Source organism: Mus musculus, chromosome 7 (assembly GCF_000001635.26).
Source record: "Mus musculus strain C57BL/6J chromosome 7, GRCm38.p6 C57BL/6J".
NCBI classification, from domain to species: Eukaryota; Metazoa; Chordata; class Mammalia; order Rodentia; family Muridae; genus Mus; species Mus musculus.
Window position 1 is genome coordinate 111,192,807 of NC_000073.6, and position 72,089 is coordinate 111,264,895.

At 44.4% G+C, this 72,089-nt stretch overlaps 1 long non-coding RNA gene across 1 annotated transcript; it reads left to right on the forward strand.

Moving 5' to 3' along the window:
• The first annotated feature begins 17,559 nt into the window (after positions 1-17,559).
• On the forward strand, positions 17,560-28,189 carry Gm33098. Its single transcript, XR_378420.2, has 3 exons — positions 17,560-17,780; positions 18,825-18,916; positions 28,047-28,189. It is a non-coding gene; the product is annotated as a predicted gene, 33098 (long non-coding RNA).
• The last annotated feature ends 43,900 nt before the right edge of the window (positions 28,190-72,089 follow it).

The following is a 72,089-nucleotide window of genomic DNA, read 5'->3' on the forward strand; positions in this document are numbered from 1 at the left end:
AATGAACATCTCAATAAGGCACAATGAAGAAGTTCTTGTTCTAGATTTTAGTAGCAATTGATAATTTCTCTTTATCATTTGAGTTTTCTTCGTTCTCTTAGGAAAAGCTCCAAGGTCTCTCTCTCTCATTCCTCTTCCTAGTGTTGAAAAGTCCTGGGCCTTTTCTGAGATCGTGGCAGAGATACAGTCAAGCTCCACCTGGGAAGCAGAGGTCAGATGTGAGAAGCACAAACAGAATTTAAAGGAAGCATTTGGAGTTGAAAGGATCGGGAAAAGGCAATAATAGATTAAAAAAAAATCCAAGAGCCAGGAAGCAGATCAGAAACTCTTTTGGAAAGCACACAAAAGCAATTTAGCAATTTAAAAAGTTCTAAAATTAGAGTTTAATTATCCATGCTGTCACCCAGTTCTTTGATGTTCTAGAGAACCCAAGCAAAGCACACTCGTTTAAACTAACACCACTGAGCTGGCTAGATGGCTCAGAGGGTAAAGGTCCTTTGCCACCAAACTGGACTACCTGGGTTCAATCCTTGGGTCCCACTCCATGAAAGATCAGAACTGACTCTTGAATGTTGTCCTTTGAGCTCCACATGTGAGTGTAAGAGTAAGTGAATAAATGTAATCAAAATAAAAAATAAATAGATCTCTCTCTCTCTCTCTCTCTCTCTCTCTCTCTCTCTCTCTCTCTCTCACACACACACACACACCACTACCACTGCTACCACCAAAACCCTCCACAGAAACCCAAACTAATACTAAAATACCATTCTCTAAATTGGACAGAAAGTGGCTGGGTGTTGCAGACTCACCTCCAGTGATTGGAGCCAGACTTGAACACAACCTGAGACAAATCCAGAATTTCCACTGCCCATTACTCTTTGGAATATTTTTTTTAAATTCTGTGGACTGCCGTGGATAGCTAGATGAAACAGTGAGAGGTCTACAAAACCCATGTTAACAGCAACAGTTTTAAGGCCTTGTCTCCCCACACCCCCTGCTTGGTACTTTTAATTCGTTTTCTATTCCTGTTGTGTCTAGCTCTGCACTTCTGATTTGCAGGCTAACATACTTTTTCATAACCTTCTGGCTTCTCATTTTCTATTGATCCCCCATTGAGAAAGACAAAGATCTTAGCTCTCTCAAGTTTCTCTTTGACACTTTCCCAATATAGTTCCATAATTTCTAGTGAGATAAATATTCAATTTTTATCTTTTTTGTTTTGTTTTTTCCATTTTTTATTAGGTATTTAGCTCATTTACATTTCCAATGCTATACCAAAAGTCCCCCATACCCACCCACCCCCATCAATTTTTATCTTTATAGAACTATTTAGTTATTGTACAGTTAGCCAAGAAATAACCTGTGCTTCTAGTTCCTCTTGTTTGTATAGTTTATATTTCTTGGAGTTGATGATTGCTAGGGATGGTTCCCCCTTCTCTTCCTAAAACTCACTCAACCCAAATAGTTCATATTTAACCCAAACTTTCTCATAGCTCTAAAAGTCCCCTGGCAACATCTAGAACATTCCCCATACAACTCAGCAGTTTCACTTGCTCTCCTAGTGTTTCTCTCCACAGCCCTCAGATCAGCTGTGGTGTGGACTGATTGTTCTATAGGCCTTGGGACTTGATATCTTCATTAAAAAAATCTCTTTTCCTATCTCCCATGTTTTTTTTTTTTAATTAAAAAAAAAAAGATTTACTTATTTATTATATGTACGTACACTGTAGCTGTTTTCAGACACTCCAGAAGAGGGCATCAGATTTCTTTATGGATGGTTGTGAGCTGCCATGTGGTTGCTAGGATTGAACTCAGGACCTTTGGAAGAGCAGTTGGCACTCTTAACCACTGAGCCATCTCGCCAGCCCCCTATCTCCCATGTTGGATCTTTAGTTTATTTAGACTTAAAAAAATATGTGCACAAGTATTTTGCTTATGTATGTATGTGCATTATGGGTGTGCCTTCTGTTTGTAGAGTTCAGAAGAAGATGTTGGGTCTCCTGGAAGTAGAATTAAACATGGTTCATACGCCACCAAGTGGATGCCAGGAACAGAACTTGAGTCTTCTGAAAGAGCAACAAGTGCTCTTAACCACTGAGCCATTTTTCTCAGCCCCAAAGTTGGATCTTTGCTGTGGAATTTCATAGCTTAACTCAGTGGTTTCTTTGGGTGAAGTCTATCTTTCAGTCTGTCTTACAGTAAGGCTGCATATAGCTAAATTTTTGTGATCTTGCATATTGGGGGTTTGAAAAGAAGAGAAGGTGGGAATAGGTAGGGATGGAAGCTGGGCTGAGGTGGTGTACCTGGAGGTCTAGCGAGTTGGAGCTGGGAGAGGCAGGGGAATGCTGGACTATACAGAGAACCCCGATCAGTGGCCTATCAGAATTTACTTATAAAATACAACTAGAGTCAGGAAGCATTTCAAGATGGCGACAGCAGAAGATGAAGCTAAACACACAGGGTCCTTTGGGCTATGGCACCGTATGGGACTGCCCATTAAAACCATCTAGGAAGCCAGCCCTGGGCTGTGGCACCATGTGCGACTGCCCATTAAAACCATCTAGGAAGCTGACCCTGGTGAAAACAAAAATCACTAATATATGAAGTTATACTCTCCAAACGACTCTATCCTTTGAGAAGAAAATGAAGAGACTTTTAATTTCTTCCATACAGTAAAGTAAATTCCAGATGGCTTAAGGGTTTAAGCATAAAACAAATGGGAAAAACAACAGAGGAGCAGAGCTTCAGCCATGTGTATTACCCGTTGCTGGGGTGAAATCATCTTAACCAAGACAGTGGGCAGTGGGTTAGAAGGAAGGGGTGTTGTGCTTGCCTGCATAAACTTCACATTACACAGAATACATCTCATTAATGAGGCCAAGAGAGGAATATTAGACTTGGGAAAGCAAACAAAACTGATATAGTGTTTGTGTTGGAATAGTTTAAATACGTCTATAAATGAATACAATAAGTTTTAGAGACTTCCATTCTCCACATTTAACAGTGGATAGAACATTCAGAATGGTAATAAGGAAATGGTAGATTTGAGCAATATTATAGACCAAATGGATTTAACAAATTTATAGAGAATAGTCCACATAAAATCAACAGAATGGGGGTTGGTAAGATGGCTCAGTGGGTAAAGACATTTGCCTCCAAACCTAATGACCTGAGTTCTCTCTCTCTCTCTCTCTCTCTCTCTCTCTCTCTCTCTCTCTCTCTGTCACTTATACACACACACAAACAAATGTAATAAAGTCAGCAGAATGTAATTTTTCTCAAGTATACACAGAAGTACACAGAAGTGTACACATTCTCCAAGTTAGCTCATATGCCAAGCTACAAAATGAATCTTGATAAATTTAGGAAGACTTGAATCTTACGAATATTTTTGACCAAACTGGTATGAAATTAAAAACTACTGAAAAGTAGACAAGATTGGAAAATGAACAAATATGTGAAGATCATGTAACACACTCCCGAACAACCAATGGGGTGAGGGGAAAAAAAAATCAGAAAATCAGAGAACGGATAAAAGTGGAAACATGATGCACCAAATCGTACAAGGTATAGCAAATGAGTTCTAAGAGGGGCTAGGAGTGGTGGCACACACCTGACATCCCCACACTCAGGACATGGGAGCTACACACTTTGTGAATTCAAGGCTAGCCTGGCCTTCATAGAGAGTTTCAGGCCAGTCAGAGTGACATAGAAAAGAAAAAGAAAAAAGTTTTAGGGAGAGAAATTTAAAGTAACAAAAAACCCACATAAAAAAGATTTATACTAGGAAAGGAAGAACAAATCAGCTTAGCAGACGGGAAGAAAGAGGAAGACTGGAGTCGAATAAACAAAGTACAGGGTAGAAGAAACAATAGGGAAGCTGGCTGAGGTTAAGAATTGTGCTTTGGAAAGAAAAACCAAATAGACAAGCAGCTAGACCAATAAAGACAGAAGATACAAATAAAACTGGGAACACATGAGAAGTCATGGGGAATTCCAATGGTAACAGAAATATAAAGGATCAAAAAGGAATTCTGGGGGCTGGAGAAATGGCTCATCACTGATCACTGGCTTTTCTTCCAGAGGACTTGAGTTCAATTTCCAGCAACTACATGGAGGCTCACACTGTCTCTAATTCTACTTGTAGGGGATCTGATGCCCTCTTCTGGCCTCTATGGGTACCAAGCATGCATATGGTACATAAACATACATGCATACAAAATACCCATTCACATTAAAACCACCACCACCACCACCACCACCACCACCACCACCACCACCACCACCAAAAACCAAAAACCAAAAATCGAACCCAAGACAAAAAAACCCCAAAAAAAACAAAAAACAAAAAAACCCCAGGCCAATATCCCTAGTGAACATAGATGCAAAATTTCTTGGAATTTGCTATCATAAGCAAGTAGGATTTTCCCTGGTGGGGTTGTTGAATGAGAAATGTCCCCCTACAGACTCGTGTATTTGAACACTTGGTCCCTAGTTGGTGGCGCTGTTTAGGGAGAGTATGGAACCTTGAGGAGGTGTAGCCTTGCTGGAGGCAGTGTCACTGGGGTGGAGCAGGAGCTCCCGTTGCCATGCCTCTCACTGTTAGGATGAACTCTCATCCCTCTGGACCGGCAAGCCCAGCTAGGGAACCTCAAGGTGACCTAGTAATGCCTTTCTTCTAGTTAAGCTCCACCTCATGGCCTGGCTGCAGTTGCAGATCAAGTGCTCAAATGTGTGAGCCTATGGGGGACAACTCATGTTTCACTAAGAGCTCATGAAATAGAGTAGCTATCCAGGGCCAAGGACGGATGCCGGACTCACAATATTAACCTTCTGCATCTGCATCCTCATGGCTATACGTAAAGTGGCAGTATTAAGTAGCTCCATAGATTTAATGTCATTCCATTTAGGATAGATAGTACTATACTTTTGTTTCACAGAGAAGGAACCCAAGGATTAATTAGCTAGCTAGTCAAAAGCCAATCAGTGAGTCAAAGGCAGATTCTGAAATCAAATGTTTGTCTAGCTCCAAAAATGCAGATATTTATTCTCTCTCTCTCTCTCTCTCTCTCTCTCTCTCTCTCTCTCTCTCTTCCTTCCTCCCCCCTCCCCCCTCCCTCTCTCTCTCTTTGAGACAAGGTTTTACTATATAGCTCTAACTGGCCCCAAATTCTCAGAGATCCACCTGCCTCTGTCTTCTGAATGCTGGTATTAAAGGCTTGCACCACCATGCTTAGACTTTTATGGTTAAATTAACTGCTGTTAAAACTTGTAGCTACTCCACTTAGGAGGTTTTCGTATCTATCAAACTCTGGTGCTCTGCAAGAGCATCAAGTGCTCTTAACTCCGGAACCATCCCCAGGCCTCTGATCATGGCATTTTTAAGAGAGAGGGATTCAGAAGGGATGGTTCAGGCCCAGGCTCTCGTGTGGAGTTGCAGTCAAGATTGTGGTAGTGGCTGTGCTGTCATCTGCACAGATTGGAGCCGAATCTGCCTTCTCAATGAATGGCATGAATAGACTCATGACACAAAGGCAGGACTCAGAAACTTTTTGACCTAGTCTCAGAAGTTGCCCACCACCACATCAGTCATATTTTTTTTATTGAAAGTAAATCACTAAGTACAAGAATAAAAGAATCTATACTTCTTGAGTGATGGTGTACCAGAAAACATGGGGTGTAATTTTGACACTAATACAATATTGATAAAGGCTTGGGTGAAAAAAAATTACCTGGGTAGATGTAGCAGAGATTTGGAGTATAAAAGCCCCCCTAGATGGCTGCTGGTACCAGGAGACATACCTGTGCTCTGAGCACTGGGTAGAGTATGCCTGAGCTAGTCTCTGATGACTGCTACCATTCATGTGAAAAAGACTCGTTCCTTTTTCTCTTTCTGGGTTAAAAAAAATCTCATTTTGTGCCATCCAGACTGTTTATGGATCTTTCTATCTATGCACCCATTCATATGGGACCCAGGGCACGATAACAGCTATTCAAACTGTGGAATGTTAATTAGATGGGAAAATGTACACATCAGCTATCTCCATTTTAACGGAGAGATCTGGCTGAGGTACATAATTTGCTTCAATGTCATCTGTGTCAGGGTTTTGAAAGGGTGGCAATATATCATCGTGTTAGACAAAAGGCGTGGGATGAAAGGAGAAGCAATGTGGGTTCCTGGATATTAATAAGTGCAAATATTTGCTTTTCTATGGAAGTACTAAGGCTCCACTCTTATTTCTTGTTTCTCATGCCCAAAGTTATTTGCTTTTTATTCCTGACATTGAAGTCTAATGTTAGCTCATCTTCTGCCTCTGAAATACAGCTTTGCCATGGGCAGATGGAGCAAACATTGGCGGTAGACTAATTCCCCAGGGATGCGGCTGTATCCGAGGGTATTTAGTGAAGAGATGTGCTTGATACATATGGAGTGGAATATTAAATACACTTCGAGAGATTGCTTCTAATTGCTCCCCTTCGTCTCTGCTCCTCTCCTTGTCTTCTTTCCTTTTGCCTCTCCATGGTAAAAGAACTGGCCCTGCTGAGTAGGCAGGTACCTGGGATTCACTGGCCCTTTTTGTGCCTTATGTTGCACTTTGATCCCCAAGATGTACTGTACTAAGCTGTGTCCTTGGAGTGCCCTTTTCACAGCCTTCATGTTAAAGATGGCCATACTAAGCATATTGATTACTTTTCTTGTTAGAGTAACCCAATGCCTGACATGGAGTAACTGGCAGGAGGAAGGACTTATTTGGCTCACGGTTTAAGGAGGGGGAGGCATGGGGGCAGGCAGCTCCATAGTGGCAGAAGAGTGTGGCTGGGACTCTTCATCCCCTTACATCTTGGGGGAACAGGAAGCAGGAAGTGGGACTGGGTTATAAAACCCCAAGGCCTGCCTCCACTGACCTCCTTCTTCCAGCAGGGCTCAACCTGCCCCATAACCTTTCAGAATACAGTCACCAGGTGACACATATCTCAGCGGACATGTCGATTCCAAACACACCACTAAGAAGTCAGAACAGCTCCCAAGTAAGGGAGGTGATGCAGAGAGGACTTCCCTGAGCGTCTGTCGTCTTACATTGATCACGATGCTTTCAGATGGCCAGACTCTGCATGCTCTACGGAGATTCCTCCCCAGCCATTAGGGAAAGGTTGGGCTTCAAGTATGTACTTTGCTAAGTCACAAATATCAGATACCTGCCTGAGTCTGCCTCCTGAGTGTTTGCATGAAAGGTGTGCACCGTCACGTCTGGTAAGGACTATCTTTTTAAAAAATGACTGATGAATTCAGGCTTTCATTCTTGCTTGTGTAGTTTTAATTAATTATTATTATTTTAAAAGATTCATACAATATGTTTTGGTCATATTTTTCTCCTCTCCCTCAACTCCTTCCAGATTCTGCCCCAATTCCTACCACCCAACTTTATCTTTTTTTCTTGCTCTTAAAAAACAGAACAAAATAAACTCTATCAACATAGAACAATTAAACAAACAAAAGATAACACACACACACACACACACACACACACACACACACACCACTCCACACAGACTCTCTTTCATGTTGACCAACTACCTCTGAACACAGGGCCTGCCTTGAGGTGTGATTGATATAGCCAGTGACACTCCATTGGAACATACTCATTTTTATCTCCTGGAAGCTCTGAATTGCAGCCTGTTGGTTAGAGGTGGGACTTTGTGCCTACTTCCCCTTCTCCAAACAGGGACATAGTCTCACCTTAAGTTTCTTTCTTCACTATTCTGGGTAGTCTCAGCCCTTCAAGCCAACTGATGAATCTCTTGTCAGCTTGTCGGGAATCCCCAGGGCAGAGTGAGCTGGCTAGCCAGGTAGATGAACTGGAGAGTCTCTGATTCAATATATAAATGAGTGTGACCAGTCATGCTAGCTACCTTTCTGTTAGTGCTCCATAGCCTCAGTGATAGTGTCAGGAGGCCTTGGGACCTCCCCTTGAGCTGGATCCCACTTTGGGCCTGTCGCTGGACCTTCTTTTCCTCAGCCTCCTCTCCATTTCCATCCTTGTAATTCTTTCAGACAAGAACAATTATGAGTCAGAGATGTGACTGAGGGATGGCAACCCCCTCCCTCACTTGATGTCCTGTCTTCCTGCTGGAGGTGGGCTCTATAAGTTCCCCCTCCCTATTGATGGGCATTTCATCTAAGTCCCTTCCTTTGAGTTCTCCCTTCCTTTGAGAGTCTCTCACTTCCCAGGTCTCTGGTGCATTCTGGGGGTTCCCCCCAACCTCCTATCTTTGGAGGTTGCCTGTTTCCATTTTTCTGCTGGCCCTCAGGGCTTCAGTCCTTTTCCCTCACCCAATACCAGATCAAGTTCTCCTCCCCAACTTCCTCCCCGACCTCCCCCCCACCCTGGCATTCACTTTCCCTCCCAGGTCCCTCACTCCCTCCCCATTTGTGATTGTTTTCTTCTCCCTTCCAAGTGGGACTGAGGTGTCCTCACTTGGGCACTTCAGCTTGTTGACCTTTTTGAGTTCTATGGACTGTATCTTGGGTATTCTTTACTTTTTAAAATATGCATATACATATGAATGAAATCTACACTCATTAAACATGAATATACATATGTGTGAGCACCACACAGCATACTCATCATAAAATCAAAGTCACACGTTTTGTGATGAGCAGATTTCAACAGGAGTGGATTTAAATAGAAGGTTCCAGATTATGCCTGTGTTTCAATACTTGGTCCTCAGTTACTGACTGTAATTTCCTTAAATTCTATGAACTCCCATTTTTAAAATTTACAAGTAGGGTCGGCAGGATGAATAAATGAGAGTTCACATAAGGCAATCAGAGAACCCTAGCAAGGGATCTGCAGTTGGAGGTTCATCATATAAATTATGCTAGCACACATGGGCTTGAATCTGTTACTTTATGTCACCATGAACTCAGGCAAGCTACTTGGTTGTTTCCTCTGTACCCTGTGGATAATGCATGGTGGGGATGAAATACTGCCACATGTAAAAAGAACCTAAGACAATGCCTGGGACACAGATGACCATAAATATTTACTGAAAGAATGGGAACATGCTAGGGTACGAGCCCAGAGCCAGGCTGCTTGGTATAAATCTCACGCTTGCCACTCATAGCCAGGTATGTTCAGTAAGTTTCTTAATCGTCATGACATTGGTTTTGTGGTGATTTCAATGTGAAATGTTCCTCTTAGGTTTGAGTATTTGAACACTTGGTTCCTGGTTGGTGGTGCTCTGTGTGTGTGTGTGTGTGTGTGTGTGTGTGGTTAAGCAGCACAACCTTACTGGGAGGAAGTATGGTGGGGGTGGGCCTTGAGAGCTTACAGCCCTGTCTTAGGTCTGGTTTGCTTTCTTTGCTTTGTGCTGCAGTTGATGATGCCATGTTTCAGCTGCCTGTTCCAGCTGACATGCTTGCTGTTTGCTGCGTGCTCCCCTGACATAATGAACTCTTAACCCACTGGACCCATAAGCCCAAATAAACCCTTCCCTCTGTTAGTTGCCTTTGGAGGTGCTATTTTATCACAGCCACAGAAAGATAACTAAAGTGAGTTTCTTCATCTATTAGATAGGTATCATACAAAGCAGCTACTTTGCAGGGTTGTTGTGAATTAACTAGCATGTAATATCATCAAATATTAGTACGGCGGTGTGCTGGCTAGTTTTATGTCAACTTGACACAAGCTAAAGTCATCTGAGAGGAGGGAACCTCAATAAGAAAATGCCTTGATAAAACTGGGCTGCATACAAGCCTGTAGAGAATTTTATTAAGTAGTGGTTTATGGGGGAGGGCCTAGCCCACTGTGGGTGGTGCCACCCCTGGGTTCTATAAGAAAGCAGGCTGAGCAGGCTGTGGTGGCAAGTCAGTAAGCAGCACCCTTCCATGGCCTCTGCATCAGCTCCTGCCTCCAGGTTCCTGCCCTGCTTGAGTTCCTGTCTTGATTTCCTTCGATGATGAACAGTAATATAGAACTGTAATCCAAGGAAACCCTTTTCTTCCCAAGTTACTTTGGTTATGGTGATTAATCACTGCAATAGTAGTCTTAATTAAGACAGAAATTGCTGTGCCAATCTGACCCATGTTTTTAGGAGGATTGTGGAAGGACTTTGAAACTTTGAACTAGAAAAGCCATTGTCTTAGTCAGGGTTTCTATTCCTGGACAAACATCATGACCAAGAAGCAAGTTGGGGAGGAAAGGGTCTATTCGGCTTACACTTCCATACTGCTGTTCATCACCAAGGAAGTCAGGACTGGAACTGAAGCAGGTCAGAAAGCAGGAGCTGATGCAGAAGCGATGGAGGGATGTTCTTTACTAACTTGCTGCCCTTGGCTTGCTCAGCCTGTTCTCTTATAGAACCAAGACTACCAGCCCAGAGATGGTCCCACCCACAAGGGACCCTTCCCCCTTGATCACTAATTGAGAAAATGCCTTACAGCTTGATCTCATGGAGGCATTTCCCCAACTGAAGCTTCTTACTCTGTGATAACTCCAGCCTGTGTCAAGTTGACACAAAACTAGCCAGTACAGACACTGAACACTCAAAGCCTGTTGAGCTGTTCTGTGGGAGCTTGGAAGATAAGAGTGTTGAGAGAAATGCAGACCATGGAGTCTTGGCCTGTGAATAAATTTCTGGAGGGATGTTTGAGTCCCTTAAAAACTTCATCAGGGGTGTTGCATATTTTGAGTTAAAAACAAACAAACTGTGGTTCTGGTCAACGGAGGCTAAAGAATCAGCCATGATTAACAGGAACACCACTGAAGCAAAACCTTTGCATTACTGTGACAATTGATGATGTCTAGCTGGGTCAGAGAAATTATTGGTGATTAGGAAGAAACCAGTATCCTTAAGGTGAAATCTTCTGGAAAGTGTTCCCTAAGAGTCAGCACACAGAGCCTGTGTTCCAGAACCCACCAAGGTGGTACCTTATCCTGACAGCTGAACTTTGTCATTGAAAGTCTCCCAGTTCCTTCCCAGTTTTGAAGGCAAGGAGGGGTCACAGAGATCAGTTTAGGTTTGGCACTACGTGGCAGGGCTGGACTCTCTGAAAGAGCCCAGGAGAGGCCACTGGTGAAAGTGCAGCCCAAATGCAGCAAGAGACCCGAGCATTTTGGAGATGCCACTACCATGAGATGACCACGAAGAACAGTAGCAATGGTGGAGTGGAGCTAGCAGGAGCCTAGAAACCAAGCCGTATGTGGTGCAGAGGGTGGGTTTGGAGGTGCCTAGAAGATTGTGAATGGAGCCAGACATTCGGCATTGAGTTATTTACACTGTTGGAGTTTGGTTTGGGTTTGTTCAAATTTGTAGTTCTTCCCTCTCAAAGTAAGAAATTATTTTTAGTCTTACAGGAGCTCACAGTTGAGAGACTTTAAATTTTAAAGAGATTTTAGAGTTTTACAAAGACGTTGAATTTTAAAAGAGTTTGAGTATTTTAAAAAGATTTTTGTACTTTTAAGTGTTTGAATGTTTAAGGACCATGGGACTTTTAAAACTTGGAATATTTTATACTTTCATATTAATGTATGCTCTTGGAGATGAAAAAGAAGGGAAAGGCTGTGGTTTAACAGTAACAGTGATGTGTTTGTGTGTCAAGTTGACAAGAGGACAGTTGTGAGGGCTAGTTTTATGTCAACTTGACACAAGCTAAAGCCATCAGGAGAGAAGGGAGTCTCTATTGAGAAAATGCCTCCATAAGACCAGCCTGTAGAGTATTTTTTAAATTAGTGATTGATGGGGGAGGGCTCAGCCCATGGTGTGTGGTGCCACACCTGGGCTGGTGGTCCTGGGTTCCATAAGAAGGCAGGCTGAGCAAGCCATGTAGAGTAAGTCAGTAAGCAGCATCCCTCCATGGCCTTTGTATCGGTGCCTGCCTCCAGGTTCCTGTTTAGGCTCCTGCCCTGACTTCCTTCAGTGATGGGCTAGAATGTGGAAGTGTAAACCAAATAAACCCTTTCCTTCATAAGTTCCTTTAGTCACGGTGTTTCATTACGACAATGGTAACCCTAACTAAGACAGGTGGTTTAAATGAGAATGGTTCCTATAGGCTCATATGTCACTGGTTGGAATTATTTGAGAAGGATCACTAGGTGTGGCCTTGTGGGAGGAGGTGTGTCACTGGGGTTGAGCTTTGAGGTTTTGAAAGACTTCATGCTGTTTTTGGAGTATCCTCTGTCTCTTGTTTATGGTTAGAGATGTACACTCTCAGCTGTTTTAGCTGTTGTACTTGGCTTTGCCCTCATAGACTAACCCTCTAGAACATAAACCCCATTACATGCTTTCTTTGTTAAGTTGCCATGCCATGGTGTTTTGCTGAAGCCATGGAAACGTAACTATATACTTGGCTGTTATTATTGCACTGGGTTAGCTGTTTTTCATTTGTTTTCTTCCTCAGTGCATTCCACCGACAAAGGAGCCCGTCCACAGTGTATCTCACAGGCCATGCATGTAGCATCCGCCTTAGAGACATAAATTGAATGTAGGTGTTCAGTTTGAACCCTTAGGTAAAGTAGCTCAGTTTGTAGAGCACTTGCCTAGCATTCATAAAGTCCTGGGTTCAATCCCTATCGTCCCACAAACCTGTGTGGAGGCACATGCTTGTAATCCCAGCTCTTGGGAGTTGAGTCAGGAGGATCAGAAGTTCAAGGTCATCATTAGCCACATAGTGAGTTCAAAGCTAGGTTGGGCTACATGTGAACCTTTCTTAAGGGGGGGGGGAAAGCTGGGTATGGTGGTACATGCCTTTAATCTTAAGCAGCACTTGGGAGGCAGAGATAAGTAGATCCCTGGCTTCTAGGCTACTCAGAGCTACCTACTGAGACCCTTTCTCAAAACCAAACCAAAATGAAACCAAAATCCAAAAACCAAAAAACCAAACTCCTCAAATTCCTCTGTAACATGCCACAGGCCTCTCCATCCTTTATTGAATAACGGGTTTATGCAAGGCTGCTGACAGGCTTCTCAGAGGAGCTCTTCTGAGGCAGAGGTTCACTGTCTGTCCTTCCTGTACTTCTGTCAAGGGTGGTGCTGGGAGATGGCCTTAGAGATCTTGCTTCCCTCAGCAGGAACTGCTAAACCCTTCTGGTTACAGGTGAAGTACTCCAGGCTCATCGCTGGCTGAGGCTGGCAGGTCCTGGCTCTCTGACAGGTGTGCTAGCTGAGCCCAGCTTGATGGCAAGCGATGATGGGAAGCTGTAGGCATCACTCGGTGGCTTGATAATTGGATATTTCTATAATGACAAATTACAGCTGTTTCTCTTGTCATCAGTGTGAAAACATTTCTGAGGCAGTGATTTCCCAAGGGGGCTGGCAGGGGGAGTGGTTGTTATCCAGTTAGGATTATGGAAATGTCTGGTGCAGGGGACGTGAAGCATGGCTAAATGGAGCTGTGTTTCCGCACCACTGGCCTCTGGGTACTCAGTCTCACCATGGCAGGAGGAGAGGAGACAACTGTCAAAACATCAGCACTGTTCATTCTTTGAGATGGGGTTGGGTTTTCCAATTTGTTTATTTGCTCCAATCTTGGCTATTTCTTAATTTGACCAAGAGGTATTGTAGTATTAAATAGCAATGGAAAGCTCAGTCTATGTTAGCTTGGAAAGTGCTTAGAATTCATAGTGAGAGTCCCCTTGGTGGTTTGTCTGGCTTTTGGCCTGTTTTGTGAGCCAGAGGCATAGAGAGGATTTATGGGATTCTGAAACGTGTGCTCTGGCCTTCAGCAAGCTAGTCATCTATAAATTCCAGTTCTCACTGGGAGAAATTCTGGGAGGTGGGATGAAGCATCCTTGTCTTAGTGCTTCAGGGGAACGAGAGAGGCTCAGACTATGGTAGAGAGAGTAGCATGTCATTTTATGGTGTGTGTGTGTATGTACATGTGCTTGTTGCATGTGTGTATATACATGTATATATGTGGGTGTGTGCACATGTGTTGGTGTCTGTGCAGGGTAGAGTTGAAGTTTAGTGTCTCTCTAACCCTTTCTAACCTTATTTTTGAAGATAGGGTCTTTCTCTAAATCTAGAAATCTTGATTTGGCTATGGGGGATGGCCTGTGAGCTCCAGAGAGCTGTCTGTCTCTGCCTCCTCAGCACTGGGTTATAGCTGCATGCTTCTGCCTAGCTTCTACTGCTGGGGTCCAAACTCAAGTATTAATGCTCAAGTGGCAACCACGTCTTTATCAATGTAAGCATCTCCCTCGCCCCTCGAATCATATTTCCGAGCTCTAGCTTACTCATAAGTAAAGTGGGGTGTTTTGAGGATTTATGAATGGTGTTTGGTGCATAATATGGGTGACATATGTTAGCGATGAAGACTGCATTTTAGAGCTGTCTGTGAGCAACCTTTGGCCCAGGAAAAACAACAAAAGAAAATGAAACAGGAGCCAGAACATTTTCTACGTCTTTGGTTCCCTCCTGGGAAGGTTTCCCTTCATGACCTGGTCTAACGTCTTTTCCCTCCCAAGGTGGGCTGAGGTGTTTTCAGGAAGAACCCTTCTGCTTGCAGAGCTAGATCCATCAGTCCCAGATTTGGCCCTGGTCATCCACTCATCCAAGTATCTGAGTGCTGGTCTCTTGCTGCAGGTACATAGAGATGACCTCAAGAAGCTCATGGTGCTTAGGATGAGAGAGGTGGGCCTGGAAGCAGGCCATAGCCACATAGACGAGTCTTGATACTGGGTGCATTGATTGTGAGTTAAGCAATATGTAGATAGTGGTGGTGGTGGTGGTGAGATGAGGGTAGGTGGAAATAAGATACTTCAGACAGAGAAAGCTATTACACATTTTAACTCATTAACAATCCCAGGAAGTATGAGGACTAGCTTTATATTACCAAGGAGAAATGAAGGCACAAACCTTAAGAAATCTACCAGCTGCTTCTATTTATGTGTCAAGTAAAGATTGAAGGCAAAAATCAAAACCAGCCAAAGCTCTAGCTCATCATTGGTCAAAGTAGGATTTGGATCCTAGAAGTCTGACTTTTGGTCTGGGTACTTAGCTCTGTTTTTTTTTTTTTTTTTTCCTGTAGCATAATGTCCCAAGAAGAGTCCCTGGGCACTGTCATACCCCTCTTGTCTGACCAGGGTACCTCATGACTCTGGGATGGACACTGGAAACCATATTCCCATTTTTTTCCTTTCAGGAAAAAATAGTTTTTCAGTGACCTCTATAGCTCCTTCCAAGGACAGAGACCCATCATAGCTTAGGCCACATTTTTACAGATCTGACTCTATGTACTACTACTCTCAATGACCCCATTGTACAACTCAACACTAGGTGGGGTATGTGTCCAAGGCCATGCAGCACGAAAGTGGTCCTATTAGGATTAATGCTCAGATCTGTGTGGCTCCAACAGTCACTTTACCATTTTTTGGTAACCTCTCTCCTTTCTCTCTAAAGGTCTGCACTAAATCTTCAAGACTCCAAGAATAAGTCTTATGATAGTTAATAGCTTTGACCACTATGACCAAATGTCCACAAGAACAGCTTAAAGAGAAGGTGATCTGTATTTTAGATTATGGTTGTGAAAGACTCCGAGAGGAGCCCCTCACTCAGGCCTCAGGACAATAGTGGACACCCAAGAACTCATGACAGACCGAACTTGTTGCAAACCACATGAGGCTTTATTCGGGGAAAGCCAGAGCTCTGGGGACGATTCATATCCCACGCAGGGGTAGAGGAGTCGACCTCGAGGGGAAAGAGTTCCCAGTTTTTATAGGCCCTCAGGGGGGAAAGAGGAAGGGGGAGATTAGGGGATTTCCAGATCTAAACAATGTCTATTCTCAAGAAATGGGTATGGGAGGGGTACAAGGAAAGAGTCTAATGAAGGTGCAGCAATGGGCACACACCTGGTCAGAACATTGGCAGACACACGGGTTCAAGGAGTGGCCAGAGCATTGTGCACCTCTATTTTTCTAAATCAGTGAAGCTAGTTCTGCTAACACCGACGTCTATCTTGCCAATTTCAGGGCTTCTGTGTCCTTTTACATTCTGCCAGGATCTTTCAGTTGCAGAAATTTTAGTTCTTGCTTCTTGGCTCCATTGATTCTGGACTTGTGGTGAAGCAAACATCATGTGGATTGGAGTTTGAGGCAGAGGCTGCACACTTTATGGAGGATGGGAAAGAAAGAGCATGCCAGAGGGGAGGAGGAGAAAGGGGGGAGGAATGAAGGGAGAGAGAGAGAAGAGGAGGAGAGGGGAGAGAAGAAAGGGAGGGAAAAGAGAGGGGAGACAAGAGGGGGGAAAGAAAAGAGAAGAATCGAAATTGAGAATGTGTCTGGAACAAGCTACAGATCCTAAACCAACACCTCAGGGGCCTCTGTTCTCCAGTTCGGCCTTGTCCTGCAGATGTGTCCAACTTTTTGATATTATATGACTGTGGTGGTTTGAATAGGAATGGCCCCCATAGACTCGTGTGTTTGAATTCATGGCCCATTGGGAAAGGCACTACTAGGAGGTGTGGCCTTGTTAGAGAAAGTATGTCACTGGGGAGGTGGCTTTAAGGTCCCATATGCTCAAGCCACACCCAATGTATCTGGAAGTCTCCTTCTGCTGCTTGCAGATCAAGACGTAGAACTCTTAGCTTCTTCTCCAGTTTCATGTCCGCCTGCATGCCACCATGCTTCCTGCCATGATGATAATGGACTAAACCTCCGAACCTGTAAGCCAGCCCCAGTTAAATGTTTTCCTTTATAAGAGTAGCCACAGCCATCGCAGCAATAAACCCTAATTAAGACCTTGTCAAATGCAAAGTTCATATGTAGAATAACATAGTTGATTTCAAAAAGAAAATCACACACACACACACACACACACACACACACACACTCACACATGCTTGGGATTCACTCATAGCTATCCTTGGCCATTCCATAGCCTGCAGGTTGGACATTCCTGGCACACAACACAGGAGTCTGTGGCAGACACATCATATTCAAATCACAATAGATCCAGAGTCAGCAACACAGAGCCAGACTAAGAGTCTTAAGGATGAACTCCTATCTAGGAACCCTCCTTGGGGTCACCCCCATTCACCTAGAGTGTCCAACTGGCTGAGTTGAGCCAAAGTGCTTGATGTTGGCTAATTTGCTCTTAATTCCTTAGGAGCATAGAACAAGCCTATCCTAAAGAGATGCAGAAATCAATGGCCAGGAGAAAGACAGAGCAACTTGCTGAGCAGAGTGCAAAGGAGGAATTGGGCTTTAAAAGGCTCCGACAAACTCTTTGGAGCACAGCTGGTATGCGGAGAGTAAATGACTGCTTGTATCGATTCATATTTTTCTCCAGGTTGGAAAGAAGAGAGCAGTAATAAACTAAGGTGAGGGGCCTGGGTAGCCTTGTGATGCTGAGGTAATTATTGTGCAGTTAGAAGCCTAGTGATTTTTTACTTTTCAGAGGCACAGAGAGCAATTGAGGGCGGGCATGGGTTTCCAAATGATGGAAGTGAGCAATCAGGATCAATTAGTAGGAAATAGAATTAGCTTGAGGGAAAAAATCACCAGCAGTCCAGAACACCGCTTAACACTGCGTTCTTTTCTATTTCCTTTGTGCCTAGCTGGATAAAGGCTGTGCTAGAGGGAGTGGGAGGCCTGCTGAGAGAGAGGGCAGGCCATATATTCCCAGGCCTGCCTGCTCTAGGGCCACGCTGCAAGCCTGTGTCTTGATTGCCAACTTCAGTGCCAAGATACATGGCAGCTGTTCCGGAGTCAATGCCGTAGCAGCGCCCAGCTGCAGGATGAGGCGGGGCTGCATGAGTATGCTGAACCTACACCCGGCCCCAAGTAAATGAAAGGGGTGCTGCAGGTGGGAGGTGGGAACCTTGCAGACATTTAGAGAAGAACCTTAGAGCACCCACAGGCCAAGCAAGCTCTCTGCCCTCTGCTTGACCATCCTGGTTACCTCTCTGGCTTCATTTCCACTTGACATTCACTTTCACGGTCTGCTGCAGGTGGGACTGACTTCCTTGACGTTTCCTGCCCAGTGTGCACCCTCTGCTTAGAGCCTTTGCTGGATTGCCTTGGTCCTGTGGCCACTTGTCCAGACCGTGCTATAATCTGAACTCTACTACTTCACTCTGCCTCGCAGTGCAACCTGCTTCCACTTGGATCGCTCTATTTATAATGAAGCTGCCCCCATTCCAACTTTCTCTAATCCATAGCTCTTCCAAGAAATGTATGTTATTTCTGTTCTCATGATGTACCTAGTGTGTCTACCACTCATCTCCCCTCCTCTGGAAGACATGCTCTGTGAGGGCATTCTTCATTGAATGATGGTATCTCACAGATGAGAGCAGGGTTGGCTAGGTGGAAGGCTCTTGGTAAATGCTGGCTGAGTGAAGGACAAAGCTCAGACGGTAAAGTGCTTGTTGTGTGAGTGTGGACTTGAATTTGATCCCCAGTGGTCATACAAAAGCCAGGTATTATGGTGTACACTTAGAATCCCACACTGGGGAGGTAGAAATGAATGAATCCCTAGGCAAGCCCAAGTCTTGGCGAAAGACCCTGGCTCAGAACACAGGTAGTTGTTGCCTGAAAAGAAATGGCACTTGAGGTTATCCTCTGGCCTCCAATGGACACACATAAATTCACATCCATGCATAACACACACACCCAAATGCATGTACATATGCATGCACACACACACACACACACACACACACACACACACACTCAGGCACACTCACAGAGCCCCAAATCAAAATCAGCACACTCTTCTCACAGTTGATGAGTGGGAGGCAGAGTTGGGTAAGATTTGCCCTGGGAACACCAGAGCCAGAATGGGGTGCCATGTCTGCTAATCTCAATTTATCTTCTTCATTTTCCCAGCTTGACAAAGGACAGAGAGAAGCTTCGTCTGGATGCGCTCGACATGCCCGGGCTTTACCGAGGCGTTCTCTGATTGTGTCAGCCAGTGACTTGTGAGTTCCCATCACCCCCATCATCTTCTCTGTACTTATGCTCACTGACCCACTTGGCCTTCAGGGCTCAGCTTTATTGTTCTTGTTGCCTCTGGGAGAGCCACCTCGATGGTCCAGAGGAGATCAGACTCTGACTGAAAGCCCGTGGCATGCCCTGAACTCAGCAGGCATGTGGCGATCACATGGCTCACTGCTCGCCTGTCTTTTCCACTTTGGTGGTTGCTGTCTGAGGCCACATAGGGTCTGCCTGGTTCTCTGCTGTTTTTCTAGGGCCTAGAATTGGAAATGACTTTCAAAGAATGTGTGACGAATGGGTAATGATGTTCCTGATCAATAAAAGTGAAGGCAGATAGTATCTGGCTTGCTGGGAGAGCTGTATCTCACATAGCTTTGCACCGCTCCTGGGAGGCAGAGTTACTGCTCTGTCTGAGCAGGGCAGTAGTGAGAGGACGATCCATAAGGTCAGTTCTCTCCTTTTACCACTTTGGGGGTTCTGGAGATCAAACTCAGGCCATCTGGCTTGTACAGCAAGCAGCTTTCCTGGCTGAGCCACTTTGCTAACTCCTAGTTCTAGAACGTTTCCACTTTCCCAATGGGAAGCTCTACCCCCGATACATGCTGATTCTCTAGCCCCCTTTTCACACTGGTGGCCACTACTCCGATGTTTATCTGAGCTTATCGTTGCTAGGCAACCCACCTAAGAAGCTTTAGATAATAATATCTCTATTTCTGCATCTGGCTTATTTAATGCAGTAAAACATTTTCAAGGATCTTTCACTCTGGCCTGGATCAGAACTTTTTTTTCCTTCCCACTCACGTATCAGTATAGACACCAGTTTGTTACTTGTCTGCAGACAGACACTGGGCTGTCCCTACTTTGGCTACAATGATTTTGCTGTGATGAACAGTGGTGCACAAGTGTGTGTCTGAGTCCTCAGTTTCAGTTCTAACAGCTGTGGCTGGGTCATATGGAAGCCACGGTCAGATGGGGTTCCATTTGGCGAGTCTACATTTCCACCAGCAATGCACACACTGTCCAGCTTCTCTATATCACAGCTCACCTCACCTTCTCCTCCACCTCCTTCTCTTTCCCCATCTTCATTCTCTTTCTTTTTTCTGAATAGCCTTGGATAGCTTGGGAATGAAGGCTGGCCTCAAACTTGTGGTTGTTTTGCCTCAGCCTCCTGTGTACAACGGATTGCAAGGCATGTGCCATCACACTGAATCACACTGGATTTCCTCCTCCTCCTTCATCATCATCTCTTCCTCCTCTTCCCCCTCCTCCTTTCCCCCTCCTCTTTTCTCTTTGACTTAATGTGTGTCTGTTGCAAACACTGTGAGAGCAGGCATGTGTATGCCACTGAATGGATGTGGAGGACAGAGGACAGCTATACTGACAGTGGCTGAGTTCAGGGAATCCAACACAGGTCATCAGCCCTGAACAGCACATGCTTTTATCCACTGAGCTATCTCACCAGCACTTTGCTTCTTTCTGATAGCTGCCATCCTATGAGTTATGAAGTATGAGGTATGATAAGCATATCACTAGTGACTAATACTGTTGGGCAACTTTTCATGCTCTTATTGGCTGGCCCTGTACACGTCTTCTTTGGCCACAGATCTGAATTGCCTGCTCTAGTCCCCCTAGTGCAGGACTGAAATGGAGGGGAATGTCCTGGTATCTGCCCTCACCCTGTTAGGGGAAGCTGGGCCTGTGAAAAGCTTGGCCAAAAGACTGAGATCTGGATTGGTATCTTCAGAGCCAGAGCAGGAAGGGAAACCAAGTGCTTCCGGGTCTTCAGGATGGACACCCAGCATGGTTCATAAGAGATGGGAGGCTCTGGTACCAGAGTCCTTGTGTAATGGAAGTCCCCAGGGCTGGAATTTAGGGGGTTGGGTGGGGACAAGTGGATCGAAGGGGTGACATTAGAGAGGAAACAGGCAAGGGATAAGAAAGGCCACAGCAGCCATTGTGGGCTGGGGAGTCTGCATCACTGAGAACAGGCTAAGCCTCTGCTCTGCCATCACCAGCCAGACCAGGTTCCAGCTGCTAGATTCTCTGTAGCTCTGAGTCTCTCACAACCTGGGCCCATCAACTTGTTTTTCCACTTTTATTCCTCCATGCCCGTTGGTTTTACAGTGTTTATGGGTGCTGATGTGTGTGCTTGTGTTCTGTGAGTGATCCTAGACTGGAAGGATATATGGAGAGAATACTGTTGATGGGGTGACTTGTGTCTACCTGACAGGGAGCTGACGTTTGTTTCTGAGCAGCCTCTGACTTTGGCTTCATAGCACAAAGAAGAGAGCACAGGGCTTGGAGTCAAGCCATACAGGAAGAACTGTCTATAACTGACCTGTAAGGAGAGGGTGACCCTCCAGAGCAGGTAGGAACTCTCCCTTCTCTATTAAGGCAGCAGGAACATGGGCCTGTTTCCTGAGCATCTCTGTATAGTGGTCTACTGTAAATGTCTCAGTCTCCCTTCAAGGTATCAAAGCATACCCTTTATTTAGGAAACTGTGACAAACAGCAAAGAGGCTAGCTGGCAAGATGGCTGAGTGGGTAGAGGTACTCGTCACCGAGCCTGACAATCTGAGTGGTGGAGGGATGGACTCCTGTGACTGTCTTCTGACTCCCACAAGGGTGCCGTAGCATGTACACATGCACACACACATTCACTAACTAACCAAACAACTAAGTGCACTAGTGGCTGAAAGGTTAGTATTATGGCTTGAATGTGAAATGCTCCTGTAGGCGGGTATTTGATTACCCACTCTCCAGCTGGTGCCACTATTTTGGGAAGGTTGTGGAATTTTAGGAGGTGAAGGTTGGCTGGCAGAGGTGAGTCACTGGGCACAGGCTTTTGGGACTTATGGCCTGGCCTGCCTTCTAGTCCTGCTCTAGACTCCCTCACCAGTTTCCTGGTGATCATCTGCTGCTGTGAACCCCCACCATAGACACACCTGCTTCTCAGACCATGCCTTCTCTGCCATGATGAGCTGAACTCTAACTCTGGAGGCCAGGCGTTTTGTCATAGAGCCAGGAAAAGCAACAGTTAGCTCAGAAGCTAGCTTCTTGTGTTCCAGTTGTTCAACAGTCATAATGAGAAGCACCGTGAAGGGAGGGGCTGTGTGCTCATCAGCCTGGCTCCCCAGGGTGATATTGACCTCCTTAGACAAAAGCTATTTAAGCATCATCCAGCTCCCCACTCACCTACTTTGTCTGATTGTGCATATTCTGCAGGACCATCTCTGCTTCTGTGTTAGCCCATGGCCTGGTCACACCAGGGGCCTTATTTAGAATGGACACACTCCTTGCCCAAAGCCCTCATACATATCTGCTCTAGGGGAATCAAAACACAGCCTTCATGTGGCTGAGTTTCATTATTTTGTTTCTGAATTTCTATGTTTTTCTTGTTCTGTATGCTACTGCAGAGGCTGCCGTGGTAGAGAAAGATGCAAGCTTGACCCCTATGTACCTGTAATGGTTGCTGTATAATGTAGTCTTAGTTTGGTCCTAACTCGGACTTTTCCTGGACAGATGTGAACAAGTATCTGTTCATTCCAGGAACTAATGACAGACCAAAGAAATGGTTCCACCCAAGTCTGGCTTAGAATCAGAGAGCTTCCTAGGGTTTCTTATGGGAGCCTTACTGGGGTTCCTTATGGGAACATGGCGACTCAAAGGCAGCAACATCTCTCTAAAGCCCACTCCAGGGTGGATAATGACTCATAAAGCTGTATTCTTGGAGTCCACGTGTGACTTGTAAGCATCTCTAATAGTCGGGGAACCTTTTTCTTCCTGGAGATTGTTAATGCTTCCAAGCTTCTAAGTTTTGATAACTTCTCCAGGTTGGTTTGTATAATTTACTTCCTTAATTTTATGAGCCTATGAGCCTTAGGAAGGAATGATTCACCACAGCACAAGTCCATCATACTAGGTATGGCATCAGCACGGTTATTTCCAGACCCCACTTCCTTAGATAGGTCTCTCAGAGTGATCCTTAAACCTTAAGGGAGAATTTTATGAGTCGAATTCACTCGTAGTGCCCAAGCATTTGGCTAGATGTTATTTCTGGGCGTGTCTTTAAAGATGTTTTTGGATGACTTAATATCTGGCTTAGTAAGCCGAGTAAGGCAACCACCCTCCTTGATGTGGGTGAGCCTCAGTCAACCCACCTAAGGCCTGAAGGAAGAAGGAAAGAATTTGTTCTTTCTGCCTGACTTAGAACTGGGGCATTCACCTTCCATCTTTGGGTTTGGATTGAACTGTGCTTACACCATTGGCTCTCTTGGATGTCCAGCTTGCTGACTGGAGATCTTAGACTCTCACCCCATCACTGTGTAAACCAATTTGCTATAGCAAGCCTCTCTCTGATTCTTTTTCCTATTGATCCTGTTTATCTGGAGAAACCAGACTCACACAGGTTAGGCGAAGAGGACAGAACTGGGTGTCTTGTCTGCTTGATGGTTTAATTAATTTCCTTCCTCTAACTATTTTAATTAATTTCCTTCTTTGAACTATACAGAGGTGTATATTGATGAAAGGGTCTTGTAACATTGCAGTAGCCTTCTCATTTCATTATTTTTGCAATGTTTTTTCTTTTGTGATTTTAGTTTATAGGCTGGGTTGCTTTCATGAGTGACCTCCTGCCTGGCTCTCTGTGGTTATTTTTGATCAGAGCTGCTGTCCCAGAGAGGCCCCATTCCAGGAAGGCCTGGCAGAAAGGGGAGCATATGTCAGGGGGCTGGGGAAGCGGGCAGAAGCCATTTCTGTCAGTTTAATGTTTTATAAGAGTTCATGTAGCAATGTATATTAAACAAGTCCCATGGTGGGAGAATTCAGAATAAATTACCACTGGCAATTTCCTGTTTGGCATTGATCTTGTAGATTGGAGCTTCAAGACAGGAATAGCCATTTATTATTCTGCCAACATAGATATGGAATGTTTCACAAACTCCTCAGGAGCCTATAATGACAGAGTCTCAGAGATCAGCCATGCTAACTCCACAGAACAGGGATGAGGCTCAGAGACCCAGAGAGACCCGAGGTTACTTCTACAGAAGGATGTAATCGGGCTCTGGTTCTAGTCAGGTTTTGGCACCCCAAGCACAGATTTTCAGAGGGGTGAAGGATGGTTTTAAGGTAGCCAAAGTCTGTTGTTACTCATTGAGGGTTCCTAACCAGAGCCATTGGCTGGCATTTCCCCTACATGTTCGTTCTTAGTGTGTGTATGGCTCAACTCCCAGGTATTTTGAACTCTGGTTCTTTTGGATCCTAAGGACATAGATAGTGCCTCGGAGAAAGCACTGAGGGCCTGGATGCCCAGTTCTTTAGTGGGAACTTTGCTTCTGACTTCGCTTTGTGTTAGAGGGTGATAATCCTCAACTTGCTTCTGTTATCTGATGACAGAGCAAATGCTGAAGAGCCCTCTTTATAGCAAATGGCCTCTTCATAGCAAATCCATGGGTTAGTGCTGGTGAGAACATACTTCTGATAGGCTGGCAAGATAGCTAGCCTGCTGCAAGGCTGAGGGTCTGAGCTGGAGAACCTACACTTTAGAAGGAGAGTATCTGCTCCTACAAGTTGTTCTCTGGCTGCCCGATGTGCACCGTAGCATGCACATGCATGCATGTGTATCTAACAAGTAAGTAAATAGATACTTGAAAAAAGAAAGTATCTCCTGATGAGGGCACCTATGTCTTCTTAAAATTGTCTCGTGTTGTCTCACAGCCCAAGGCACTTCACCTCAGAACTCAGTGTTAATACCAGCAGGAGAGAGAAACTGCCTTTTTTACATGGACAAGGGAACTTCAGGGTGCCCTGAACTGTGTCCACCAGGGTCTGCATGATTTCTCTGTATCTAGTTCTCCTTTATAGCCATCATTATATCCAAATTCTCTTTGAGTAGATCCTACAAAGTTGTGTTAGGCATCCACTGCTGTGAAACAAATGGACCCCAGTTTTCAGTCTTTAAACACTTGTTCCTCTGTTGTTGCTTTAGGATGGCATTTCCGGGACAGGTGGGATCCTGGCCTAGAGACTCAGCTGAGTTTGCAGTCAGATGTTGTTGCCTGGAGCTGGAGGACCCCTCTCAAAGGGCTTCACACACAGGGGTAGTGTGGAGTGGTTGGCTAAGGGAAGGACCCCTGTTCCCCTCCACAAAGCTGCATGAGTCTCACACCATGGTGGCAAGTCTTTGAGAGAACAAAGTCTGAGGGTCCCATGCCTTGTTTCTTCTGGTTGCATTTGCCACACAGAACCTGTGTGGTGTATGCTTTTATTTATTTATTTATTTATTTATTTATTTATTTATTTATTTATGGGGGGATGTTGATCTGAAGCAATCAATAGCAGGAGAAAGGAATCTTGGGAGGCTGATATTATTATGGTTTGACTAGGAGATGCACCCTGAGGCTCACGTGTTGGGCATGGGATTACCTATGGTTGCACTTTTGGGAAATCGATGACATCATAATATAAGGTCATTATTGGGAGGTACTGAAGGGCCTAGGTGAAGGAATAGCTCACTGGTAGTGTGCCTTTAGGGGCTATATCTTGCCCAGGCCCTTCCCAGGTTCTTCTCTCATTTGTGTCCCATAAGGTGAAGAAGCCCCTTTGCCCACTGTCTTAGTTAGGGTTTCCATTGCCATGAGCAGACACCATGACCAAGGCAACTCTTATAAAGGACAACATTTAATTGGGCTGGCTTACAGGTTCAGTCCATTATCATCAAGGTGGGAGCATGGCAGCATCTAGGTAGACATGGTGTAGGAGGAGCTGAGAGTTCTACATCCTCATCTGAAGGCCACTAGGAGAAGACTGGCTTTCAGGCAGCAAGGACAAGGGTCTTATAGCCTATGCCCACAGTGACACACTTCCTCTGACAAGGCCAGACCTCCAAATAGTGCCACTCCCTAGCCAAGCATATTCAAATTACTGCAACGACTGCCAGAATGTTTGAGCCTGAAGGCCTAGAGATCCTCTGAAACCCTGGGATAGGAGAACATTTTCTCTTGAGCCATTTAGGTAAGGTATTTTGGTCACAGTTTCTTTTTTTATTAGTCAGGGTCTCTAGAAGAGCAAAACCAATAGCATGGATGTATTTTACGTATTCATTAGAAGCGTATTAATTATATTAGCTTACTCCAAGCTGGGTAGCCCACTAATGGTGGCTATCTGCATGCTGGGGAGGCTTAGAACCTGTAGCTGTCAGTCTATGAGACTGCATGCCTCAGTGTCCCAATATGGTGCCAAAGCCCTGGAAGATTCTGGAGAGTAGCATTCTTCAGTTCATAGTGGTCTGAATCACTGTTCTCTCGCTGTGAAGAGACACTGTGACTAAGGCAACTCATAAAAGAAAGCATTTAGTTGGGGACTTGCTTGTAGTGTAAGAGGGTTGCTCTGATATCATCATGGCTGGGAGTGTGGCAGCACACGGCAGGAATGGGGCTGGAGCAGCAGCTAAGAGCTGGGCCTTGTTGTGGGCTTTTTAAAACTCAAATCCTCCAGTGACATACCTCCTCCAACAAGGCCATACCTCCTAACCCTTCCAAAAAGTTTAACTTGGGACTATACATTTAATATATGAGCCTCTGAGGCTGGTCGCACACCACAGAGGTCTATCCGTTGACCTCCAGATCCAGGATTAGATGCAGTTTCTTGGGTGCATATTTTAAATATAATAACTTTTCCATAGTTGTTCTTGGTCTGTGAACTAAAGAAACATATCATCTCTCTAGTATTGGAATAATGGAACAGAAATAGAGAAGACACAACACTTACTTGTTAAAGAGAATAAAAGAAGACATGGCTAATGGGGGTAGTGGTGGTAGAGAGGGCTTCATAGCTCATCTGAAATACTATTGCTCATGTGGTCAGTGTTTGGGTCAGAACCCAGTCACACCACCTGAAAAAGGTTCCTGACATGCTTTAGTTCTGGCTTCTGTGCTCAGAGGCAGACGAAATCTTGTCAATGTTTCCCATACAAAATGACCAGTGTTGGGGCTGGAGAGATGGCTGCAGTTAAATGTGCCTTCTGCTCTCCCAGAAGATCTGAGTTTGGTTTCCAGAACCTCAATGGATGGCTGACAACTACTCGTAACTTCAGCTTCAGGAGATCTGGTGCCCTCTTCTGGCCTCTGTGAGAGCTGCACTCAGAGGAACACACTCTTGCCCTAACATATATACATATAATAAAAATTAGAAAAAAAATCTTTAAAAAGAAATAGTATTTACTCCTGGGTTATTTTCCCAGCCTTGTTTACAGAGTGGATTGGAGGTCCTAAGACCTGTTTTTCTCCCGTGATCTTCTGTTCTTTTAGTCCAAGCAGGCAGTGTTAACAGGGCAAACACCTCACACTCCCTGTGGGACTCTAAATCTCCTCTTGGCATTCTCGCATTAGACATAAGTCACAATTGCAGATATCTGACAGATAATCTCCCTCCTGTCTGGAGTCTCCTCTGTGGCTGTGGAGGGACAGCACAGCCAGGATCCACGAGAGTGCTTTCCTTTGTTTTCCTGTCTGAGCACCACAGTCTATATCCCTGCAGTCTTAATAAAGGTTTCACGTTGGTTTCCCCAGTTTTGTCATAAGACCGTACTTCCTTGACAGCATCCTGGGTTTGATTTTTGCCTGGAGGCCATTTTAAACTTTTAGTATCACACACTGAATGAAATAACATCTTTATTTTCAAAGCTAGCAAGCTCTGGCTCCTTTATTCATGATAGTTCCTTCTCTAATGTGTCTGATTCTTTTCACATTTTAGTGTAAACTTCTAGAAGCCAGATGACACCTTCCGTGTTCTCCCTGGAAACTTGGAAACACCTTTAATGGGTCACCTACTCCACTGGGCACATTGTTTCGCATTTTATAATGAAAGACAGTATTGCTATACCTCTCTCATTGTATGTTAAAGAGGGACCTCTGTGTACACAGTGGAAGTCAAATTGCAAGTGTGGCTGGATTTAGAGACATGGCCCAGGGAAAAATGGTAAAGGTTATGGGAGACCACAGGGTGACCTCAGTCTATAGCACAGGGGCCTTGTAAGAAGGAGAGAAGCCAGAGTTTATCCTCTCTCACCATCACATTTATGGGTGTCTATTAGCTTATTTTTGTGTACATTTGCAGGCATACATGATGCTGCAGCACGTGTGCAGAGGTCAGAAGACAAAGTGTGGGAGCTGGTTCTCTTCTACTGCGTGGATTCCAGGGATCGAACTGAACTCGGTCAACACACTTGGCTGTCTCACCAGCTCTCTTGTCTTTCTCTGTAGGAAAATAAATTTCCATCATGTGAGCCCTCTAGTCTCTGGTGCTTTTTATGGGTCCTGAGCATCCTAATGCACTACACAGGGTCCTGTTTTCTCCACCTTCGACATTATCTTTCTTACTTCTGTGCACTGTCATGGCTGCAACCTTGAAGGCCACGTGCTCCACAGCTCTCCAAAGTCCTTCCAGCCTGAGCCCTCACAGTTTTAGAATTGGTTCAGCTTTTCTTTTCTCTCTCTCTCTCTCTTCCTTCCTTCCTTCCTTCCTTCCTTTCTTCCTTCCTTCCTTCCTTCCTCTCTCTCTCTCTCTTTCTCTCTTTCTTTCTTTCTTTCTTTCTTTCTTTCTTTCTTTCTTTCTTTCTTTCTTTCTTTCTTTTCCTTCCTTCCTTCTTTCCTTCCTTCCTCTTTCTTTCTTTCTTTCTTTCTTTCTTTCTTTCTTTCTTTCTTTCTTCCTTCCTTCCTTCCTTCCTTCCTTTCTTCCTTCCTTCCCTCCCTCCCTCCCTCCTTTCTTTCTTTTCCTTCCTTCCTTCCTTCCTTCCTTCCTTCCTTTCTTTCTTTCTTTCTTTCTTTCTTTCTTTCTTTCTTTCTTTTCCTTCCTTCCTTCCTTCCTTCCTTTCTTCCTTTTGTTCTTTTGTTCTTTCTTCCTTTTTCTTTTGTTATAGTGTCACCTCTTTTCTGAATGCCAAAAATAGATACCAGATATCTGTAATTGCTACAAAATACTATTTCAAATACTGACTTCAGGTGATAATCTGTTAATTTCTCATGGTCCCCAAGGGCCAGGAATTGAGGAGCAGCATTGGTGGTCATCCTAAAGTCTTCCTGACTCATGTATCTGGTACCTGGGCTGATAAGAGGTGGGAACAGCCCACAGCTTCTTAATCATCACAGTTGCCCTGTGATTTCTCCAGTGTGGTACCTTCAGGGAAGCTAGACTTCATATGTCTTAAGAAGGCATGTGTTCCAGCGAGAGAGCTGAGTGGAGGCCTTATGTTTGTCTATGACCTAATCTAAAACATTTGCAACATGCTATTAGTGACAGTATTTATAAGCACAGTCAGGATCCAAGGGGATGAGAGACTTCTTGGTGGGAGGAATGTAGTTTATGTTGTAGGAGGAACATCCAGGATTGACACACACCCTATGCATGTGTACATACAGATACACATGTAACTACTGTGGTAGCATGTATAGTGGCATATGTCCTCACACTCAGTGGGTCTGTGGTGAATGTGGCTCATTTGGCTACTGTATTGGCTGACTACTACCAACAAAGATACTAACTAAGTAGTATCTATACCTGGTGTGCAGGCTTGTGAGGCTTCCTGGGAGGCTGCAGCAGATGGATCATACATTCAGGGACTATTGGGGCTACAGAGTGAGTTCCAGGGTGGCTTGAGCAACTTAGCAACTCCCTACTTCAAAACAAAGTTAAAAAAAAAGGGATGAGAATATAGTTCGGGGATAGAGCACTTGTCTACTGTATTTGAGACCCTGGGTCCATGGGTTCAATCCCTAGTAGTGGGAAAAAAACAAAACAAAACAAAATGAAGCAAAACAAGCAAGCCATAATGCCAGCACTGACCCCAATAACTACCTGTAAGACATTTACTAAAATATTCCCTTTTAAACATTTCCTTTTGGACAGAGGTTTAGCTTAGATGCAGTAGGGTTCATGAAACTTACACATACAGCTCTCTGTGTTTAAGTAAATCTAGAACCAGACAGCGAACATTTCCAGCATGCCTTTGACACCCTACGACAGTCACCATTCTCAGTGCTGTGACAAAAATGTCTGACAAAAGCTCCTTAAGAAAGGTTTCCTAGTCAGTGTTCTATTGCTGGGAAGAGACACCATGACCACCGCAGTGACCACTGCAGTGTCCACGGCAGCTCTTAGAAAAGAAAGCATTTCATTGGGGCCTGCTTACGGTTTCAGAGATTCAGTCAATTTTCATCATGGCAGGGAGCATAATGGCAGGTGGCATGCACAGTAATGGGGCAGTAGCTGAGAGCTACATCTTGATCCTCTGAGAGAAAGAGAGAGAGAGAGAGAGAGAGAGAGAGAGTGAGAGAGAGAGAGAGAGAGAGAGAGAGAGAGAGAGAGAGAGAGAGAGAAGGGGAGGGGGAAGAGGAGACTGGGCCTAGTATGGGCATTTGAAACCTTAAAGCCCACCCCCAGTGACACGCCCCCTTCAATAAGGCCACACCTACTAATCCTTCTAACCCCATCAAACAGTTCCACTCCATTGTGACTAAGTACTCAAATATATAAGCCCATGAGGGACATTCTTTTTCAAACCACCACAGGAGAGTTTATTTTGGTTCATGGTTTTAGGATACAGTCCATCATGGTGGGGAAGACATGGTAGGCAGTATGAGGCAGCTGGTCATAGCGTCCACAGTTGTGAAGCCCAAGGGTGACAGCCATGCTCAGCTGACCTTCTCCTTATTCATGGAATGGTGCCATATCCAGAGTGGGTCTTCCGTCTTCAGCTGAACTTTTCTGGAATCACCTTCACAGAAGTGTGTCTTCCAGCTGACTCTACCTCCTGATACACCTCCTGGTACATTCACTGTCAACCTCCCCACACCAGACACTATCTGGAGTTCAATGATCATAGCTTGGTCTGTCTGTTCCTTTAAAAGTTTGAATTACATTTACTCACTTATGCGTGCATGCACATGTATGTGAATGGGTGTGTGCACACTGCAGCATGACATGGAGGTCAGAGTGCAACCTGCTGGAGTCGGTTCTCTTCTTCCACCATGTAGGTTCTGAGACTTGAGTTCAGGTTGTTAGTCTTGGTGGCAAGCACCCTTACCTGCTGAGTCATCTTGCAAAACCCAGGTTTGCCTGGCTCTTGATCTTCCTGCAAGCAGGCACTCTTTCCTTTATAAAACCCTAACCCCTTCTGGTCATCACATTCACACCAGAGTGTGCAGAGTGTGCGGAGTGAGAGTCATGGCCCGGCGTGTTTTGTTTGGCCTGAGCAATGTTGTAAAACATCGTGAGTCTGACGACTTACAGCACTGGAAATTGAATGAATCCCTGCAACTCCTTGGCTTTCTCACATCGGGATGAGGCATTGCTTTTACTTGTTTCACCCCGTAGTTGTCGTATCTGAATTCTCTAATGGGGGAATTATCCCGGACCTGCAGAAAGCAGGTATGCTGTGGATTAAATAATGGCATACAAACCTCATATTATGTATAATCATTGTGGGCAATGGGGTTTGAAATCAGGTATGTTTCTTCCAGCATGTTTGAGTTAGGATCAGAAAAGACACATTTGTCTCCACGTTGTTTTTATCTCTGGCTTACTTGCTCTCTTGCAACCCCACTGCCTCAGTTGTGGCTGACGGATGGGACAGGGATGGTTGAGAGCATTCCTCTGATCTCAGCTAGCACCTGGTGCTCCCTAAAACGACCCCCAAATTCACATTTCACCCATCAATGCCAAACAGTCTATTTCGTGTTGCCACATCCTCAGTTACTTTGGTCCACTCCTCTCAATGCTCAGCCTTCAGGGTTCAGAGAACAGTGTTCCTTTCTCACTGTCAGCCCTCCCCACTCCAGCCAGCTAAATGCTTCTTTGACTCCTTTGGACTCCAACACTCTTCCAATACTGTTTCAGAAAATTGTGCTGCAGTCACCAAATGATATATCTGATTGCTCCAGAGTGGCTTTCAGGGGCGCAACCCAAGGAGCAGCCCCATAAAAGGTTAAAAAAGGAACTCAATTCCATTTATTGAACCCCAGCTAAATGCATCACTAACTTTTTATTGATTCTTAAGAAACAGAGATGAGAGGAATCTGTGCTATCGCTCCTGGGTGCCAAGTGAACACACAGTCACAAGTTTATTACTTGTAGACATCCCACCAGCTTTCCAGATGCCCCATTGAATTTCCATTCCACCATAGCAATGGTAGCTCAGCAGTCACAGGCTTGCCCATGTAGCCTGGGTGCAGCAGAGGCTGCAATGCTGGCCTGGGATGTTAACTGTCAGGTCGGGGTATAACCCACCACGGTAACGTGGAGAGGCAGGAGGTTTGGGGCAACACTTGGGACTGGCTTCATAATTCCGGGTTCTTAATCCCACGCCTATCACTATTTAAGCTCTAATCTTTGTATCTGATACAGGTTCTTTACTTCTCGGGACTTGGAGATGCATATTCAAGGAGACTTATAAATGCTTAGTCCTGGGGTAAATATAATTACCCTAATTAAGCGCTCACTCTCTCTCTTTCTTTTTCTTTTTTAATATTTCTTTGAAAATAGGCTCAGGGGGCTGGAGAGATGGCTCAGTGGGGAAGAACACTGACTGTTCTTCCAGAGGTCCTGAGTTCAATTCCCAGCAACCACATGGTGGCTCACAACCATCTGTAATAGGATCTGTGACAGTGTACTCACATACATAAAACAAACATACAAACAAACAATTAAAAAAAAAAAGAAAACAGGCTCAGAAGTCTGAGATGCAAAATTTCCATTTTCTCCCAGCATATTTTGATAGTGGAAGCAACAATGATTCCTTTTATTGCTGACTCATTACGTAACAATCCTGGGAAACACCATGCTTTTACATGCATTAATTCATTCTCATTATGGCATAGTCATCCCCACTGGACCAATGAGAGGAAGAGACTGCTTTGATGCCACATGGTCAGATAGCTATGTGAATTCAACTGAGCAGGTGACTGGTAAAACAGTCGGTGGTATGTCGGACATCCATTTTCTGCTTTGAGTTTTGCCTCCTCACATGAAAAAAATCCTTTTTACATTGTATGTATATATGCGCATATGTGTATATGTATGTATGTATACATGCATGTTTGTATGTATGTATGCATGCATGCATGTATGCATGTATATATGTATGTATGCATGTATATATGTATGTATGCATGTATATATGTATGTATGCATGTATGTATGTATGCATGCATGTATGCATGCATATATGTATGTATGCATGTATGTATGTATGTATACATGCATGTATGTATTTAATGTTCATGGGTTTTTGTTCACTATGTACCCTAGGATAGTATATCAGATCAATGGGACTACAGTCATAGATGGCAGGGAGCCACCCTGTGGGTGATGGCAATAAACTCAGGACCTCTGGAAGAACAGCAAGTGTTCTTAACTGCTGAGCCATCTCTCCAGCCCCTATCCTCACACTTTTGATAGTAAATCTGGACTGTTTGGCCAATGTCAAAACCAGTTACACACATCCACCCCACTGGCTGAAAGCCAGGTTGCAGATGGTGTGTGTGATGATGAATTACAGTTCTTTCTCAGGAAGATTGTCTTCTATCTTGTCAACAGTTTCTTCTGTGCCTTCTGTTCCTCTGTCCCCAGTGTACATAACCAGTGTGTTCTTGGATTTGACAAGCTTTCGGACATTTCTGTTCCTCTTCTTCCTCCCTTCTCTCTCCTCCTTCTTCCTCCCTGCTTCTCCTTTTAGTTGAAGCTGGTTGTTTTGGTTCACTTCCTCTTCTTTTTATGAAACAGGATCTCATGTAGCCCAGGCTGCCCTTGAACTTGATATGTACCCAAGGATGGCCTTACTTATGACCCTCCTGTCTCCCCCTCTGGGATTACAACTTATACTATATATCTGGCTTTATGCAGTGTTGGGGTAAAGCCCAGGGCCTCATGCACATTAGACAAGCATTCTACCAACTCACCTACATCTCCAGCCCTATGGGAATCTTCTCTTATTTATTCTTTGACTGAACTTTCACTGAGTTCTCCACCACTTTTTACTTGAAAATCATAACTCCCTGTCTCTAGCTCAAACTCTCTTCATTCCTGAGATGCACACAGAACTGACTATTGCTGGACATTTTCATTGGATGGCATCATGAATTATGTAACTTTCTTCCCCAAACAACTCCAGAACCCCAGATAGTGACTTCATTCAGAAAAGTATGCTTGCAGAGGTAATCACATTAAAATGAGCTCACCAAAGTGGCCCTAATCTGACATGTCTGCTGTTCTTATGAAAAGGGAATTTTGGATCCAGAGATACAGGGGAGATGCCAGAGATCCAGGTGAAGCAGTGGCTTCCAAGGAACACCAGAGATTTCCAATAATCTACCAGAAGCTAGGAAAGACACCTTCCCTGTCCCCACCAACATCATCTTCCTCTAACTCTCAGAAAAAGCGAGCCCCTGCTTACAGAGTACTCCTGACTTGTAGCTTCTAGAGTTGATACAGCAGATTTCTGTTGTTTAAAGTGTTGAGCAAGTCCAGGCATGGGGCACACTACTGTAACCACAGCACTCAGGGTGTCTGAGGTAGGAGGACTGAGGCCAGCCCGAGCTACCCACAGTAACCTCATCTATTGCAAAAGACAAATAATGACAAACAATAAAAATATGTCCAATTTGTGTGTGTGTGTGTGTTTGTTACAATAGTCCCAGTAGAATGATACAGTGTAAGCAAAATATGCCTGACATGGCACCGCAGCAGAGTGAAGTGTCCTCATGTGTTCACTGTTTGTGAAGCTGTTGTTAATCTGCACAAATACATGTGTGACTGACACAAATACTGACACCCAAAAGGTTATCAGTCAGGGAAAACTGTTAAGGCACCGCTTGCAGAAAAAAGAGGGAACGGAATGTTTAGAAAATATTTGCAGAGGGCTGGAAGAGCAGAGGCTGGGACAAGCTAACAGTGGTTTTAGAGAACCAGGAAGTTCTAAAGGTTATAAGCAAAGGAAGAAACTGTCGCTAAGGATCTTAGCTGACAGCACCGTTTTCCATACATAGCTCACAGGAGGGCTTCTGGAGGGGAAGTCACGATGATACAACTCCCAATCGATCAATACAACCAGTGCCAGAGGACCAACAGACTGGCCTGCCTCTTTTGCACATACCAGTTCTCATCATGATGCCTCTTATTGATGGACTCAAAGCAGCTGCTGACAAGGAATCTGGGAAATGTTTGTCTCTGGTGTCATGAGGAACTCAGGAGGGGTGGGCATCTGAATGCTAACAAAGGGATCTAGGGCAGAATGGGTTTGGAAATTATAAAACCTATCCCCACAACGGTGGAAAATACAACCGTCTCCCAAAGCCCAAATCCCCTCAAACCGACACCACTACCCAAGCCCTGTGAGGTTTTAAAGAGTCAACATCTGTGAATTTCCTTTGAAAAGTAAGATTTTTAAAAAATGCAAATTCACAAGGATGAATGTATGTGTGAATGAATTATTATTATTATTTTTTTGACAGCACTGGGGCTCGAGGATTGAGATACATGCAAGATATGCTTAGCTGGAGAGACTTCATTGTGAAAGAGAGAATATTTTACTGAAGTGAAATACAGACAACTGGTCACAAAGTGTTCTTGCTTTCATTTCTGAGTAATTATTTCACAGCCTTGAAGTGAACTGAGTGTATTTGCACACATCTTTCATTGAAGGTCTACTTCGTGAGTTTGTGAGTGCAGCTGTACTTTTTCTCTCCGTGTTTCATGAAGAATGGGAGTGTGTGTGAGTGTGTGCATGAGTATATGTGTGTGAGTTTGTGCATGAGTGTGTGTGTGTGCATGAGAGTATATGTGCGTGAGCTTGTGCATGAGTGTATGTGTGTGTATGAGTGTGTGTGTGAATGTATGTGTGTAGAGGAGGAAAAGAGGATAACCACAAAGTCACATTCATGGAGTTCAGTCCTCTTCCGTGGTCCCTGAGCATCCTAAGCAGATGTCCTTGTGCCTACAGAGTAGCCATACCTTTCCTTGCCTTGGGGCTTGGAGCTCAGAGGTGATAGAAGGTTAAAGAGTTCATCTCTTTTCCTTTCTCTCATTTTCACTGTGTGTGTGTGCGCATGTACACGTGGATGAGTCTGATGTGGATGTGAGTGTGCGTGCATGTGCACGTGGATGAGTATGTGTGTGAATGTGAGTGTGTGTGCATGTGCACGTGGATGAGTATGATGTGGATATGAGTGTGTGTGCATGTGCACGTGGATGAGTATGATGTGGATGTGAGTGTGTGTGCATGTGCACGTGGATGAGTCTGATGTGGATGTGAGTGTGTGTGCATGTGCACGTGGATGAGTCTGATGTGGATGTGAGTGTGTGTGCATGTGCACGTGGATGAGTCTGATGTGGATGTGAGTGTGTGTGCATGTGCACATGGATGAGTCTGATGTGGATGTGAGTGTGTGTGCATGTGCACGTGGATGAGTATGTGTGTGAATGTGAGTGTGTGTGCATGTGTACGTGGATGAGTATGATGTGGATGTGAGTGTGTGTGCATGTGCACGTGGATGAGTATGTGTGTGAATGTGAGTGTGTGTGCATGTGTACGTGGATGAGTATGATGTGGATGTGAGTGTGTGTGCATGTGCACGTGGATGAGTATGATGTGGATGTGAGTGTGTGTGCATGTGCACGTGGATGAGTATGTGTGTGAATGTGAATGTGTGTGCACGTGGATGAGTATGATGTGGATGTGAGTGTGTGTGCATGTGCACGTGGATGAGTATGTGTGTGAATGTGAATGTGTGTGCATGTGGATGAGTATGATGTGGATGTGAGTGTGTGTGCATGTGCACGTGGATGAGTATGTGTGTGAATGTGAATGTGTGTGCATGTGGATGAGTATGATGTGGATGTGAGTGTTTGTGCATGTGCACGTGGATGAGTCTGATGTGGATGTGAGTGTGTGTGCATGTGCACGTGGATGAGTACATGAGTGTGTGTGCATGTGCACGTGGATGAGTATGTGTGTGAATGTGAATGTGTGTGCATGTGGATGAGTATGATGTGGATGTGAGTGTTTGTGCATGTGCACGTGGATGAGTCTGATGTGGATGTGAGTGTGTGTGCATGTGCACGTGGATGAGTATGATGTGGATGTGAGTGTGTGTGCATGTGCACGTGGATGAGTATGTGTGTGAATGTGAGTGTGTGTGCATGTGTACGTGGATGAGTATGATGTGGATGTGAGTGTGTGTGCATGTGCACATGGATGAGTATGATGTGGATGTGAGTGTGTGTGCATGTGTACGTGGATGAGTATGTGTGTGAATGTGAATGTGTGTGCACGTGGATGAGTATGATGTGGATGTGAGTGTGTGTGCATGTGCACGTGGATGAGTATGTGTGTGAATGTGAATGTGTGTGCATGTGGATGAGTATGATGTGGATGTGAGTGTGTGTGCATGTGCACATGGATGAGTATGTGTGTGAATGTGAATGTGTGTGCACGTGGATGAGTATGATGTGGATGTGAGTGTTTGTGCATGTGCACGTGGATGAGTCTGATGTGGATGTGAGTGTGGTTGCATGTGCACGTGGATGAGTACATGAGTGTGTGTGCATGTGCACGTGGATGAGTCTGATGTGGATGCTCATGAATGTAGAGGCCTAGAGTTTGATGTCAGAAATTGTCTTCCATCCTTTTCCTCCCTTACTTTGAGGCAAGTTCTCTCAATTAAACCCAGAGCTCTCAGCTGTGGCTCATCTTACAAACCAACTTATTCTCACAATCCCGTGTCTTCACCTTCCAAGGCTGGAATTACAGACCAGTTGACACACCTGCTGGGAACTTATGTGGGTTCTGAAGATCCAAACCTGGACGTCACATTTGCCTGGCAAACACCTGACCATTGAACCTTCTCCCTAACCCAGATATCCATTTTTATTCTCTAGAAAATCTATTGTCTTCAGGATAAACTAGTTTTGGTATAGTGGTAAGGAATGAGAACCACAGAGGTCTGCTTGCAAGTCCACCTCCAAAGTTTCTGAGAATTCACACAGGGCAGTGTGGGAGAGAGCTCTGCTGCTCACTAGTTTAGGTGGCTGGTTAGAGAGCCTCACGCTGGGGGAGGGCTGCCGGCTCCAGCTAGCTCAGCTGTTACCAAACTGAGTCTGTCAGCAGTGTTACTGTGAGAAGAAGCCTTGTCAAAGACAGCCAGGTTTTTTCTCCAAGTGTCAAGGTGAAAAGGAGAGAGGAGGAAGGGAGGAGAATTCATTCAGAGGGTACAGTAAGGACCAGGTTGTTCTTAATTAAAACAATACCAGGCAGAGCATTTCCATAATTTGATTTAAAGGGGCCTTGATGATGAGTCATGGCAGGGAGCTGTGGTTCCTCAAGTCTGCATTGTTTTGAGTCTGAAATGTCTTCAAGTCAAAAGCCCATCCATTGCAACTACCAAGGCAATTACTGAGGCTTTCTGGGCACCTGAGATGTGCCTGGCTCTACCAGATGCTGTGCCCAGTCTAGATAGGGACACCACAATAGATTAGACTTTAGTTAATGTTGAAAGCAGAAAGGTAGGTGTGCATAATTGGTTTAAAATATAACAAAGGTTATATTTTATGATGCTCAGGGCCATCATACAAGGTTCACACTCCAAGTTCCTAACTAACGTCCTACACCTATCTTCCCAAGGCTGCTCATCTCTGTGGTGTATCTTAGCCAAAACTTGGGTCCAGTCTTGAACAGAAATTTCTGATTCAAAGGTCAGGACCCTGGGGGAGACTTTCCAGTTATAGGACAGATCAAGGCATGTCTCTTCAATGTTTATAGCAGTCGCGAAGAGGTAAGGAGTGGTGTATTGCTCTTGGTCTCTGTTTATATATGGTTGAGTTGTATTCTCTGCTTATGATATCATGTGTCTAGTTATTTTGAGTGAATGATGTCATTGGGTTCTGGTTGTTAGGTGCAGCCTTGGGTATATTGTGGTTCCTGACCAAGATACTCCTACATATCTAAAAGGCTTTTAAAAAATTATGCCCATAACAGTTAGTCACTGTTACCAGGGCTAGTGCTTTATCTAGACCTTCATCTTGCAGGAGGAGCATGAATACAGGAGCCCCAGGATGTGGGCCTGTGCTAGGGTGGCTCTGAAGCCTTCTGTCTTGATAAGTAAGGGATAGTATGATCCAGAGGTGAGGATTTGGAGACAAGAGGCCAGTAAATCTCTGATAGAACCAACTGGTCAAGAGGTTTAGGATTCAAAGATGAAGACAAGATAACAGGTGTCCTCATGAGGGAGCTGGGAAGATTGTTCAGTTGGTAAACCTCTTGATGAAGTCTCATCAATATGGCTGCCTAAACAAGAACCAGACAATAATGGAAAGAATCAGGCAATGATGGACATGCTAATATGGAAGGGGAAGGCTCATATAGGTAAAAAAACTACAGGCCACTGAGAAGGCTGAGAGCAGGAGAAATGGCCTTCTCCAGGAAGGAGCCTCCAATTGGTTATCCAATACCAAATGATCATCTCTGAGGCCATCTACACCCAGATAACATTATACAGAATGAGCAGGTTGTATTTATATATTTAAGAATGTACACACACACACACACACACACACACACTGTGTGTGTACATGTGTATGAGTAACAGCAATTATTAAAAAGAGGCCATGAATTAGAGACTGAGGGGGATTCATGAAGGAGAAAAGGGAAGGAGGATATGGTGTAATTATAATTTTAAAAATTATTAAAAAATGAAAACCCAGGCATGGTGGCACATGCTTGAAATGCCAGTGCTGAAGAGGCAGAGACACAAGGTGCATCTCCAGGGCTGTCCTGTGGATCCCTGAGAGGATGTGTGTAAAGGTTTTCATGGGAGGTGCTTTGCATTTGCTTCTGGGACTTCACACTCATCTCTCCTGACTTCTTTTTAGAGTGAGCCTCTAAGGGAAAGATGCGACTGTGAGGCTGTCCTGATGGTGCGCAGAAGTCTTGGTCCTCTGATGACAGGCCCCAGGCCACCCTGGTCACTGGGGAAAACACAACACGGTGGTCGGATTCTTCTCAACAGCCTTTATTGCAGGAACACCTTGATGCTGCTACGGTGGGGACCCCGGGCACCCAGGGAGGTCTGCTTATATACTCTCAGCCCCCATCCACTCACGGCAGGCCATGCCACCTCACCAGACACGCAGCTTCAGCCAATCAGGGCGGTAGGGGCATTTCTCCACCAAATATGGACTTGTTTACACCGCCAGCATCATGGTGCACCTGCGCAGCTCTCATGATGGTCGTGGCTATTTTCAGGTGTATGAGGAAGTCAGGTGCAAGTCATAAGACTGAGCTGCAGTCCCAGGTGCCATCTTGGGACTGCTGCCACACCTGCTCCTCACAGGGTTTGAAGGGATGATTCTGAGTCAACAAGTTGAGGCAAAGTAAATCTGCTTCTTTGGTAGAAAGAACGAATTGGGTCATAGAACTCAGAAATATTTTTGTACTAAATATATCTTAATGCATGTATTTGGGTTTGGCACAGCTAGCAACCATGAGTTGTCAAAATCTGCATTTCAAGATCGAATCTTGGGAATTCTAAGTTATTTGAGGTCACATAAGCATTAAACTTTGCAGAGCTAAAACTCAAAGTGGTTTCTCTGGGACCCAAAGGCCTAAGATGATTCTAAAAAATCATGCTGTCTTTCATATGTAAGTTCACAAGGCACACATTGGCGTTCTTAGTATTAGTTGGTTCACTAATGACATAGTTTGAACTCTACTGCACACAGCATGTTCTCTTCGGCTTGTGGTTAGAGCAAGAGAAAAGACTAAAAATGCACCAAACCTTTCCAAACAAACATCCAGAGATGCTGGAGGAGGTAGGTATAAAACCAACTTTTAATGAGTGGCTGGATTTCCAAGAAAAGGGAAAAATCTGCAGAGACCCAGGGAATATGGAATAAAAACAATAGCAATAAGTTGTAGCTGGTGCATGCATGTGTGTGTGTGTGTGTGTGTGTGTGTGTGTGTGTGTGTGTTATGGGGTGCCACCCACAGTCAGATGAGAACATTAGAAATGAAGTGTTGGCATGATAGAATATGAGCACCCACAGCGAAATAAATGAAGGAATGATCCATCTAGAACAGCTGTGATAAAAAGATAACTAAATACCTAAGAATTGGAGTTACATAATGTGAATATGAAAGAATAAATGATAGACTTAAAGAATTATTAAGATATAAGTAAAGAGCAAAGAGAAAAAGAAACCACTAACACTTATAGAATAAAATTAGTCATTAGAAATACAAAGACATTGGATTTTAAAATATTTATTTTATTATTTGTGTGTGTGTGTGTGTGTGCGCGCGCGCGCGCGTGCGTGCATGATCAGTGTATGCACATGATCAGCATGTACCCTCAAAGGCCAGAAGAGCGCATTGGATCCCCTGGAGCTGGGGTTGCAGGCAGTGTGGGTGCTGGGATCTGAACTGAGGTCCTCTGAAAAAGCAGGAAGAACTCTTAACCTCTCCCCAGCCCCCATACTGGATTTTTACAGCAGAAAATTAAATGCAGGTGAAGAACAAATTAACAAACTAGAGATAGGATCTGAGACAATCCTGAAAAGACAGGCAGAGTGGTAAAGATAGGAAAAAGTTCCATATGTACCACAGAGTAAATACAATGACTTTACATAAAGAGGTGCATGCATATAGACAGGTACCAGATAAACAGAGAGACGAACAGATCTATACAGACAAGAGAAAGAGATCAGAGCACAGGCAATATTAGAAATATAGGTATGTCAAAAATTTTCATAGGAATTGAAGACTCAGAAATACAGTGTGCCTGGAGATAGATTACATAAAGAAAATGATAACACTCAGACCTAAAAATGGTAACTTATAAACAACAGAAAAGGAGGTGTCTGTAAAAACAATGCCGGTTCTTTCAAATAGAGATGCCTTTCACAGAACTCAATAAGAAAACAAGAGCCAAGTCAAATTTTTCTTAGAATAACAAGTGGTATTTCAACTTTGAAAATCCCAGAGAATGTCATCTGCAGCAGCATGCTAATGTGAAGTGCAACCTCTAAGCAGCATTGGGAAGGAGGGCTTGTTATCCTACTTACATAGGCAGCAAAGGCAGGTTCAGAGTCACAAGCAGGTACCTTGTCACAAGATGATACCAAAATGAAGTGGGCCAGATAGGTTGTTCAGTTGTAGATGGTATCTAGGAGTTTTATAGCCTGTAGCTGTGCCCTAAGTGGGGATGTCAGGTGCTAAGGGTGATGGGAATATGACATAGTTGAGGCTGAAAGCTTAGGCTTCATCATGGCAGATGAGACGCTGTCTCAGGCTGACTTTGTTCAACACAGTTGGTGTTCCCTAAGATGGAGAGTGAGTGCCTCTAAAGCTGGCTACTGTGCTGTGTTCTTGACCTCTGTGAGCCACATGGATCTGTGCAAGGCCATCATTGTGACAGAGTGGCAGAACCACCTCCTTTATAATACTTCTGAAAACTCATGAAATAGATAATCAGAACTGTTTCATACTATGACTTGACAACAACCAGGAAACTGACTACTATTAAATAATAACCCAGACTAATCTGATTTGAGCACTATTGGGAATGAGAGTTTTGTAGGAGAGTTTCAGAAAATAATCTTGTAAGATCTTTGGGTTATTCCTCATAAACTAATTCTGATAAAAAGGAGAGGAAGCTACTGTCCTAGTTACAGTCCTATTGCTGTGATGAAAAACCATGACCAAAGCAACTTATAAAAGAAAGAATTTTAGCTGAGAGGTTGCTTATAGGTTCAGAAGGCTAGGCCATTCCTACCATTATGGGAAGCACTATGGCAAGAAGACAGACATAGTGCTGGAGCAGTAGCTAAGAGATTACACTCCAATTGGTAGGCAGGGGGCAGAGAAGAGAGGGGTTGGGGTAGGGATGGAGGAAGCAGGGGAGAGGGCAGTAATTGGGAATGGCTGGGCTTTCAAAAACCTCAAAACCCTCTCCCAGTGACATACTTCCTCCAACAAGGCCACACCTCCTGATCCTTCTTTAAACAGTCCACCAATTGGGAATCAAACATTCAAATATGGTCCTATAGGGGCTATTGTCATTCAAACCACACTGCACTCCCTGGCCCCCAAAGGATTTTAGCCATATCATGATACAAAAGACATTTAGTCCAACTTCAAAAGTCCCCATAGTTCTTCACAGTGTCAACACTATTTAAAAGTCTAAGGTCTCTTTTGAAGACCCAAGGCAATTTCTTAACTATAATCCCCTGTAAAACCACAAACTAAATCACACAATTCCAACACATAATGGCACAAAATATATATGGCCATATCAAAAGGAAGGAATGGGAGCGAAGGGGGAAACCCGGAGCCAAAGCCAGACCACCATACCTGCTTGAATTACAGTCACATAGCCTTTGACTCGTTGGTTTCCTTTGCTACATACGCTTTGCTTTTCACAAATTGGAACCTTAGCTGAATGGGATCTTGCTCTAAGATCACCCCTTCCTTTATTCCATTTAGCAACTGACTCTTTTCTTTTTTAAATGCTTACCTCTTTTAGCACAAGATTAAATTTCCATTGTAAATCTGTACAAGAGTGATCGCTAATGACCACATGGCACAATCAATACTAGGTTCTCCTGAAACGTCCTCTGCCAATGACATTGATCCAAAACTCTTCAATTTAGACTCCTGCAGACTTTTTGGACAAGGGCAGAACTCAGTTACATTCTTTGTCAAAGTATCACAAGCATGGTCTCTTGCCCAATTGCTAATGTTGTTCCCCTCGGAAACCTCTTGTGGTAGACCTCTACAGTCCACATTCCTCTCAACACTACTGTCTTCCAAACTCCCACTATAATGTCTATTAAGCCCCACTTACACACTCAACTGATTTCCAATCCAAAGTCCCAAAGTCCATATTCTGCCAACAAGCAATATTGGCAGACCTGTTAAACACCCCACTCCCGGTACCAACTCTTCTTTCTTAGTTACTATTCTACTACTGTGAAGAGATACCATGACCAATTCAACTTGTAAGAGAAGGCATTTAGTTGGGGGCTTTGTTTACAGTTTTAGAGGGTCAGTCCATCCTCATAGGAGAGAATATGGTGCTGGAGCTGCTAGCTTACATTCTGACATGCAGGCAGGAGGCAGAGAGGGAGACACTGGGCCTGGCATGGGTTTTTGAAACCTCAAAGCCCACCAGCTGGGATATACCTTTTCCAACAAGGCCATGCCTCTTAATCCTTCCTACATAGTCCACCAGCTGGGAACCAAACATTCAAATATATGAACCTAAATGGGCCGTGTAAGCCTCTGCACATGTCTGTGAGGGACCTTCTACAGTTGGTTAACTGAGATAGGAAAACCTACTCTGAACATGGAGGAAACCATTCTATGGGACAGGGGCCTTAACTGTGCAAAAGGGAGGAGAATAGTCCCAGCATGCATCTGTCTCTGCCTACTGATGGAGGCAGGATGCTTCCTGCACTGCTGTCATACCTTCCCCACTGCAGTGGTCTGTATCCCCATGTATGGTAAGCAGAAAGGAACCTTCCCTTTAAGTTGCCTCTTGTCAGATATTTTGTCTCAGCCACAGAAAGCAGGGACTGGAGAGATGGCTTGATGGTTAAGAATAGATACTCACCTTGCAGAGGACCCACCCAAATTTGAGTCCCAGCCTCCATGGCAGGTAGCCCACAACTGCCTGTAACTCCAGTGCTGCATGGGCACCAGCATGCATGTGCATAGACCCAGACATAGATATATAGACATATAGACATATACATAATTAAAAATGGCAAAAATAATCCTGAAAAAGAAAAGTCACTAAGGGAGCAAGCTGCAAAGACTGTGAAGCTGATGCTACTTGTCTCAGCCAGGATCCTGTCAGTAAACTGTAAGTTTGCTAATATTATGAATCATAATGTAAATATTTGATATGCAGGATATCTGATATGGGACCCCTAAAGGGGTCTTGACCCATAGCTTGAGAACTACTGCTCTAAAAGGATGCTAGCTTGTGCTATGTTGACATGAACCTAGCAAGCACACCTAAGGAAGAGTACTGGTGGGGCCTAGCTGCTGTAGACTGAAATGAAAGCAGAGGAAACAGTTACTGAGATCTGGAGCTAGAGAGGACTGTAACGGGGGAGAGACAGCCTGGGACTGCGACCATTAGTGGAGTTGCGTAGTCAGCCTGCTGCGATCCCACACAGAGGAAACGAGGGAAATAAATAACATGCTCCCAGTTTCCTCCCTCTCCCCATTTCCTGTTGATTGTCTTCATTGGCCAAATACTCGAGGAAGCAGAAGGCGAGGGAGCCTGTTGATTAGTTCGTATGACTCGGCCCCTAGAGCCACAGTTGCAATGAGTGTAGAGAGTGCTCATGGGAAGGGTGAATAGAAGATAGTTAATCATGCCCATGCCCTTTGAGCAGCTGTTCCCATTAGAGAACATGCCAGAAAAATGTGTGCACAAGGATATGCACAAGACTGAGATATTTATTATTGCACTGTGAATAAGAGTTGAGAAAAATAGAAACAACCCAAATGCCCTTCATTTAGTTGTTTCCTAACTGTATGGTGTGAACTGTTGTTTATTTTTTAATTTTAATTCTTTATTCACTTTATATCCTAGTCACAGCCCCTTTCCTCCTCTTTTCCTAGTCCCACCCTTACAAATACCCCCCTCCCTCCTCCCCTTCTCTGAGGGGACCACCCCACTCTGGCACATCTAGTTCCAGCAGAACTAGGCACATCCTCTCCCACTGAGGCCCAACCAGGCAGTGCAAGTAGGGAAAGGGGATCCAATGGCAGGCAACAGAGACTGAGACAGCCCCTGCTCCAATTGTTAAGGGACCTACATGAAGACAAAGCTACACATTTGCTACAAATGTGCAGGGGGGGGTATGGGAAATTGTGGTTTATTTATAAAATTCTACGAAACAATTAAAATGAATTAATTAGATGCCCATGTAGCTATATCTACAGCTCTCAACTCTGAGTAAAAAAAAAATCACAAAAAATATAAATGATGAGATAACACATAAATTTTGTATAAGCCTGTTACCTACACTTGTAACAATGTAACAAAAGTGTGACTATAAAGAAGATATTACAATTGAGAGTGATCATCAAGGAGAGGAAGGGTTAGTGCTATCTTAGCTTTATTTGCATCTTTTCTTTTCTTTTCTTTTCTTTTCTTTTCTTTTCTTTTCTTTTCTTTTCTTTTCTTTTCTCTCTCTCTCTCTCTCTCTCTCTCTTTCTTTCTTTCTTTCTTTCTTTCTTTCTTCATTTCTCTCTCTCTCTCTCTGGTTGACAAATATGATATAATTCTAGCATCCATTCAGTCTCAATCCTGGGCACATAGGAAAAGTACTGACACTAGTTTTACTTTACATCTGAAATATCCCATAATTAAAAAAAAAAAAAACTAAAACAAAGCCAGCACTGTGGCTGCTTGTTTGATGAGGAGGTATGGAGGCTTGAATGAGAAATGTCCCCCAGAGGTTTGCATTTGAACACGTGGTCCCCACTTGGTGGTGCTGTTTGTGGAGTTTCCGGTGGTACAGCCTTGCTGGAGGAAGTGTGTCACTGGGGGAGGGACTTGCTTGCCATTAAAGGGGTAAGCTCTCAGCTTCTTGCGGCTACTGGATGCCCGTGAACCTTGATGGACTCTTACCCTTTGGAACTGTGAGCCAAAATAAACATTTCCCTCTATACATTGTCTTGGCCATGGTGTTTTATTCCAGCAACAGAAAAGAAACCAACACAGGAGAGACCAGGGAAGGCACTGTAGGTGAAAGCACAGATTTTTGGGTTCTGAAAGGTATGTAGGAGCTCTCCAGGCTGCTTTAGGGAAGGGCATTTCTGGCCTTAGAATAGAGTTATGCTAAAGCTTGGAGACATATCTGGGGAATTGTATTTTGTTTGATAAGAGGAGAAAGAACAGAGAGGTGGCTCCAGAATGCTTTCCCAGAATATCCAAGTTCCCTGATGCAGGGGACCTTTGGCAGCATCCCATGGTACAGCGCAGAAAAACCAAAGCTTTAGAGACATGTGTGGTATTGGATTTGAATATCAATCCTATCCCTTGGGTTTTCTGTGGTTTTCTAGGTCTCTCCCAGCTGTAATCTTCCTGTCATTGAAATGGGTGTAAAAGAATCTTCCTCATGGAAATAGGGATGAAAGGAAGGGTCCACAAGAGTGTCCGGCCGGTATTTAGTACATATGGTCACTTGAGAATGGTATTGCTTTTCTTTGGTTTTTCGAGACCAGGTCTCTCAAACTCACAAAGATCAGCCTTCTTCTGCCTCCTGAGTGCTGGAATTAAAAGTGTGCACCATCACCTGGCTACTGCTCTTCTAATAAAGCTGCCTCGAGGACTCTGTGTGTGCAGACATACATAAATACAGGTTGTTATATAATGAAGGACCTTCCTGGGGCTGGAGAGATGGCTCAGCAGTCAAACGCATAGGCTGTTCCTCCAGAGGACCTAAGTTAGGTTTACAACATCACATTGGGTGGCTCACATGTCTGTAACTTTAGCCCCAAGGGATCTTTTGCCCTCTCAGTCACCTGGACATATGGCATACACTTTTCCACCACTACACATACACCTAAGTAAAATTAAAAATCTACTAAAATAAGCTCCCTCCCAACTATGGTCCAGTACTTCCCCCTAAGCAGTAAAATGACTGTAATGGGCAGTAAATGAGCATAAACACAAACTGAGACCAAACAGCTCTACCGCGAACAGCCAGGCGCTTTAGGAAAAGCACACCCCATCCATTTTATTAGCTGCAGAATTGGAAGCATTAAGACTTCTCTCCAAGGCTTGGTAGGAGGGTCAAATGAGGATAATAAATCTAAAGTGCTTGGCAGCATTCCTTGGTCTCCAACCTATTTTTGTTATGTAGCGTTGCTGTTTGGCATGAGGCCCCGTACGAATGTTCGAGGTTATTATTTTATCAGGTGAAACTTGTGGGTCTGGAGGTTAATGGCTATTTCAGATTTAGGCGCATCTCCCCTTTTCTGCTGACTCTCCGTTGTTGAGAATGGATTTCCAAAGAATGCCTTTATTCCCTGTATTGTCTAGGGAGCAATAGTCTTTTCCTGCTTGTATAACAACTGGGCAAAGCCTGAAGCACCCTCCAGGGTCAACGTAATGCTTTAGTGTTGTCTGTTATAGCAATACTTTCTGTTACACATATTTAGTGTGTGTGTGCGCACACACACACACACACACTCACACACACACACACACACTCACACACACACACACACTCACACACACACACACACTCACACACACACACATTCACACACACACACACTCACACACACACACACTCACACACACACACTCACACACACACTCACACACACACACTCACACACACACACACACTCACACTCACACACACACACTCACACACTCACACACACACACACTCACACACACACACACACACACACTCACACACACACACACACACACACACACACACACACACTCACACACACACACATTACTGTGTGTATGAAGAGGTCAGAGGACACATCTTCCGGAGGAGTTGACATTATTTGGTTCTCTCTTTCCATCTGAGGATCTAACTCAGCTCATCTGACGACAACTATGTTTACATGCTGGGCCATTTTCTTGAGTCTCCCTATGCAGCTCACCTTGTCCTGGAGCTCACTATGTAGACTAAACTAGCTTTGAACTTACAGAGAGCCTCCTGCCTCTGTCTTCTAAGTCCTGGGACTAAAGGTATCTGCCCAGGACTGGATGCTGAGCCATCTTGCTGGCTCTTGATCATAACTTGATGTCCTGGGGGAAAGTATTTTTTTTTTGAAATGGTGAGAAATGTGATTGAACATGACATATGGACGGTGTGTTGTGAAAATTATGTTAGCTGTTAATATGTAAACTAGCTAAAACAGCTCGAGATGTGAGAAATTCTGAAGAAACCATAAATTAAGAAACTTAGGGGCGCCATCTTGTGGAGAGTCCTCCCGTAAAGCAACATATTGGAGAATGTTCTTCTCCAGAACTTTCTTCTTTTTAAAAAGCCAGGGAGAATCCATCATGTGTCCATCCATCTAACCACCCATCCAAATATGCATCCATCCATGTATCCAGTCCATTCATCTAACCACCCACCACCCACCTACTCACCTGTCATTCGCTCGCCCACCCATCCATCCGTCACTTCCCCATTCTCTCATCTACCTATCAGTTCATCCATTCACACAGTAATTCATCTACGCATTCATCCCTTCTCAGAGCATTTATTGTATACTTTCTATGCTTTGGTAGGGACTCTGTGAAAGGAGCCCGCAGAGGGCAATTGTGGGTGTCGAGGAATCTTACTGGAAGGAATCGTACTGTTTTTTGCTGAGATGGAGCAGACAGGTAGAGACAGCTTCCTGATATAAACGGCACCTAACTTGAGATCTGGAGGAAAGAAAGAATGTGATATTTCAGCAGGGACATCTTCTGTGTTCATTACCTCTTACTCCATTAGGTGAGAGAAGAGGACTCCAGACTCCTGACTGGGCTACTTTCCTGTGTACCACACACATGGTTGTTCCTCTACATCCCACCTTGAGGACTGAGGGTGTCTCACAGGCAGTGGTCAGAGCGGTGAAAGGACACTGAAAATTAAATAATAATAAAAAACTAGAGAGAGCTGTGAAGTGAAGCCTGTGATGTGGGTAGACTCCCTTACATGAGACTCATGCTACCTATTAATATGAGAGAGTATTAATAGTTGGCATTATGGTGAGTTTTTCATTTAGTGGAATTTGTGATTGTCAAATCGGCAGAGCTGTGTTAGTGTGGGCCGATGGCCAAGGTCTGGAAATGGCCTCTTTATGTGTGGATAGATACGTAATAGTATTCTTCCTTGGCGATTTTCCTCCATTACCTGTTCCAGACTGTTGCTTGACAAATGTGTTACAGTAAAAGTGTCCAGCAGCAAACCAGTTAAATGGGCCAGCATTTGACCCACATCCACAGGATGGATGGCCTTTTACCAGTCGCTTTATCCTCTGGCCCCTCGGCCGTCATCCGGAATTAACGCTGAGCAGAGCTGATGGTTGACCTAGCAAAGCTTACAGCGGCTTCAGCAGGCTACAGCAGAGGTGTGAGTGCTGTTTAGCTCAGCGCTGTTGTCACCGTGACGCAGCCTCTCTTGCCTTCCCCTGCAGGCCTGTTACCCCTGGCATCAGCCTTGTATTGTGTTTGCAGTATGACTGAGCAGTAGCTCATATCTTCATAGCACTGAGAATAAATGATAGATCAGAGGACCATGAGCTTAACAAAGCCGGGGAGAATGCATCTTCTTGTGGACTTGGGAAATACTCATGCATTTAATACGGGAACCTTGTGCTTTTTTGAAAATCTCCTTGGTATTTTTGACCATATCATATATGTATAGAGTGAATTTTAGTGATTCTCGCCCCTACTCCTTCCTCTTACCCACTCCCCTATCTTAAAGGAGCCCTTCTTCCCAAGTGTCCCTCCTACCTTCATGCCTTTTTGTTTGTGACCCATTGAGTTTAATTAGGGTTGCTTGCTAACCTAGAGCATAGCTGGCGGGTTAATGACTAGGGCAAAGCTCTGCTGCTGGGCATAGACTCTTGGGGAGGTGGGACTTGTTCAGGGGTCCCCTAGCCTGCAATGAGGCTGGGGCCATGGGGTTCTCAGACTCTTGGACACTCAGGAGCATCGAGGAGTAGTGGAAGAGTAAAGAATGGAGCCAGGGCTTGCGGGCTGGGGACAGCACCTAGTCTGGGGCTGGGGGAAAGGGCAGCTCTGGCTTGTCCCAGCAGTGATTTTCCTTAGCTTGGCAGAGTCAGGCTTGGTGGCAGTTGTGGCTGGGAGTGCAGAGAGGCCTTCTATGGGTGAACCAAGCTGCTGATCTGTAGTCAAAAGCCTTCTTCATGGCTCCCCACAGTGAATCTTTATGAAAGAGACTGTCCATGGTTCTAAACAGTTTATTGGTTGTTCATGGCAGAAACTGGATGCATAATGTACCATACCCACTTTTTAGGGTAGACCTGAGATTAAATACCTTTTGCAGGGAGGAATGCCTGGAAAGGAAGCTTATTGGCTAAGCCCTCTGGGCCTCTATGTACCTCATTAGCATGGTGAACCCTGTTTTGGGCCATTGTGACCATAGGTCACATTTCTTTTATGTGAGGAGCATGGCACATGTTCCAAGTCAGGAGTCTGGCAGGGAGCTGGGAGTCGCCTAAGCCCCAGGTGTGTGCCCAGGTCTCAACCTGCTCTACCTTACCAAACTTCCTGGCATGGTTTTACATCTCACAGGGATCAAGAAACCTGGAGAGGAGCCATTCTCATGGCTGGATCTAACTCATTAGATCTGGTGATGATGTAGCTCTGCTTTGCCTTGTCCAGACAAACTCTCATCTTCAGGGACTTACCATGGGAGCTTCCAGAATTCTGTTCTATTTCTGGATAGGATAGCTAACATGGTCAGATGAATCGTTTCCCTTTTAAGCTGTTGGCTCTTTAAGCACTTATCAGGGAAAATGGATGATGGACAAAAGAGGTCATGGAATAAAAAAGAAGCTGAGGATGGAACTCACTGTTGGTAGAGTGCTTGCTGAGCTGGCTTCAGCTGGAGAGATGGCTCAGTGGTTAAGAGTACTGACTGCTCTTCCAAAGGTCCTGAGTTCAAATACCAGCAACCACCTGGTGGCTCACAACTATCCATAATGAGATCTGATGCCCTCTTCTGGGGTATCTGAAGACAACTACAGTGTACTTACATGTGAAAATAAATAAATCTTTAAATAAAAAAAGGAATCCCCGACTTCAAACCTCAGTGTGCCATAAGTCAGGTCTGAGGCTGCATACCTGCAATCCCAGCAGTTGTTAGACAGAGGCGGGAAGATAAGAGGTTCAACGTCATCCATGGCTCTGTAGCAACTTTGAATCTAGCCTTGTCTCCATAATGATAAAAAAGAAAGCAGTTAGTTCACATTAGAAAGTATGCTAGCCACACCCACTGACCAATAGGTGACAAACTCCACTGTTACAGGAACTGATGGTGTCACGTTCACAAAGCTGTAATGCTTCAAGCCTAAATGATGGAACGGATAGAGCACAGTAGAGGGGAAACACTGACAAATTTGTTTGTTATTACAATTAAGTTAGATACATGCAGATATTAAAGCAACTATAATCTCCTTAAAACTAAAACAAATATACACATGGAAGTACAAACACCACCACAGACATTACACTGAGATAAACTTTATAAATGTATAAAATTTTTTAAAATCCATAGAGTCAATAAAATTCAGGTTAATCTTTGTTTAACACAACAGTGACGTTTGCTAAAGCCAAGTCTTTGAGTGCTGTGGAGACCGAGGCTGAAGCAAAGACACGTGATTTGGCTGTGATTTGCTGAACATGGAGAGTGCCACACAGTGACTCAGCGCATTGGTCATTTTCCTCTACTTTGAGCTGCTGCAGGGCACTGTGAGGCCATTTGTCCTTCCCTTGGTGGTGAACACACTGTGGGGAAAGTTCATCTCATTTATTCTGCATTACTACTTAGCTGTGGCAGTTACAACAGAGTTCTATTGGGCCCCAGTGTTGTTGTAAGCAAGCCCGAAGAGCCATCAGCTCAGAGGACTAGAGCTAACGGCAGGTGGACACTGATTATACCTCCTCCAACAATTCACATCCCACACGTGGAATAGAAATTCTGTGTCCAAGTCAGTCATGCAGTTGGTCCAGAAGATAATTGTATTGATTCGATTTAGAATTTCATTAAAATAAAAACACAAATGAAAAAAGAACTCTGTCAGAAGCTCGCAAGGTGGTGCCAGGGAGATGGCTCATCGGGCGAAAGCTCTTGGCACAGAAGCAAGAGGAACTGAGTTTGAATATTTGGAATCTGTATAAAAAGCCAGGCATGACTGTACAAGTGTCTGTAATCCCGGCGCTTCGGTGGGGAAATGAAATCAGGAGACAGGAGAATCCCTAGGCTAGCAGGCTGAAGCACACAACATAAAAAAACAACAAAGAGATCTTGCCTCACTAATAAGGTAGTCACCGGAGTCTGACACCCAAGGTTGTCCTCTGACTGCCTGTATTCACACAGACATGCCTGTATGCATGTCTGTATTCACACATACAAAGTGCAGGTATATGCACATGCCCACATTCACATATTGTATACAAACACATGTACCACATACAAAGATAAGTTAAAAAAAACCATGTTTATGAATTAAGAGAGGAGGTCTACATGCCCCAGTCTGAGAGATGTGGGCGTGAAGGGCTGTTGACGTAGCTGCCTGCTTGCTATGGGGTAGGGGGTGGAGGTGACAGGCAAACTGTTGGAGAATGGCTGGCCAGTTCCTCCTCCTTCTCAAAGTTGACTTATTCTCAGACTTACTGGGGAAACTTAGGCAACTCAAATACTCATTTGACTTCTGATATTCAGCTATTGTCTTGCCATAGCTTTAAGTTGTCACATCTTTCTTATGGCAACGGTTGGCTGCCATGCTGAGGGCTAGCCACAGGCTGAGGTCTCATGTAGGGGAATCAGGTAACATTTTGTCCAGATAGATTGGAAACCCTAGTCTGAAACTTGTGCTATTTGTTTTTTTTTTTTGATTACATGTGTGTTTATAGCCAGAGGAACTTCAGATATTTCTGGCTCAGGAGAAGTGCATAGATTTTTCAGTAACAAAGGATCTTTTTGGAGTAAGGAAGGAACTGTGACCAGGAAACTGTCCAAAGAAGCCTCAGGAACCTGTATTCCTGCTTGCCATTGACAGGCCGATGAAAAGAACTTTATTTCTCTGTGATTGGCAGTGGTACTGCCTGAATCCAAGGACACATTCTTGTTGTCAATAATATCTTATTGTGGCCTCCGAATCCCTTGGGGTCCAGTGTGACATAGCCACAGCTCTCTGTGGAGGCATTTTTCTGAGGTGGCATCCCTGAACTCAACCTCAAAGTCTTGGTGACGGGCTAGCTCACTTGCATATCACACTTTGCCATCTTTGGCCAGTTTGTCAACAGCTCTTCCAACTCAAGGTGGAGTTTCTCTCAATTCCTAGGTGCAGTCCTCCATAGCCCTGCCAGCTTCAAGAGTCCAAGTACCAAACCCCAGTGGGTACTTCATCTGAGCCCTGCCCCAGGGCTGCTCTCAACCTTGTGCATGTCATAATTGACCCATCTACCTCCACTCCCTAAAGATTTTATTTTTAAATTATGTGTACATGCGACTGACTCTGTGTGAGTATGTGCACATGAGTGCAGGTGCTCTCAGAAGCCAGAAGGGGGCATCACATCCCTTGGAGCTTGAGTTTCAGGTGATTGCGAGCCATTTGAGATAGGCTTTGGGAAATGAACTTGAGTCCTTTGGAAGAGAAATGTGTGCTCTTAACTTCTGACCCATCTTTCCAGCCCCTCTACTCGTACTCTTGAGCCTATTCATTACATTTTCATAATTTCAAGTATATTTTAGGATCAAGAGTGATGTAAATGAACAAATGTGAGCATATATATAGTAATAGCAGGGTGTGTACAGAATTAGAAATCAGCTGTGCAATTAAACAGCCCAGGGGCTTAACTCTGTCTTGTCATTTAGTAGCTCCATGACCTCAGACAAATTATTACATTTCTCAAAGATATTGTTATCTGCAAAATACAGACCATAATAATATCTACTTCATAATCTCTTGATGGGATCATTCTGTCTGACACATGCTTGATGTTCAACAAATGGTAATTTAGTTGGCATGCTATGAATATACCTGTTATAAGGCATAGCAAAACCACCAAGTCAAATGGCTTATAATATTCCTAGGAGCTAAAAAAGCCAGCTATGGTGGCACATGTGCTTGGAATCCCAGAAAAGGGATGGAAACCAACAGACCCCTGGGTTGACAAGCATAATCTACTGGGCAAGTTCCAGGCTACTGAGAGACCCTATCTAAAAAGAAGGAAAAGTGGGGGCTTGAGAGAGGGCTCACTGGTTAGACCATGCTTAATGCTTTTGCAGATGACCTACATTTAGTTCCTAGCACCAACACCAGGCAGTTCACACCTACCTGTAACTCTGGCTCCTGTACTTTATTTTGGCCTCCATGAGCATCCACACACATATGGCATTTGCTACAGACACAGGCACATTCATGTTAAAAGAAAAGTGGCCAGTGCTTGAGGAATGATATTTGGAGTCGACTTCTGCCTTGTACGTGCACACATGTGTGGGGACACTCCCTCACCCCAGCACAGTTGTCCCCATGTCCAGTGAAGACTTACTTTGGTTCTGGTTTGAGAGTTCTTGGTTGTTGGTCCTTTCACATTGAGCCTATAACTCAGACAGAACACCAGAACAGCATGGCTGGGGCTGTAACTAGCAGAGCTGCTCATAACTTGATGGGCAGGAAGCAAAGAGATGGGGAAGGACCAAGTCCTAAGATCAGTTAAGAGTGGACTCTAGAGGCTCTGCCAGTGCCTCACAAATACAGAAGTGGATGCTCACAGCCATCCATTGGATGGAGCACAGGGTCCCCAATGAAGGAGCTAGAGAAAGTACCCAAGGAGCTGAAGGGATTTGCAGTCCCATAGGAGGAACAACAATATGAACTAACCAGTACAACCAGAGCTCCCTGGGATTAAACCACCAACCAAAGAGTACACATGGTAGGACTCATGGCTCTAGCTGCATATGTAGCAGAGGATGGCCTAGTTGGTCATCAATGGGAGGAGAGGACCTTGGTCCTGTGAAGGTTCTATGCCCCAATATAGGAGAATGCCAGGGCCAGGAAGGGGGAGTGGGTGGGTTGGTGAGCGGGGGTGGGGGGGGTGGGGGTGGAGGTGGGGATGGATAGAGGATTTTTGGAGGGGAAACCAGGAAAGGGAACAACATTTGAAATGTAAATAAAGTAAATATCTAAAAAAAAAAAAAGAGTGGACTCTAGAGAGGTCATCTCCTCTTATAGGTTCCATCACCTCCCACTAGTACTACAGATTGATGACCAAGCCATGCCATTAGCACATGGCTTTTTTTGGAGGGCGCACATTTAAGATTCAAGTCACAGCATGTGATTACTCTAGAACTTGCATTCCAAAACCAGGCAGTGCCTCAACAAACTGAGACAGGAGGGTGGCAGGTTCAGTTTTTTTTTTTTATCTTTCATAGCAATGGTGACAGACAGCAAGGTGAGGTCAGAGAGACACCAGGCCACCTTTCCTTCCCTACATCTGCAGTGTGCTCTCCAAGCAGAATCCACACATCATTCTATCCTTTGCCTTCTCCTTTCTGAGTCAGTACATAAATAGATGACTTCTGGAGCTTCAGGGAAGCCCAGATCCACACATTAGGCAGGAAGTTATGTGCTTTCTTTCCCGGATAACTGTCCATAATGCATTCAAGCCCAGAAAGAAAGGATGTCAGAATTTGTTCAAAATCCATCAATCGGACCATTTTCTCAATGACAAACAGATGGCTCCTTTGAGTTATTCAGAGGGAGAACATTCTTTTCCTTTTGTTCATCTCAGTTTTTATGGTTTAAAAGAATTAGTGTTTAATCCCAATTCTAAAATTGTTAATTAGTTTGTATTTGCCTCACTAAATCTGTTAAATAGATTTTTATCGCTTCAGCTCTGTCTCCCTGGCAGCATCTGGTGTCAAGTTTGCAGAAATAATGTGGGTCTGAAAGAAAAAAAAAATCCAAACCCAAACCCAGAGGTTAAACCATCAGGATGACAGATGTGACAGCATTAAAGAGAAATACATCACCCTAAAGCCTTTATTCCCATATATTTTGGGATCAACCTAAACAAGAACCACCATTCTCTGTTCCATTTCACTCCCCAGGAGCGCTGTGGCCCAGGTCCTGTTTGATTTATGTATGCTGTTAGACACTGATGAGGGCTGCCAGGGAGCCCTCAGCCCTTCCCAGATACAGGCTTGGCAAAAGCAGGAGGATATTTCTGTTACCCTCTTACCCCAACCCTTATCCTCCACGTTCAATTCAATGATCTGTAAGAACTAAGCCATGCAGGCAAAGCTCGCCAACAGGCAGGGGGCAGCAGAGAGCAGCGCAGCTAATGGAAGGCAGTGTCCAAGTAACAGCTTTGTGCCCAAACCACTGTGTTGCAACATAATCAAAGATAGCTCATAATCTGGGCTCAGAGGTTAACAGCCTGTCTTAGATACTCCCCCCGCCCAGAGGATTTGAGTTTGGTTTCTGTGATAGTTTGTATATGCTCAGCCCAGGGAGTGGCACTATTAGGAGGTATGGCCTTGTTGAAGTAGGTATGTCACTGTAGGAGAGGATTTTAAGACTATCATCCTAGCTGCCTGGAAGCAAGTTGTCCACTAGCAGCCTTCAGATGAAGATGTAGAACTCTCAGCTCCTCCTGCACCATGCCTGCCTGGATGCTGCCATGCTCCCACCTTGATGATAATGGACTAAATCTTTGAACCTGTAAGCCAGCCCCAATTAAATGTTGTCCTTATAAGAGTTGCCTTGGTCATGGTGTCTGTTCACAGCAGTAAAACCCTGACTAAGGCAGTGCCCAGCATCCATATCAGGCTCCAGGATAAGGATTCAGTGCCTCCCTCACCCCCACAATTAAAAACAATAGTTGGTGATTTAATTCTAAGAATGAGAGTAACAAACAAAAGCTGCCCGGTAGCCAGTTTCTCTGTGGTAGACACAGAACTGTTCACAAATCCCCAGAACCTGTTACCTCGCATGGCAGAGGGCTTTAAAGGTGTAATTTAGTTAAACATGGGAGATGCAGAGGCCCTAAATACAACCAGGAATTTCTTTAGAAGAGAGAGCAGAGGGAGATGAGAAGATGGAAGAGAAGGCAACAAGATGTTGGAAGCAGTTTGACACAAAGTGAAGATGAAAGAAGAAGCCACAAGTCAAGACATACGTACATGGATGCTAGAAGCTGAAAACAATTGTTCTCCCTAGAGTCAGAGAGTACTGCTAGCCTTTGACTTTAGCCTAATTAAACAAAACTTTCATTATTGACTACCAGAACTGACGGAGAATACAGTTTTATATCACACTGCTTTGTCATAGCAGCCATCAGGAACTAATGCCACGTCTTTCTCTTGCATGGGACAATAGTCCTCTATCCCAGCACTAGAAAGTATTTTTCAGGGGTAAACTCAGGTGGCAGAGATGAGCATGATGAATTCATATCGTTCAGGGTAGGAATGGACTTCAAGCTCTAAGCAGACGTAGGTCTGACTTTCCTGCCCTGGAAGGTTGGAGAAGAACATTTCTGAACATCTTAGACCAAAAATAATAGAAGAGTCAGGAGTTCTCTGCATAAATATCTGCATAATCAACATATTTACATAAGTATTAAGAGGAGGTGAGAGTAAGGTGGAGCCCGCAAGTCAGAGGAGGTGGAGAAGGGAGTCAGTGAGAAGAAGGTGAATGGGGAAGAGGGCAAAGGAGCTGCCTCTCAGGCAGAGCCCAGCTCTGGCGAGTCAGGAGCCACTGTCCCCATGTTGTTCAAATCAACACTGACGTTCTTTATCGGACACATGCGGCTTCTAGGTAGAATTTCATTTTAGCAAGTTTCAAGAAGTTTCTCTAGGATAGCTTAATTTTCTGTGTGTGTCTTTAAAAAAATATTTTTATTTATTGCATCCTGACCATGTCTTTCCTCTCTTCTTTCCTCCTAGTCCCTACCCCACCTTCCTTTCCCCCAGATTCACCCTTCCTCTGCTTCCCTTCAGAAAAGAACAGGCCTCCCAGGGATATCAACCAAACATGCATATCAAGTTGTAAAAAGGTTGTTAACTCCTCTCATATTAAGCTAGAGCAGGCAGCCCAGAAGGAGAAAAAGGGTCCTAAAAGCATTCAAAACGTCAAAGACAGCCCCTGCTCCTACTGTTAAATGTCCCACAAGAACACCAGGCTACACAATCATAACATATATGCAGAGCGCCTAGTCAGACTCATGTAGGCTCCCTGGCTGTCAGTTCAGTCTCTGTGAGCCCCATAAACCCAGGTTAATTGATCCTGTGGGTTTTCTTGTGGTATTTTTGACCCCACTGGCTCCCAAAATCCTTCTTCCTCTCTTTGGCATGATTCTTTTTAACTCTGCCTAATATTTGGCTATAGGTCTCTGCATCTGCTCCCATCAGTTGCTTGATGAAGCCTCTGTGATGACAATTATGTCAGGCTCCATCCAGCACAATTCTTTACATACCTTGAGAAAAAAAATCATGGTCCTCATTGTAAAACCACTGAATTTGATAGAAGAGAAAGAGGGGAATAGCCTTGAACACATTGGCATAGGAGACAACTTCCTGAACAGACCACTTACAGTGGAGGTACTATAATCAGCAGTAAATAAATGAGACCTCATAACACCCAAAAGTTTCTGTAAGGCAAAGAACACTATCAATAGGACAAAGCAGCAGCTCACAGAATGGAAAAAGATCTTCATCAACTCCACATCTGACAGAGGGCTAATATCCAAAATATGTAAAGAACTCAAGAAATTAGAAATAAATAATTCAATTAAAAATGGGATAGATATCTAAACAGAGAATTTGCAACAGAAGAATTTCAAATGGTCAAGAAGCACTTAAAGAAGTGTTCAACATCCCTGCTATCATGGGGATGCCAATCAAAATGGCTGGATCCTCTTCTCTCCACCCCATCCTCAACTCCCAGCCTTGGGGTGGCCATCGTGTGTGAACACACCCAGCCCAGCTCTTTTCCGTAACTTCTGAAGATCAAAACACAGGTGCTTTGCCAACTGAGCCAACTCCCCAGTCTTAGGGAGAATTAGTTTTGCTATAATTTTGAAAGAACACCAAAAAATTTGGAATAGTAATGCCCCAAACCCCTCCTTTATAACAGAACACTCTCATTTTGTATTATTGTAAGCTCTCTTTTCTTTAAGTATAAACAATTTACATTTGCATCCTCGCTCCTGGTTTCTAAGTATGCCAGTACATATTTTATAGGAGCAGGACATTTGTCATCAACCACAGTACAGGCATCAAAGCTGAGCAAACTGAATGCAGCCATCAGTACATAGTCCAAGTCCAAATTTTGCCAACTATCTTTCTGGTTTATTTATCTCCTGGACCAAGACTTTTGAGGCAGAGTTTCAGCATGTTGCTTTGGTTATCCTGGAACTTACAATGTAGAGCAGGCTAGCTTTGAATGTACAGAAATCACTCTGCCTCTGCCTCCCAAGTGCTGGGATTAAAGGCCTTCTACACTATGGAGGTGTTTCTTCAGGTTTTAAATGCCTCATTTCATAAAAGATGAAACAAGATCCTCCTTTTTCTATGCCAATTACTTTTTTGATAATTATTAGTAAGATAACATTGATAGCTGAGAAAGCCTTATTGATGCAAAGGAAGATAAGGATTTGTTTTGTCTCAGAGTATTGAATCTGCATATTAAATGTTAATAAAATTTATTTTTAAAGTATTTATTTTGGTGTGTGTGTGCATGTGTGTGTGTGTGCATGTGTGTGCATGTGCGTGTGTGTGCTTGCAGCAGTTCACATGTATCATGTGCATGCAGGTACCCACGTAGGCCGAAAGAGGGCAGGTGTTGGATTCCCTGGATTTTTAGTAACAGGCAATTGTGAGCCACCCCATACGAGTGATGGGATCCAAACCTGGCTCCTCTGCAATAACATCAGCATGGGCTCAACCACCGAGCCATCTCTGCAGCCCCCAACAAACTTTATAAAATAACTAAAATATTTATAAACAGATCCACTTAAAAAAATTACTTCCCCAGGCTGGCGAGATGGCTCAGAGGGTAAAAGCACTGACTACTCTTTCGAAGGTCCTGAATTCAAATCCCAGCAACCATATGGTGGCTCACAACCACCCGTAATGAGATCTGACGCCCTCTTCTGGTATGTCAGAAGACAGCTACAATGTACTTATGTATAATAATAAATAAATCTTTGGGCCAGAGCGAGCAGTGACTGAGTGAGCAGCTGGCCAGAGCGAGAGGTGCTACGCTCTCCGGTCGAGTCAACTGGACAAGCCGAAAGGCTTAAAAGTCACTCATGAGGCAAAAGAGTTTCAAGGAAGCTCTCCTCCTGGAGTCTAGTGTTCTCTACCCATACATTAATTTTTCATTCCCGAGTTCCATTACCGTGCTAGTCTAGAGTATGGATCCACGTGCTCTCTTTCAGTATTTTCCTATTATAAGTGCTCTGACATGGCTAAAGCCTTCCGCCAGTGTTCCAACAGTCCAAGGGTGTCCTTGACCAAGACCAAGGGTTTAGAATTCAGCAAGATTGTAAAAGCTAAGTCACTCCCTTACACAGGAATTTACCATCACTTAGGAAGAAGGAAGTTTCAGACCAAAGGAGAAACCAGAATAGATACTATAGCAGAGTTACACCCATACACACGTATTTACAATGGCCTAAGGGGAAGGTGGACTATACAAGAGACTAAAATAGGAACTGTGGCAAGGACATGAAGCCCTTGACCCTGGCTTCTAAGATTAGTGAATTTTAGGTGGAGCCCTTGTTGATCCCAGCTGTTATCAATGTATTCTATCCTGGGTGGTTCCCGTTAGACCTTTTGTGTTTACATTCCTCTGTTTTATGTAAGATTCCGGTTACCTCAATTGTACCTTGCGAATATGTCACCCAACTTCCTTATTGTCCTCTGCATAAAAAGTCTGATGCTCGAGTTGTAAAATTACATTCAGATTCCACACAAACTCTCCTGTGTGTGTGTCTGTCTGTCATTCATCCACGCTTTGCCCACCCGAGTCGAGAGACCCCGTTCCATGCAGACACAGGGACCCGGAAGGTCTGCGGCAGAGAGGGGTTGGCCAGAGTGAGCAGAGATCCTAAAGTTCAATTCCCAACAACCACATGAAGGCTAACAACTATCTGTACAGCTACAGGGCACTCACATACATAAAACAAGCAAGCAAGCAAGCAAGCAAGCAAACAAACAAATCTTTAAAAAATTGTACTTTCCACAATCTTTCTACAATATACTCTAATGTTTAATTTTTCTTTATTCTTGAGTGTTTCATAGATGTATACAATGAAATATAATCACATTCACCTCCACCCCTCCCCCAGCTTTCCCCATAACTGTAGCTTCTTAAGTTTCATTGCTGTAGCTCTCCAGTTTTCTTCTATTTGGAACATCTCAGGGTGGTCGCTCATGCTTGTAATCTCAGCATTTGGGAGGCTGGCCAGGAGGAGCTCATTGAGTCTCAGGCCCGTGACTGGGCTATAGAATGAGACCGAGTCTAAAACAACAACACCATAAACCTAACAACACCGGTGACAAACCTAAAACCCGTAGGTGTGGTGGCTCACACCTTTAGTCCTGACTCTTAGGAGGCAGAGGCAGGTGGATCTTTGTGGGTTCAAGGCCAGCCTGTACACAGAGCCCAGGTCAGTCAGGGCTACATAGCGAGACGCAGGCAGAATGTGTCATTGCTTATAAACAAGGGATAGACTATGAACTTAAGGTGCATTGTGGGCTTGGGGTATTCTGTGGGCTTGGGGTATACTGTGGGCTTGGGGTATTCTGTGGGCTTGGGGTATACTGTGAGTGAGATACACTTATGTGCTTGGGATATACCACTGGCTTGGTATACTGTATACTTGGGATATATTATGAACTTGAGATAGTCCTTTTTGCTTTGAACTTTGCAACTTCCCCTTCAACTTCATTCTCATCCCCAAGGGACTCTGGAAATCACTTCTTTCTTTTCTTTGATATCCAGAGAAGAGAAAGTCTACCTATGAACCACCAGCAGTAGGACCACTCTTTACCTCTCTGGCTAGGTAGCCAGAGATATGCTATGCACTGTGCCAGGCACGACAGTGAAGTTCCCAAGCCCCAAGGCCCTCAGAAGCTGGCAGGGAATACGGTGCGTGCACATACTCTCTGATGCCAGGTGGGAAGAACCAAGCTCAAATGCTCAAAGCTCGTTCTCTGGGGATTAGTGATAGCTTTAGGAAGGGGATTTAGTGAGGCTCAGCCTTCAAGGACAGACCACAGCCAGGGCACGAAGGCCTGAAAACTGTGGCCTACTGGGGCTTAGAGGTGCCTCAGTGTTGCATATTAGCATCACTGGGGCATGAAGGACAGGAGCAGGAAACAGAAACAAAGCTGAGAAGGTTGGGGGTTTACTTTTGATATACTCTAGAGGATTATAGGCCAAGTGCTTGGGACTACAGAGCCTAAGCAAATTTTCATATTTGGGGAAGTCTGTCTTGTAGCACTTTGGGTCTCTGATATCTTTTCCTGTTTGACTGATCACATTTTACTTCCTCTACCGGGACTAAGGTAAAAAGAATCTCATTCTTTCAGCCCATCAAGGAATAAGGGGGAAGGTGAGAAAGGGGGGAAACAGATGTAAGTGTGTGTGTGTGAGAGAGAGAGAGAGAGAGAGAGAGAGAGAGAGACAGACAGACAGACAGACAGACACACACACACACACAGAGAGAGAGAGAGAGAGAGAGAGAGAGAGAGAGAGAGAGAGAGATTGACTGACTAGGATTGAGTTGAGACTCAATGGACTTGGTAAAGGTTGAATTCAGCTAGTCCTGGGGACCACAAGGGGTCAGCCTTGGGTCCTACAACAGAAAGCAGGAAGTATTTGCGAAGTGTGAGTTCTCACCTGAGGACCATTCAGAGGGATTTATTCTACTTTAATATACTATGGAGTTAGTGGCTTTGAAATTCTTTGTCGCCAAGGGGCCTTTAAAGCCAATGAAGCAAGCATCTCAAGAATGACCCCTGCCAGGACTGCTTGTTTATAACCCTCAGAGCCACAATAAAAGGCAAGTTTCCTGCTTGGTGATTTGGGTTGGAGGGCTCCAAGGATACCTACCTACCTTTCAGGCCTGGGAGTCGGCTGAGTTTGGGAGGGAGGAGTTGGGTGTGTGGTCTGGGAGAGATGCTTCAGGCCTGGGTCAAAGCTAAGCTGGGCAGGGCCAGGGCTGGGTAGCTTTATTGAAATGACTTAACTGCAGGTCCCACATTATTGGCTTTCCTCTTCTGGTAATAGACTTCAGACTGCTGGAGGAGTGTGCTGCCTGTACAGCTGTTTCCATGAGAAGCTTTCCCACTACTTTCCTTAAGTTTGGAGGGGAAATGAGTTGTAAGCTATCCCATCCCGGGACCCAGGGCCGCTGGGAGAAGGCTTTAGAGTTGAGGGAGAGCAGAAAGATGCCAGGGCACCACGGAGAGCCAGGTTCAAGCTAAGAGGCCGGGGAAAGCGTTCCTTTAAAAGTCTATTTTAGGGCTGGCCTGGGAGTGCAGCAGGTAAAAGTGCTCACTGCTGACCCCGATGGATTGAGCTGAATCCCCATGACCAACAGGGAAGAAAGCAAGAACTGACTCCCACAAGTCCTCTGACCTCTATGCATGTACCATGGCACCATAATCAATCAATCAATCAATCAACCAATCAATCAATTATGTATATATTTTCCACTGACTGCAATCTTCGGCCGAGGCCATCCATTTTATTCTCTTCCATAAATGGACCTTTGCTAACTGTGGGAAGCACAGATTGCCATCAACCCCGAAGCTCCAGCACTGTTCTCCAACTTTGATGCAATCTTTACAGCACCACTCTGGGTAGGTACTGTGATGGTGCTGTTTACAGACCAGGGTGGCAAGGCACACACAGCAAGAAGTGGGCTGACTTGTGCAAAGTCACAGAGCCTGCAGACAGATGATGGTACAGCCAGACAGAGTCCCTACACTCTCAGGCACTAAAACTGAAGGATATGTTAGTCCTTGAAGTCAGGACACTTCAGTGGAACAAGTCTGATCTAGACAAGAGTCACAGAGAAAGGCCCAGGGGCTATGTGGGCAGCTATGGGCAGTGTTTGTCAGGAGGCTGCTGGAGGGAGTGTTTCTTCTGCACTTATGGTGTTCCCTTCCATGTGGAGGACAAGTGAGTGTAACCTTCCCAGCTTCTGTCCTGCCTGATGTGTCTAGGACAAGGGACTGGGTGTGCACCACTCTTTCCCTTTGTCTCTGGATGTGAGCTGCCTGCAGGAAGCATGACCCCAGATGTATTGCACTGTGCATAAGATGTTCTCCACTGGGAGCCTGGGGTTGCTAGTGATAGGGTAGTGATTCCACTAGCCTTAAGTATCATCTATCTATCTATCTATCTATCTATCTATCTATCTATCTATCTATCTATCTATTTGTGTGTGTGTGTATGTGTGTGTGTACATACTTGTGCATGCAGGTGCCTGTGGAGTCCAGAAGAGGGCGCCAGATATCCTGGAGCTGGATTTATAGGCAGTTGTCCAGAGCCTGACATTGGGTATTGGGAATCAAAATCAGATCCTCTATAAGTGCATCATGTGCTAAGTGCCGAGCCATCTCTCCAGACCTTTAAGGGTTTCTCTTAAGTCTATTTTAGGTACAAAGTAAATAAACAAATTGTATCTTTTGGTTTTCTAGTCTTTACTCTGGAAGCCTCACTGGGTAGGTTTGGGCCTGGAGAAAAGATCCTGTGACTTCACGTCTTCCCTCAGTATCCTGAATCCATTCCATCAGCAGCACCAGAAGCACCACGGCTCTTCAGCCTTCCCACCAGGCTCTTCACAGTCTTTGACCTTCCTTCAGAAAACCCACGGGATAGGGAGCAAGGAGAAACCCCAGCCCAGAGGCATCTCTCTGCTACAGAGTTGGCACCCAGAAGGTCATCCTGTGAAATGTCTCTGAGTATCAGCATCTGTCTAGGCCCACCTGACCCGTGAGAAAGAACCTGAGATGTGGGCAGCGTGAGAAGGGAGACTTTTCTGGGCCCACACGTAAGACAGCTTTTAGGATGGTGTAAACTTCCACACCAGATCCAATGCTCTCTCCATTCCAGAGCTCTCAGGGGCCATGGAGACTTTCTCTGTTCTGTCAGAGCACTCTCAAATGGGGGAAGAGCTCTGTCAGAGGAGTCGTTGACAGGAAAACCAGTTCCTTTTAATAGTGATAATTAAGGCAAGGCTCTAGCTGGCAGTTAGTACAAAAACAAGAATGGCAACAATGTTACTGTGTGTCAGGGCCATTCCAGACTCTCCATCTGATACTCTCATACATGTATGTTGTGAATTTTTGTCACTTTCACTCCCTTACCCCCTGTCTTAAGGTTTCATTGCTGTAAAGAGACACTGTGACAAAGTAACTCTTAAAAAGGACATTGAATTGGGCCTGGCTTGCAGGTGCAGAGGCTCGGTCCGTTATCATCATGGCAGGAAGCATGGCAGTGTGTAGGCAGACATGGTGCTGGAGGAGAAGCTTAATCTACATCTTAATCTGAAGGCAGCCAGGATTAGACTGTCTTCCCCAGGAGAACAGGAGGAGGCTCTGATTCCACACTGGGTGGAGCTTAGGCATAGGAAACCTCAAAGCCCACCTCCCACAGTGACACACTTCCTCCAACAAGGCCACACCAACCCAACAAAGCCACACATCCTAATAGTGCCATTCCCTGTGGGTACTATGTAGCCCAGGCTGGACTAGAATTAGAAATGTATCCTAGGTTGGCCTTGAACATCTACCTCAGCCTTGGTGCTGTGATTACAGATGTGTGCAACCATGTTCAGTTCCCATAATAGTATGTGATACCATAATCTGAAGGGTCTCTAGAACATCCACACGTTATTTCTGTAACCATAGCATATGGTGCAATGGAGTCCAGACAGTATAACTACCTGCCCAAGGTCACACAGATCGTCAGTAGAGCCCTGACTGGAATTATCTGGCTCTAAGCTTAAAGCTCTTGTCACAATACCACCATTTCCTTTAAACCAAGTTACAAAACATTTTAACCAAAATTTAAGCTTTGGTTTGATTAACTGTACTCTCATGTAGAATATTTCATAGATGAGCTTTAAGCAGGCCTTCTTGGCTTGTCAGGACAACATAGGATCACACCCCAAAGGACATATAACCTCTGCTGAGCAGTGTCACACCTGGGGCAGCTAATAACACCCTGTGTTTCAGTTCCACTTCCAGCCTGGGGAACATGTTTCAGACAAGTCAGAAAACACGGCAGCGTTCCCAGGTGAGGACAGAAATGAGTTTTTTTTTTTTTTTTTTTCCTTGAGGCAAGCCGACTCCTCTCAGATCACAGATTGTGACAGGGATTTTAGGAGAGGCTCTGAGGGGAGCAGAAAGCTCTGGTGTAAACAACCCTCAGAGAAACAGTAAATCACCCCTTGAAATGTTCTTGGCAACTGATCCTTCACTAACAAAACAGCGCTGTTCAGTGTAGCCATAGTCACAGGAGAGACAGGACTCCAGAGCCCTGGTAACTCAAGGTCTTTGCTGCTGCAACAGATGCAGGCCTTAGCCTCTGTTGGGAAGAGAGTGCAGTGAATATCATTCCTCCAGGAGAATGTAGGGATGTTCAGAGCTGCCCGGGCCGAGCTCGGCAGTGCCGTGTTCAGGCTGCTTCCTAACAACCTTCACTTGTCACGGGGTGGTGCCAATAATGGAGAAATTCTGAATTGGGGTTCACAAGAACACACTGCTGCTCCAGTGTAGCAACAGGGCAGCTTGCTGAGCAGGGTATGAAGCAATAGAAGCTCCAGTTGAGGGAACATTAGTGAGCCAGCTCTGTGTCTGGGCTGTCAGGACCCATCCTAAACTGTGCTCCCAGCAACTCTGATGCCAGATCACAGGTGCAGATAATCCCCCAAGGCTTGGCTTGGGTCAGCCCAACGGTCCAGATCTGAAAATCAATGTCCACCTTTATGTCTTACACGTTTAAGGGGATTTGAGCAAATTGGAAGGTATTAAGAGAAGAATGATATAAAGGATTGAAGCCATGCCACGCTGACCAGAGAAGGCTGGGGGCATGTGGGCACAGGGAAGGGGAGGGGGTTAGGGCTTGCCTTTGTAAACAGGAAGAAGGGAAGGAGAGAGTTGTAGTTTTGCTTGGGATAGTAGCAGGAAAGATCTGAATAAGGAACTTTTGAAGTCAGAGGGACTTTGAGTTCACATTCGGGTTCCTTTAGGCGGCAACAGTCAAGTCACCTGACAGCCTGAGGCTTCAGCACTTACCCAGTAAGAAGGAGATAGAAATGGTTACTCATCGGCATTGCCAATGGCACAGATGACATCTGGTAGCACCATTGCATGATAGCCATCCACGGACAGTTTCCGCTCTGGTCTGGAAGGCAAAGGCTTTGTGAGGGTTACTTGTTGAGATGGGGTCTGGTCTCACAGTTCAGGCAAGCAGTCACATCTGGCTTTGAAGACTCTCTGCAGTTTGTATTGCTCACCGTGTAGATTTTTCTTCTAAAAGATTCTTTTCTTTTCTTTTCTTTTTTTTTTTTTTGGTGCCTTTCATTTCTACTTACATTATCATATTTCCTAATATAAATTATTCAGCTACTTTTTAATCTTTTATTCTTAAAAAAGAGAAACAGAACATACGGCATGAATAACTTAGTTCTAATAATGGCATATTTTAAATTTTATAAATTATACTCATTTATTTGTGTATGTGGGCAGGCACACCTGACTATGTGTGTGGAAGTTAGGGCTCTCCTTCCTCTATGTGGGTCCTGGGGATCAAATTCAGGTTTTCAGGTTTGGCAACAAGTGCCCGTCTCTATTGATCATCTCACTGGCCATTACAGTGGCCTACTTTTAAAAATTATTTTTGAGATTATAATATAATCAGATCATTTTCCTGTTCCATTTCCTTCCACCAAACCTCCCCAAATATCCCTTCTTGCTCCATTTTGAATTCATGTTTTTTTGTTGTTTGTTTATTTTATGTATATGAGTACACCGTCGCTGTCTTCAGACACACCTCTGGACATTGGACCCCATTACAGATGGTTGTGAGCCACCATGTGGTTGTTGGGGATTGGACTCAGGACCTCTGGAAGAGCAGTCAATGCTTCTAACCCCTGAGCCATCTCTGCAGCCCTCATGGCTTCTTTTTTCATTAACTGTTGTTACAGGCACACATGTATATACTTCTAAAATATATCACAAAGGCCTGCTTTAGGTCAGAGGCTGGGTGTTACTTTAGTAATTTGATGAATTGATTCATGATCTAATCATGGAAAAAGAAAATACATATGTACCTGCATTAAATATGTTATATTGTGGTAGTTACTTCTCTTATTGCTGTGCTAAAATACTTTACAAAAGCAACTTATGGAAGGAGCGGTGTATTTTGGCATGCACTCTGCCATAGCATGCCAAGCACGGTGGGGGTTGGGGGGAGCTGAGGCAGCTGGCCACATTGCATCGCATCAGGAAGCACCAAGATGGATGCTGGGGCCCTAACCCACTGAAAGCTGTCACTCAGGTTTGGGAGGCAGGGCTTCTTTTGTCCCTCATTTAACCTCTCTGGATGCAGCCTTAGAGACTTGCTCCTAGGTGTGATTCTAAGTCCTATCATGTTGACAATCAAGATTGAACATTGCAATTATGGGTTTTTCTTTTCTTTCCTTCCTTTACCCCCCTGGTTTTGTAAACCATCAATTTTTATACGCTCATATGTGGTATAAAGTCTTGGCCGACAGGTATCCACATTAACAATGATGTTTCATAAGCATACAAGATATTAAAAATCATCATAACGTTAACAAGTAAATGTCCTAGTAGATTATCCTTTCCTCTCTCCTCCCTACCTCAGTGCTGCCAGTATCAAGTCTCCCCTCCTACAGCATGGCTCTCTTCCTGTTTCATGGTCCACATGGTCTATGACATTTTGCAACCCCATCTTTTTTCATTACCTATTTTTTCTCTCATGGTTTCCTTTCTAGTTTTTTAAGGTTTACCCACATTTACACCACTGTTCTACCCCTAGGCAAACACTCAAAGACTTCAACTCCTACTGCAAAAACACTTGGATGTCTATTGTTGCTGCCCTGTTCTCCACAGCAAGGAAATGGAAGCAGCTTGGATAGCCATCAACAGATAAATGGATGTAGAAGACACACATGATGCAGTTTTATTCAGCTCTAGTGAAAAATGAAATCATGAAATTTGCAGGTAAATGGATGGAGCCGGAAAGTATAATATTAAGTGAAGTGACCTGATTTCAGAAAGACCAAACCCTGTGTTCCCCCCTCGTAGGTGGAACTGAGCCACCTTGTTTTTGTAACCAGAGTGCATGTTGTTTGCACAGTAATGAAGTTGCCCAATGACGCATCTTTCAGCAAGGATCCCCGTTGTTAAGCAACACATGACTGGATCTGTGTCTCTTTTCACCATGTTGAAAACGCAAGTTCCAAATGACATCAGGATAATTATAGCTTCATCCCATGTTACACACACAATAGTCTCAGAAAAGCAGTGGCAGTCCCCCTCTAACAATATGACAGCCCGAAGCAGCTTCAGATTCCTTTTTATTTTTAATGAAAAAGTATGTCTAAAGTCATTTGGAATAGTTCATTCATCCAAGATTAAATATGGGTAGGGGTGTTTATGCCCCTTGATTTTCAATTTTAGGGATTACCCTTTGAAGTTTGATTTTTGTTTTATGATGAAATACTTAACCATATCAAAAGCCAAGGCTAAAATGTGAATGCTATTTGTAAAATGTCATTTCTATTTCTGCTCTCTCCACCTGTTTCTCTTTCCCCTAAGGGTGATCATTTAGACTCTGTTTCTGTAGTCTATCCCTTACTGTAATTTGGTCACAAGGCAGTCTAATAGAATCGGGCACTAGTAATTCATGCCAGGAGTGGCCACTAGGGGCAGTAACAAGAACCATGGAACCAAGAAATGGAAGACCAAGGTAAAGACCAATGTTGTAGAGTTGATGATTGTGATGGGCAGTGGGGCTCAAGTCTACCAGGGACCCTTGAGAGGCTTAAGAGGATGTGCCTCAATATGGCTGAGGACATTGCTCCTTGGCTCTGGGCTCTTCTATTGGCCATGGTTGCTCCAGGCATTACTTATGCGTTGGGCTTCCAGGCATAATGAGGGTTAAAGTGGTTGCTGACCATAGCCAGGACTTCTCAGAGGATATGTCAAGAGAGAAGCAGTGTAGGTGGGGCCAGAGCTGGTCAGAGTGCAGAGGGGATTAGTTGGTTGTTCAGCAACTTTAGGAAGCACCATGAAACACCAAAGTGCAGCATGTCCTCCACTATGGTACCAGTGGGCTTGTCTTGCCTACACACAAAATGCACTGCCGAGGAAGATTGTTGATAAGAGTTTTTCCCCAGCAGCCTGTACAGCCCTTCTGGGAAATGTGAGGGCTAAACATTAGTGAGCAACTGGGGGTACATGATGTTCTGTCCCAAGAAACAAAAACAAATACAAAATCAAACAAACAAAACCCCAGCGCTTCTGCAAGGACCATCTTCTTTCATCACTTTTTTTCTTCAGATTTAGATACGGGATCCTGACCTAGAAGATGAACAAGCATGTAATGTTCCTTGACATTGCCAAATTTCCCCCAAGGGAATTCAACCTTTCCATTCCCACTAGTGGGGTAGAAGAACGCCATCTCCCCACATAGTCATACCAAGAAAATTGATTGTCATACTTCTGGAATTTTGCAATTGGATTATGAGATATAACGTTCCCATAGATATTCTTCATTTTTCTTCTGATAAGCAAGCAGATACTCTTTTATTTCTGCAACTGGGATGAGCCTGTTTCTCCCATTTTTTGGCTTTTACTTAGATCCCTAATTATATCTGCTCTTTTTTTTCTTTTTTTTTTTCTTTGCAGGGTCAGCCATTGCAAATTTGACCAGCAAGGGGTCATGAGGGGCATTTGCAGACACTTGGCTTTGACCTTGGCTTTGCTCACTGGGACTTAGAAGGTGGAGATCATCCCCAAGGATAACAAAAGTGCTGGTCTTCACTTTCCATCCTGTTAAGTCAGTCTCTCTCAATGCTCATCCATGTGACACCAGACAAGCTCACCCAGGAGTCTTTATGCTTCTCCTTTCTCTGCCTCCCATCACCCCATACCAGTGCTGGGATTACAGATGTGTGAGCATGTCTGACTTTTCCATGGGTTTCAGCCTCACGCCATGCTTTAACCGCCCAGCTATTTTACCTCCTTAGCCCTCTTTCTCTAGGACTTTTGAGATGAGACCATAGATGATTCACTTGAGACTCTTCCTCTTTTTTTTTTTTA